This window comes from Nelumbo nucifera, chromosome 5 (assembly GCF_055504915.1).
Source record: "Nelumbo nucifera cultivar China Antique chromosome 5, China Antique-T2T, whole genome shotgun sequence".
Classification (NCBI taxonomy): Eukaryota; Viridiplantae; Streptophyta; class Magnoliopsida; order Proteales; family Nelumbonaceae; genus Nelumbo; species Nelumbo nucifera.
Genome location: NC_142653.1, coordinates 61,413,611 through 61,485,699, shown reverse-complemented (window position 1 = coordinate 61,485,699; position 72,089 = coordinate 61,413,611). Strand labels below are relative to the sequence as shown.

The 72,089-nt window shown below is 41.6% G+C and overlaps 1 protein-coding gene and 1 long non-coding RNA gene across 2 annotated transcripts; one reads left to right on the top strand and one right to left on the bottom strand.

Annotated features, from left to right (window-relative positions):
• Positions 1–10,401: 10,401 nt before the first annotated feature.
• On the top strand, positions 10,402–11,193 carry LOC104586971 (uncharacterized). Its single transcript, XM_010244384.3, has one exon. The coding sequence runs from the start codon at positions 10,558–10,560 to the stop codon at positions 10,963–10,965; it is 408 nt and encodes a 135-aa protein (XP_010242686.1). The 5' UTR covers positions 10,402–10,557; the 3' UTR covers positions 10,966–11,193.
• Positions 11,194–23,403: 12,210 nt separating this feature from the next.
• Positions 23,404–65,072, bottom strand: LOC148791673 (uncharacterized). The gene is made up of 3 exons (XR_016076700.1): positions 64,919–65,072; positions 34,839–39,389; positions 23,404–23,705 (listed from the first exon to the last, which is right to left on the bottom strand). It is a non-coding gene; the product is annotated as an uncharacterized LOC148791673 (long non-coding RNA).
• Between the last annotated feature and the right edge of the window lie 7,017 nt (positions 65,073–72,089).

Here is a 72,089-nt window from a genome sequence, read left to right as displayed (position 1 = left end):
GTCATATAGGTATTGGATCCCGCGAGCGTCATCCTCAGTGAAGTAGATCACCTCCTCCACCCGTGGGTGCTTCCGTGGGTTTTCTTCTTCATGCATGAGCTATTGGACTGATGCTTTCCCTGCTGCCGTGTTGCACCCCGCTACAATGGATCCACCGGTGATTATGTTGATCACCCCACGGATCGGCCTGTCTTCTAGTGGCGGCTGTTGAGGTGGCTGTTGGTCACAGTCATTCCGCCTGCTCGATTCTGGAGCATCACTCCGTTGGTTGGAAGGTCGATTCATCGCTTCACTATCTTCATACTTGATGAACTGCTTCAAGCAACCTCGGAGGATCAACTCCTTGATCTCATCTTTCAAGTTGTAGCAACCTTTAGTGTTGTGTCTAACATCACGGTGGAAGTGATAGTACAGGTTGGGGTTTCCGGTAGCTGGATCTCCTCTCATCCTGGGTGGCCATTTGACGTAGCCAATGTCATTGATGGCCATCAGGATTTTTCCCCACTTAGAATTTAGGGCGGTGTAGCTGAATCTCTAGATAGGAGGGGTTCTAGATCGTCGACCTGACCTAGAATCCTGAGGTGGTGACTGGCTCTTCTTCAACGACTTGCTTCATTTTGGCGACTTACTCTTTTGTCGCCGGTGCTTGCTGCTACTGCTCTCCACTTCTTCTCTCTTCCTCTTTCCGCCCTGATGTAGATCTAACTGGGACTCGAGAGCCTCCTCCGCCTTGATGAATTTATCAGCCTCATCGAGGAACTTCTCCATGGTCTTTGGAGAGTTCAACTCGAGATGCCAACGAAAATCGGCATGGCGAATTCCCTTCTGTGCCGCATTGAGCTGCACGATGCGGTCGAGGTCAAGTATCTACAATCTCTCCGAGTTGAACCTCTTGATGTATGATGAGAATAAAAATTATCATATTTTTATCCCAAAATATTCAGTCTTTTATACTTAATTAGTACTTAATTGGACTCATTATTCTTGTAATTCGATTCAGGGCATGAAAGAAGGCGTCAGGAGAAAAACAAGGCTAATTAGATGAATTTGCACAGTTTCGGCACCATTCAGTAATCTGAGCATAAATCTCACATCCGAACTCCAATTGATAAGATTCAAGATGAATTGGAAAGATAAGGGAGAACTCCATAGTTTTCATGTTTTGGGTTTTGACAGATTCGGTCTGCGTCGAGTTCAAAATCTGGCCTGAAGTCGAAGCAAATTCGTAGTAAAGCCTAATTCATAGCTGAAGCCCAATTCACATAAAAGCCTTGTAGCAGCCCAATTTATTAAAGAAGCCCAACTCAAATTCGAGAATAAAGAGTCCTATCAGATTTAAATTTCTAGAAAGATAAAAGATTGAGATTACTAGATAGGATAGGATAGGATTGGATCTAATTAGGACTTTCTATTTTTAAGAAAGAACTCCTAAGAGGAGTTGGATTCAGCCCCTCCTCCTAAAGCTATATAAAGGGGGGGAGGGGGGGTGGACTAGCTTTGGGGGCATCAAGCATTCAAACTCTCTCTCTGAAGCAATCAAGAAGACAATCACGAAAGCTTTAAGAAGGATATCAACAAGGCAAGAAGGCTTTAAGAAGGAGGTGGCGGCAAGGAAAAAACAAGATCTCAGCTTCAAAGATGACATCATGAGTTCTCTCTTATACCTTGTTTGTTTAATTTCCTTCATCATGGACTAATCTATTTATAGCTAGGGTTGTGGGAAGCCTAACCACGACAATGAATTGATTTTTATTCTGATTTATCCAAGATTGTTATTTTCATATTGTTTATGAGTTATTATGCATAATGCGATTAAGAGCTTGGCCACCTCTTAATTGATTTGGTTTATATGAATGAATCGATAGAGGAATTCACATAATCAACTGAATAATTCATAGTGTGAATTGAATGGTATATAGAGATATATATACATGATTCATCTGATGATATAAGTTTTTCATAGAACTTAATGCATTTCTATCATGAGAACTCTAGTTGAGAGATCGAAGGGTTACTTGATAGAGGTAGATTTGATATATCCTAAAAGGGAATATTAAATAATTTTGGAAAAACTTCAGCTTATGAAAATAATAAATTATCTTGGTTAATCTAATAAATTGATATCCATTGGAATGGTTAGGTTATCCTAGCGCTTTCAATTAAATCGTTGCAAGTTCAATCGTTGATTGCCTTTATTTTTATTTTTGTTCTTTCTTTTTCTATCTTCAATTTTCAATAGTTCCTATTGTTAGAATTCAGTTGTCCAAATAATTGAGGGAAGCTATAGTTCTAATACTTATTTTGTTAAATCCTCATGAGAACGATATCTTTATACCACTTGATAACTAGTGCACTTGCTAGGGTTATATAATTATAGCTATCAATGTAGCTTCTAAGGGACTCGTTCTCCCACTGAGCCACGTTTAGAAGGCTCATCGCAGACTTCGGGCAATTCTTACTAGTGACGAAGTGGGTTGTGAACAAGTCCACGAATTATGCCCAGTTCTTGATCGATCCCGGAGGTAGGTTCCTGTGCCATGATCTGGCTGTGTCTCTAAATGTTGTCAAGAAGGCCATGTAGAGGCTTGCATCGTCCACCCCGGCGAGTAGCATTAGTGACTGGAAGCTGTCAACATGATCGTTGGGGTTGAAGTTCCCATCCTATGACTCTATGGCGGGGGTGTCTTGAAGTTCTTCAGCCTTAGGATTGAGATGATTTCTGGTGCCAGGGGGAAGGCTGGCTCAACAAAATAGGAGCCGGATGTGCAACTACTGAGCTCACTTCTTCACTCCCCTTCTTTGCTGGGGCACTGCTCTTTGTCAAGGTGCGGTGTGTTCTGCAATGGCATCGCTTTTTTGTTGCTTCCTGATTAGTGTTGTTCACCTCGGTGCTCGTTGGTACCTCGACCTTAGTGTTCTCCCAATCTCAGACACTATCGCGAGGAGGGAGCTGATCTCTGTTGATGGCGGTATCATGGACGCGGGCTGGGTCTTGACTGTTATGGCGAATAGAGGGGTCCCGAACTAGGACCGTGCCTCTTACCCTGGGCTGCTGGTTGTTGATCTATTGTTCATCACGACAGTGCTTCTAGTCGTTACGCGATCGTTGTTGTTGATTGCAGTGATGGCTATGTTATGTTTGGTTTCTTTGGTCCACAACTTGTCGGGGTGGTGATGAATGCCGAACCTAGTGAAGGGTCCTGAGGTGGTGTCTGGTTGCGGGGTGGAGTTGGGACCTGAGGTGGTGTTTGGCATCCATTGTGGTTTTGATTCTGGTTCCGGTTTTGTTGGTTCTATTGGAGAGGTAGGAACTGCTGCTGGTAATACTGTTGATACTGATAATGTTGGAATTTCTAGATCTGCTACATCTGAATCTGCATTGTCTATACGCTTTGTATGAGCTCATGGAATTGCTGCGCTCCGACCCCAGGAGGAACCACAGAAGGCTCTGCGATTGGGATGGTAGTGCTCACATGAGGTAGAGGTGCGTTGACGGACTGAGTGTTGAAGGTTTCGTTATGAACTGTTGGTACCCCTGAAATGGTGAGGAGGATGGTGAACTGACCAATAGTTACTGAGGGGATCTCAGGGTTAAGTGCAGGCTGATCCTGCCCCCCGGTGACGATCATTTCAATGGTCTTTCCGGTGTTGCTAGAAGAGGCCATTAGTAAAATGTTTGCAAGGAAAGTAAAGTAACTAAAGTGAGAACTTAGCTTTTGTCTAGTGGTTCCCACAGACGACGCCAATTGATGGTGTGCGATCTAGTTGCTCCTAACTGGAGGGCAGCTCGGACCTCGGTTGCTTAGCTGGTTGGTCGAACTGCAAAGAAGGAATGCTCAAAGAACCCGGGGTGACTCACCCGACGTGGTCATTCCGATGCTTAAATTAGTATCTTAATGTGTGTGAGCTAAAAGCTTGAGAGTAAGAGAGCTACAATGCAATAAATCACACGTACCTTGGGTCACTGGGGTGGGTGCCCTTAAATATATGAGCTACCATGGGTCTCACGAAACACCTCCGAGATCCTCGGTCTGCACTATTAGGAGTCCGTTTCGCACTAGGAGGTGGATATTGTGCTAGCTGATAAGGCTTATCGTGTTCGTCCGATCCGGGCGCAATGAGGATAAAACCTACAGCTGTGCAGCCTAATCTTGAAGAGCTCGGAGACAGTTGGCTTGCTTCTAGAAGTCCGCTACATGTCACCTCGATAAGTTGGGCCATCCTGAGCTACTCGGACCTCAGTCCTGGCCGAGGTGACCTGGCCTATTGAGGTGGCAGGAAATGCTAAGTCACTATCCAGTCATCAGGTCGCATCCATGTGTCCGCTATTTAGTAGGACAGGCCAAATCACCCCTCATCACAAAGTATTTCCACTAGCTCCCCTTTTGAGCCTTCCACATTACCCTTCTTTTACCAAGCACCTCCAAGCAAGTGGATGTCAAAATTTGGGGTACCCATCCAACTGAAATAGTGAAATAGCAAAAAAAAAAAAAAAAAGGGAAGGAAGAAAATTCGGGCAAGTATCCTTTTGAAAAGGGGGGATCAATCAAGTAAACTAGGATATACCCACAAAAGCAAAGGAATTAATAAAAAATGAATCAAAAGAAGAAGAAATTAGAAAAAGAAAAGCTAAAAAAAAGAAAAGAAATTGGGGTAGTCGTGATGGTCTCACCAGCCCTTATTAGTGACATCCACTCATTGACTTCAACTTCTTCACCCATGTATACATTTCATCCTATTTCAAACAAACACACATCTTTTCATGATGACTCTCTAGAATTTACAAAAGTGTGTAAATCAAACCGATCTTGCAATAAGTTTTCACTCATTTTCATTATACAAACTCTCTTGTCTCTCTCAATCAAAATTGTTGTTGTCTTATATAAGGTTTTTTTTGAAGATTCTTCAACTTTGTTGGCTTTTATTTCTCACTCAAGGCTTTGTTGCATCGTGAAAATGAATTTGCCATTAACTCAATAGCAAACTCAATAAAATAAGTGAGAGCAAATAGCATTCTAAGATAGTGCCTTTAGATACACCTCAAAGCTTCTCTTCCAAATTTCTATAACTATTTTCCCAACAATTCTCAACTTGATGTATTTTCTATCACCAAAACACATTTAACTTTCAGCCAACATAGAATTCTCATTATTTTCATGTCAAAATCTTTTATAAGAAAGAACAAAAACAATACAACTTAGCTCAAGAATGATTCATAAGAACGGTTTTCTAATTAATCTCAAATTGAAAATGATGTCAACCAGTACTGTGTATTTATTTATTTCTGCTTGAATTGATTTGAAATTAGTCAAAGTATTTATTACTTATTTAATTTAGGGAAAATTACTTAAACCTCCTATGTATTTTCTAACAAATACTTAACACTCCCCCGGTACTTTTTGACAACTACAAAAATCCCTCTTTATGTTTCAAATAATATGCAATCTCTATTTGACCAATGAAAACACCCCCACTAAATTTGATGAATTTTCATTGGTTGTACATGCCTTAGTTTAAAGAAGTGTAGGAGATCCAAAATGATGCCCTATTGTTCACTCTTTAAATAGCCGAATTGAATATGGTATTTCTTATAATAGGGGAGATTTAAGTTTAACCCCAACTTGGACTTTGTTCTTCACTTGATGAAGTGAACAACGAAAACCACTTAAATAGTGTGAATCACCTTTTCCTAATTATTCATAATTTTAATTCCAATAAAGTTGCTCATAGACAATACAATGGAGTATTAAAAATTTTAAAGCATGAGATCAGCATCTTTTACCCCCCTAAACCGCATCCTGCCCGTGAATTTAGCATCAATTCATAGTCAGGATTCATCCCCCTATACTTTGGGACTAAAGGATTCTGAGCTGGGCTGATCAATCATTCTCCCAAAATAAATAAAAGAAGGGAAGGTTTTTCCAAAGGTCAGAGTAAAGAGAAAGTTCATGTATTTGTTAAAAAAAACATAGGGGAGATTTAAGTAATTTACCCTTGTATGGTCTACAACAAATGGAAACTAGCTGATTTGAAAACAACTTGGTTCTAAAAATAAAAACAAAAGAGCGTTGGTTATTGATGATGCGCGATCTGGTTTCTCCCTCGTGTCTTGTGACTTGGCTCGAACAAGGTTTCAGTCTAGCAGAGCCGAGCTGTACAGCCGAGCTGGTGTTTTGTGTATCCAAGCTGAAGCGCGCCATAGAGAGAGAGAAGGGTGAGAGCACTCGAGTAGGTTTTACCCAGGGAGAACACTCGAATGCTTAAGTCAGAAAGATGGTAAAGAAATCTCTTGAGAGTGTGAGAGAGCTTGAGTGTATCAGTGTGCATACCTTTTAGGGTGAATTTGGAGTATTTTTATAGCTATTTGAGGTTCAGGTGCCATCAGGCAACATCTCTGAGTCTTCTGCGGATCTGTTTCCACAGGTTGAGGCGTTTTTGAGCATCGGTTGCTAGATTCGAGTAGCGGTTATAGGTCACCTGTGGGTCTTGTGGTGTACAATTCGACGAGTTGTTCCTATGGTCGTAGTAATGGTTCTCATGAGGGCACGACACGCGGAACAGTTTAGACGAGCTTGTGTCGTCAGCGGACCGAGCTTGCCCCAGCTCGGCCGCACACCTGATGTTGGTTGCCATGTGTTGACTTGTCGAGCTATCTTGTTGACTTGGACGTTGTGTTTTTAACAACGTCCACATGTCGGTAGTTGCGCGGGTTGACCAAAATGCCCCTCATCAATTGCCCCCCATTCTCGAAACGCTGCTCAGCGGCAAAGAGAGTGGGAACTTCTGGGGCATTTTGGGTCTACTCGCTTTTCTTGGTGGTTCAGTTCGCCTTTGTTGGTGGTTTAGTTCATCACAGGCATCGCAAGTAAGGTAGTGTGAAGGACCTTCTGTAGATCTGCTCGCCTACTATCACGTAACGAGCTACTTGTTGTTCTATCCTCCGAGCTGCATTTTGTTTTTTTGGCAATATGCCTTGTCGAAGGTTAGATCTATCCAACTTGACTCTATAGTACATGAAAGATCTTTTGTAGAGTTACTCACCTAATATCACGTAGTGAGCTGCTTATCGTTCTATGAGCCAAGTTGTGTTTCGTTCTTTTGGCAATACGCCTTGTCGAAGGTTGGATCTATCCAGCTTGGCTTTGTTGTACGTGAAAGATCTTCTGTAGAGCAGCTCACCTACTATCACATAGCGGGCTGCCTGTCATTCTATTCGTCGAGTTTCATTCCTCTCTGTCAGTAGCGTTTCGTGTTTTAGGTAGTTGTAGATCAGGTCAATCCAGCTCGTCTCTACATCAGTTATATTGGTGACCTCTTCACCCCCTTTTTCTATCAAGGGGCGAGGTAGATCTTCTATGTAGACTGATCGTTTTGTTGAGTCAGTCATGCTTGCAAGTTTAGAAAGGGCATCAACCTCTGTATTTTCCAATTTTCGAATTTGTTGGAGATACCAAGAGTCAAAATTGTATATGAGTTCTCCCACCGTGGCCAAGTAGGCTGCCATGGAGGGTTCTCACGCTTCGTATTCCCCATTCACTTAATTTACTATGAGCTGTGAGTCACTGCACACTACAAGGTGTTTGGCTCCTACCTCCTTTGCTAGTGCCAAGCCAGCTAGCAATGCTTCATATTCTGCCTCATTGTTAGCAGCTCAGAATTGAAACTGGAGTGCGTACTCCATCTTTACTTCACTAGGTCCATAAAGTATTAACCCATCTCCGCTCCCCCTAGTTGGACAAGCCGTCCACATGAAATATGCAGGGCTCCTCATCCCACTCCGCTATCTCGCGAGCTGGGAGTGGTGCCACGCTGGATGAAGCTTCAGATTCTGGTTCTATCATTACAGGAGGTGGCGAGATGAAGGTGCACTCGGCAATGATGTCTGCCAAGACCTGTGCTTTTATTGCTAGTCGCGGCTTGTACCGGACGTTGTATTCACTAAGCTCTATTGCCCATATTGTTAGTCTCCCCAAGACCTCAAGTTTCTAAAGGACCTACTTCAAAGGTTGATCGGTCAAAACTATAATGGTATGGATCTAGAAATATAGTCTTAGCTTTCAGGTAGATAGCAGTAGCGCGAAGGCGAGCTTTTCTATGTCAGGGTATCTCGTTTCCGCTGTGTGTAGGACCTTGCTGACGTAGTAGACAGGTTGCTATGTCTTATCTACTTCTCTTACTAGGACCGAGCTAACCACCTTGTCACTTAAGGAGATGTATAGTTTAAGCTCGTCCTCGGTCTCAAGTTTGGATTATAGCTTAGGCGAACTAAATTCTCTTTTCAGCTCGTCAAAGGCAAGCTGTTGTACAGAGGTGGAGTGGCTTGTCATTGAGTCGAGCCCTGAGGTAGTGACTTGCTTTTTCTTTGTGGTGAGCTGTTGCGCCTCTCGAGGCGACCTGCTTCTTCTTCATGGCGAGTTGTTGCGCCTGCTCCAAGGCGACTTGCTTTTTCTTCGTGGCGAGCTATTGCGCCTGCTCCGAGGTGATCTTCTTTTTCTAGGAGATTTATTTCTCTTCTTTTTCTCACTGCTACTTGTCCCTTCCTTGATGTTCGCTTTACATCCTGACACTTCCCTAATCAGAGTGGGCTGGCTTCTTTTTTTTTTTAGCATGGTGAGTACTTCTTTCGCGCTTTTTCTTGGTCCCCGCGGATGAGCTAGCGAACTCAGTCCAGAGAGGAGCTGTAGCTCGGCTCTCCATCGGTAGTTGGTTGTTATCGAGGGTCGCGTTGTCAATGGGAGGCTGGTTGTTCATGTCGTTTTACTACTGGTTGTTCTACTGTTGTTGGTCGTTCTGCTGCTGGTTGTTCTCCCATACCCACATCTAATTGTCACAGGGGGGTTCTCAAGGTTCACCACGGATGTTCTTGCCCCCCAGTGATTGATTCTTCATTCTTGATGTTAGTGTTAGCTTTTTGTAGCGGTTTCCCACAGACGGTGCCAATTGATGATGCATGATCTGGTTGCTCCCTCGTATCTTGTGACTTGGCTTGAATAAGTTTCCAATCTGACAGAGCCGAGCTGATGTTTGTGTGTTCGAGCTGAAGCGAGCTATAGAGAGAGAGAAGGGTGAGAACGCTCGGGTAGGTTTTACCCGGGGAGAACACTTCGATGCTTAAGTCAGAAAGATGGTATAAAAATCTCTTGAGAGTGTGAGAGAGCTTGAGTGTATCAGTGTGCATACCTTTTAGGGTGGATTTGGAGTCTTTTTATGGCTATATGAGGTTCAGGTGCCATCAGGCAACATCTCTAAGTCTTTTATGGAGTTGTTTCCATAGTTTGAGGCGTACTAGAGTGTCAGTTGCTAGATTCGCACGGCAGTTACAGGTCTCCCACGAGTCTTGTGGCATACGATTCGGCGAGCTATTCCTATGGTCATGGTAAAGGTTCTCACCAGGGCACGGCACACGAAATGGTTTAGATGAGCTTGTGTCATCGGTAGGACAAACTCACCCCAGCTCGGCCACACACCCCTGATGTCGATTGCCATGTGTTGACTTGTCGAGTTGTCTTGCTGACTTGGACCGTGTATTGTCAACAACGTCCACATGTCGGTAGTTGCGTGGGGTGACCAAAATACCCCTCATCAATTATACATGTGCTTTTGGTTATTTAATACCTGCTCCATAAATTATATAATTTCTATATTACAAAATTTGATTTATCTTAAAAATTATAATTTTGACAGTTTAACCTTAGAGTAAAAACACAATTCGAGGTGTTTTCAAATTCTTTTAATGATGTGATAATTTTAAAAACAAATGAAAACAAAAATATTGTAAAACACTCCGTAGGACTCTTAATTAATAAACATTTATCTTATTTAAGTCAGCAATCAGCATTCAATGCTTAGGTTGAAAATGATCCAAGTGTTATATAAAATAGAAACATTTCTAAAGCCTAAACCCACTTGACATTGGTAGAAAACTCTTGTTCGGTTTATAGAAATAGAAAGCCTAAAAATTGTCACTGCAGTTGACAGACTCTACTAGTCCATCTTCAAATCCTCAATCTAAAGAACTCCAAAAGTCGAGCAAACCTTAGTGGTTCCTATAACACCAATCTTAACTGTTAAAAGAGTATCTATTTATACATCCCTCACAAGAACCATCAATTGGGCATCTTTCCTTCACAGCTCTGATTATCAAACCCTAGAAAACTTAACCACCTAGATCTTCTCTAAGGAGCTGTTTGACGACGGCTGATTTGAATGAACTGAATGACTTATTGCTTTGTCTATCCAGTTCTAACCTTAGCTATCATCAAGTGGGCCCTGCCCTGAAGACTACAGTTTAATAGATCCCATTAAAAGATTCCACATGAATGGTTTTCATGGTGGGTCTACAAAAGTAGATTCTATTCCGAAGGGCTACAAATGAAATCTAGGAATCAGTAAAGCTTACCGAGAAGCTAAAGTTTGATAATTCGAATATATAAATACAATAAATAACGAGAAGCAAGAGGACAGCAGCGGCAGAAGCGGCATCGGAATGAGGATTTGTCCGAGCATCCGCCCACTCCAACCCAGATCACGCCAACGCCGATCCTCACGCCCAATACCATGTTAAAGAAGATGATGGTGATGGGTTGGCTGCGAAGTCGTCGGAAACGCTTCATATTCCTTCTTCTCTGCTCCCCCTTTCTGCTTCCCCTCCTTTGCCTGGCCTTTCCGTTTCTCTGCATCGCCGAACTGTGCTTGGGTCTGTGTCGAAGAAGGGTGGACAGTGACGAGAAGGGGCGGAGCAACCGGTACGAGGACGGCGACGGGAGTGGACTACGGCGGTGCGAGGAGGGTCGGTCCGGGGACATGGTTGAGGAGGAGAGAAAGGTGCGGCTGTTGCAGAGGTACTTGGAAGACCAGCTTGGATTGGTCGGATCGGTCTACGATTGTGGCGATGATGGCTTTGGAGATGACGGAGAAGTAGATGATGATGATCTTCTCGACAACACTACCCCTCTTCTGCAATGATCGGCAGAAGCAGAGATCAATCGAGGGTTTCAATTTCTTTTGATTTTTGTTTTCAAATCTGAATTTCTCCACCACCAGCTTTTCCTTTGTGTTTTTCCTTCCGGGATTGAATTGGGATTTCTTTTTCTTTTTTTATTTGTTTTTGTTTTTTGTTTGGAATACTCAATCACAGTTTTCTGTAGAAGTTGGAAACAAGTTGAGATAATCATAGAATTCTAATTTTATTTACATTTCTTGGGTTGTGGCCTTATGAGTCGTCTGGGTGCTTTCCGTTCCGTTCCGTTCCCTTTGTCTGAACAAAGTGAAGTTCAGAAAAAATAATTCAGATGGATCAGGTTGTGAGAACCCTAGGATTGGAATATGGGTGGGGACATTATCTGTGAGAACCTAGGATTGGAACAAAGGAAACTTGCACGCTTTGTCGTGAGGAGCAAATCCAGGTTGGGTCTGGAATCTGGACAGGGGGACTGGGAGGTCTGGAAGTTTTGATTTGACTATTGGCAGGAGGACTGATTTACTCGTTAATTTCGTTAATCGTCACATTCAATTCTGCGTGGGTGCTTAGGCAACGCCACTTGTAATAGATATAGATATAGATGGCGGGCCCCAACAGAAAGTAGGTCCTAACGTGTTCGAATCTGCTCCTGACGGAGCGCTCTTCACACAGACCTCACAGCATCTCTTAGTGGCACATTGGGAACATCTAGCGGTTTGTGAGGAGCAAATCCCAATTCCATCCCAATTGAGATCAGTGTGAACACTGTCCGAGGCGCAAATCCCAAATCAGTACTTGAGATGCCACTTTATCTTAGCAAAGGCAATTTGATTTTAACATTCTTCTTGCTGCTACTATAAGACAAAATGTAAATATCTAAGGGTAAAGTAGTAAATTCTCATTATGCATAATAAGACCCCCAAAGTGGATGACAAAATGAAGGCTTTACGGCACAACAACAAAAATCGCAAATCAAGTAGAACTTAGTTGGCCTTGCAAAGATAAAACATCCTAACAAAAACTTAATTGAGTCTCGTGAGTTCAGGCCGTTATAATCTAACCTCACAAAAACTGTCTCGCGACACCATTAAATCCTACCTCATAGCAGATTACCTCATGAAGTTATGACATGAGCTGCCTCGCGAAGTTATAACAATCTCGTCTCATAAGAGTAAATTACTTTGCGAGGTGTTCAAAGTCTCGTTGCCTTTGTGAAATTTTTTCTTTTGTTCTAAGCCATTGATAACGGTTTTGTTGTTGTAGGCATGCCGGTACTTTGTTGGTCTTGGTGACAAAGTGGAAGTTCTTCATCTGCTCCTGAGGAACTCTGAAGAGAGAAGAGAGAAGCTCGAGGTGCGAGTCACCGAGGCTAAGAGCGGCCCGGAGTCCACTGCCTCGGCCATGAAGGAGGAGAAGGAGCTGAGGAAGGTCTTGGAGGAAGACCTTAAGGCAAAGAAGGTTCTCACCGTGGAGCTGAACGAGGCCTTGAAGAAGGCTGACGAGATGTTGAAGCAGTCCAAGCTGAAGCATGTTCAGCTGGACGAGGCCCTAGCAGCAGCTCGGGCCCAGGTGGTGGAGGCTGAGGAGAGGGCCAAGGACACCGTCGAGATCTAGAAGACAATGGCTGAGTACCAACATGCCCTCACCGACTATGGGGCCGACTCATACCTGGAGGGCCTTGAAGACGCCTAGCTTCAAGTGTTGAAGTTGATGCCTGACTTCCCAATGAACAAGCTAGGGGTTCCAAAGGCCAAGGATCCTCCTATTGCTGAGGTCCCTTCCATGGAGGACCCAGCTGTTGATGATGCCGAGGTTCCTGCTCCTGCCGAGAACGTTGTGTTGGCTGATCCTTATCTTCTTTTTGTGTTTTTGTTTAAGTCATTTTTTGTAAGGGGCTCAGCCTCCTCCATCCGAGGCCAGTTTTTGTAAAACTGACAGGAAATACTTAATGAAATACACTTTTGCGTAACTTATGCCTTTACTGTCTGTTTTTGTACTTGCATTTTTTTTTTTTTTTGCTTAGGGGTCAATGCCCCCTTCCAAGAGGTCACAAGTAGCAAAGAAATTATTCGAAGTGGCTTGTTACTTAGTCGTTCGCTTAGGAAACTAAGTTAAGGGAGTTCAGTCGAGGCCAAGCTATGCTGCTGAGGGGTTTAGGGCCCCTTTTCCTTAGCGAGAAGGGAAGGGAGACGAAGGCCTTAGCTCTCCTAGCGCGTTCTCCACCCCCATCACAAATTGGTTGGACGAGGCTGAACTCAACCACTGAGGTGTCGGGGCCCCTTCTCTTAATAGAAAGGGAAGGGAGGCGAAAGCCTTAACTCCTTTTAGCTTGTTCTTTATCCTTGCTGAGGATGCTAAGCCGAGGCTGCTTGATGCTACCAAGGGGTTAGGGCAAGGGGTATGGCTTAGCAGGCCTGGCTTGGTTTTCCTTAGGGATGTTTGGGGCGTGAGCCTTTGGTCATCCGAGGCTGTAGAAGCGGGCCTGGCCGAGGCCACGGTGTGCTTCTTTCTTGGTGAAGTACTTAGATTATTTTTTAGTGTGTTTGTTCGCAATAGGCCGAGGTCTTTGGTCAATGCTTAGTAGGCGTATGGTCCACAAGGAACGGTGTGCCTAGGTCGTTGTCCAATCCAAGCGTGTAACCTCGGAGGAGGTTGTATGCGTCGGCTGGTCGTGCGGCCGAGGGGTCCTGGCGGTTAGCGAAGTAAGAACTTATACACTAAAAGTTAAAGCCGAGGGGGGAGGAACTTTGCACTTTATTCACGGTTCAGCCATTAAGGAGTACATTCATTGATAATACATCAATACCTTCCTAGTTGGGGCCAAGCTTGCCCACACCAGGCTCAAGCACCATAACTTTTCTAAGGATGAGGTCTCCTTCCTTGTAATGTATTTCCTTCACTCGAGAGTTGTAATAGCGGGCTACTCTCTACTGGTAGGCCGCAACCCTGAGCTAAGCATGCTCTCAGACTCCTTCTAGCAGATCAAGGTTGTTTCTGAGCTCTTCGTCATTTTTAGCTTCATTGTACACCTCGGTTCAAAGCATCGGCTAGCCGATCTCTTCTAGATGATAGCCTCAATACCATAAGTTAGGTTGAATGGGATTTCTCCCATGGAAGTCTAAGGTGTCGCCTAGTAGGCCCATATGTTCAGTTCATCGGCCAAAAGGCCCTTGGCTTTGCCAAGCCTGGTCTTTTGTCCTTCTAGGATTGTTCTGCTGGTAACCTCAGCTAGGCCATTGGTTTGTGGATAGCCTATCGAGGTGTACTGCTGCTTGATGCCGAGGCCGGCACACCATTCTCTGAACCTTGCATCATCAAATTTCTTCCTATTGTCGGTGATCAACATGTGGGGGAGGCCAAAGCAGCAGATAATGTTTTTCCAGAAGATGTTTTGTATCATTTTGGCCGTGATGGTGGCTAAGGGATCAGCTTTGACCCACTTGGTAAAGTAATCAATGGCGACGACGAGGTACTTTCTATTTCTAGTGGCTTGAGGGAAGGGGTCGAGGAGATCCATACCCGATTTGGTGAAGGGCCATGGACTGTTGAGGGCTGAAAGGGTTGTGGCTGGCCAATGGAAGATGTTGGAGTGTCTTTGGCACCGGTTGCACTTTTGCACCAGCTCGACTATGTCCTTCTGATCCGTTGGCTAGAAATACCCTTGCCTTAGTGCTTTCTGGGTCAGGGCTCTACCTCCAATATGGCTACCACAGGTGTCTTCGTAAATCTCTTGGAACACATACTCGCCCTCTTCCTGGCGGAGGCATCGGAGGTAGGGCAAGGTGAAAGACCTTATGTACAACTTCCCTTCAAGCAAGGTGTAGTGGGCAGACTGCCGTCGGACTCGTCTGGCTTGGTTTCTGTCAATTGACAATTGCTCGATCAGCAGAAAGGCGATGGTGGGGTCAATCCAACAGGGCTCGGCTTGCACAGGGGGCAATTGGATTTCTTTAATGCTAGGGTGAGCTAACTTCTCAATGCGGACTATGCGGCCGAGGGCTATGCCTGAGGTACTTGCTAGTTTTGACAGGGCGTCGACTCTCATGTTCTAGGACCATGGGACTTGTAGCAGGGTGAAGTGTTGGAAGTGGCTGACGAGATCTTGCACCTTTGTCAAGTATTTGGCCGCGTTGTGCTCTCTGTGAAGGAAGGTAGTATCCATCATATGGATGGCCGAACCATGCTAGATGGTTGGGCGATATTTCAAAAAAAAATCTTTAACCTTCCGGGAATCGTATTCCTAGTTTTAGAAAAAACTGCATTTTTATCTTGCACTGGAACTGGACCAGATTTGAAACCAAACAAGAGGGAAAACCTGATATGGATTCCACAAATGTAGCTTCCAAGGTGGTAAGCACGAGATTTCTCTAAATTTTTCTTGCAAAAATCAGAGAGAAAGAATTGATCTTTATCAGTCTTAAAGTTGTAGTCGAACTGGGAGAAAACTGGGAGACAACAAGGTGTAGAGAGAACCAAAAACTACAAAAATATGAAGTTGTCTTGGATTGGTCAGCCCCCTCCTCTTTTATAATCTCTTATGGAGCTATCTCCTAATCTAATTAGGACATAGCTCCATACCCAGATCACCTAGATTCGCCCCAGCTTGAGCTGTCATGTGACATCTTGATTAATCAAATTAATCATGGGCTTTAGGCCCATTAGATGAGTGACTCACGACCCAAGAGTATTGTTGGCCTATTTAGGTTTAATTTGTATGGCGTGGGACCCCAACAATGACCTCACATAAGCCCACATGGGTTCAGCCCAGCCTCTGTGAAAAGGCCTGAATGAATTCACTGCCAAATGCAATGAACCCCTAAGCTCATCACTATGTGCTCAAATGGGCCCAACATTTACTATTAAATGATCCTTGAATCCAGCCATCTTATGAAGACCCAAGGATAATGGATTTAAGTAAAATATATCCCATCAGGTAATCAACCCTTAATGGTCTCATACACTTAATTTCTCAGCCCATAATGATCATACACTACCCGATAGGGAAGGACCTCTCCCCTGATTGCAAGGTGCAGTGTTACACTCTCTTCTCAGATGGATCCCGGGAATTAAAATCTTTTGCAAACACTTTTCTTAAAGCATAATATATATATATATATATATATATATACTTTGCAAAAACAAATCTCAAACACGGTTGAAATCCACTACTGGCAGTTTAGGTTTCCATCAGAGAGAGTGCAGTCCTGATCATTCACTTTGTCCAACAAAGGGGCTAATCCTATCACTATGATCACCCACTCAAGTGAATTCTCAGACTACCCCAACATACCTAGGTTATGACCCACAAAGGATCTCTTTGATTGGCATATAAAAAACAGACAGATCCGACACCCAGTGCAGTACCATAATCAAGTCTAGGGGTTATGTGTAACTTTCCAGTTTTGCCCATCAGTCTTGAAGGTCCAAGGCATAACTGGAAAATGGTCCGGGTTTAGTACTTCAATCAAACACACACTACATGTGCTTCGGGTCCAACCCTAGCAGCTGAAACAAGTTGCCCCAACTTCTTTTGGCAACACATCAGTGTCAGCCTTGGCAGGATAAACTCTCCAAGTCTATCCAACGGTTGAGAACATTATAAACTAACACGAGTCTCATAAGTGTCCAGTTTAAGGGGTAATTTCATAGAAACATACCAATGACAACATGAAAAAATAATGTACTTTTATTCATTTACAATAAATGTATTTGTACACCAATCTGATTGGAGCTAAGGGCATACACTATCTAACACTTTGGCCTCGTACTCATCGTTACTTGGTTAACTAGGAGTCACTGAAGACCTTAATGTGTTGAGAGTCGAGGTCTTTGGCGAGCTGCAATCCCGCGAGGAGGGCTTCGTACTCGACTTCATTGTTGGAGGCTAGGAAGTCGAATCTCAACACGTACTCTACTTCGATGTTGTCCGGGGTGAGGAGTATGAGGCCGGCTCCACTCCCCTTGGAATTGGAGGATTCGTCAACCAACAACTTCCAGGTAAACCGTGGTCCTTTGGTCGGCTGAGGCTTTTCCACCTCTATTGGGGCCCAGCCTTGGGCTCTACTGAAGATGCAGTCTGCTATGAAGTTAGCTAAGGCTTGTGGTTTGATCGCAGGCCTCAATTGGTACTGTAGGTCAAACTCAGACAATTCAATAGCCCATTTCTTCAATCGTCCCGAGGTCTCCGGCTTGGCGAGGACGGCCCTGAGGGGATGGTTGGTCAGGACCGTGATGGTATGCACTTGGAAATACGGTCTGGCTTTCTAGCTGAGACCACTAAGGCAAAGGCCAATTTCTCCACTTTGGGGTATCGAGTCTCTACGTCATAGAGGACCTTGCTAACATAGTAGATTGACCTCTGCACTCCATCTTCTCTTATCAATACTGAACTATTGGCCTCATCCCCGACCAAGAGGTATAGGTACAACACGTCTGAGGCAAGGTATGACTTTAGTTCTTCAAAGGCTTGCTAACATTCTTCTGCCCACTAGAAGTCTTTCAATTTCTTAATAGCCCGGAAAAAGGGTAGGTAGCGGTCGACCGACTTTGACATGAAATGACTAAGGGTAGCCACTCAGTCGTTAAGCCTTTGGGTCTCCTTGATTGACCGAGGTAGTGCCATGTCAAGTATAGCCTGGATCCTTTCTGGGTTGGCCTCTATAGCCCGCTGCGTGATGACGGAGCCTATGAACTTGCCCAAGGTGATGTCTACGGCACACTTGCTGGGGTTGAGCTTCATGTTGTACTTCCACAAGGTGTCAAAGGTCTCGGTCAAGTCCGAGGTGTGCTGGTTTGCCTTTAGGCTCTTCACAACCATGTCGTTTCTTCCCATTTGGTGCTTGAAGACATTGTTCGCCAGGTGCTGGTAGGTGGCCTCGGCGTTCCTGAGGCCAAAGGGCATGTCATTGTAATAATATCTTCCATGCTTAGTGATGAACGAGGTCTTATCCTTGTCCTCGGGGTGCATCTTGATCTAATTGTATCTGGAGAAGGCATCCATGAAGCTGAGTAGCTCATACCCTGTAGTGGCGTTGACGAGGTGGTCTATCCTCGACAAAGGAAAACTGTCTTTGGGGAAAGCTCGATCGAGGTCTGTGAAGTCAATACAAATTCGCCAATTCCCATTAGCTTTCTTTACCATAACCACATTGGATAACCAGTTAGGGTAATGTACCTCTCAGATGAAGCCGATGTCGAGTAGCTTGTCAACTTCCTCTTCTATGGATTTCCATCATTCCGGTGCAAAGTTCATCTTCTTCTACTAAACTGACCTAGAGCTTGGGTCCATGCTCAGCCTATGAGTAATGACCGAAGGGTTGATTCCGGGCATGTCAGCGGCAGACCAAGCAAAGACATCGACATTAGCTTTGAGAAAACTTACCAGCTCAGAAAGGCTCCTTGGAGGAAGGTTGAACCCGATGCGCACTGTTTTCTCGGGTTCGACCTCGTCTAGGGGTACCAAGATGAGGTCCTTGGCTGGTTGGCCTTAGCTCGTTGTTTCCTCCCAGAGGTCAAAGCGCTCTAATGGTAGTTCTTCCTTATTCTGGCCCTTCAGTATTGCCACATAGCATTGGCGGGCAGTTTGTTGATCCCTCCGGACAAATCCGACACCGTGTTCGATGGAGAACTTGAGGGCGAGGTGGTAGGAGGAAATGACTGCCTTGAGTGCGTGGAGGGTCGACCGCCCAATGATAGCATTGTAGGGGGAACTAATCTTCACGACTAGGAACACATTCATCCTCATCACCTACCGAGGTTCGGTCCCTACTATAACTAGTAGGGTGATTCTTCCCTCCGGTCTTACAACATTCCTAGAGAAGTCGACGAGTGGCACATTGGCGGGCTGGAGGTGCTCGAGCACCAACTTCATCTTCTCGAAGGCGTCGTAGAAGAGGATGTTAGCTGAGGAGCCGCTATCAACCAATATCCTCTTCACCATGAAATTTGCGATGACGACTGACACCACTAAAGCGTCGTTATGGGGAACTGGAATCCCCTTCAAGTCCTCGTTCGTAAAGGTGAGGTCTTAACTTCGCTTCAGCTTCTTGGGAGCCAACCCCTAGATGTTCAGCTGCCTGGCATAGGCCTTTCGGGTTGAGACCGATGAGCCACTTAAGGTGGTGCCCCTGATGATGACGTCGATGATGCCTGCTAACTACTACTACTAATGCTACTGGAGGACAAGGCGCCAGCCTTGCCGCTCATGTATTGCTTCAGATGACCACAACGGACAAGGGACTCAATCTCGTTCTTCAGCTCATAGCAGTCCTCGGTGTCATGGTTGGTGCTGTAGTGGTACTTGCAATACTTCTTCGAATTACCCCTCTTGGGGTTCCTCTTCATCTTCTTGGGCCACTTTACATACTCCTCCTTCCCAGACGGAGGGTTCTAGTTCACTGAGGCGTCAGATCAGCTCTCTTAACCTGGCGGAGTGCATCTTTGATGGCACCGAGTTGTGCCTACAGGTCGATGAACTTCTGGTCGATGGGGGCCTGGGCCTCATCTTGGTTCTCTCGAACGCAGAATAGGTCGGCCTTGTTCCACGAGTGCTCTGATGCGAGTATATTTCTATTCCTTCTGACTTGTATATCATTCAAGAGGTCTCAGAGGTCCGAGACATGAGAGGGAGAGGCGTGGCATCGGCCCTCGGCCCTTGAAGGAGGGTTGGGCTGTACTGGCATGTGGGCCACGAGCGGCATGGCACACACAGTCGTGTCGTGCCGTGCCAGTCCGTAGACTACGAAACCCTAGCCCAGCATGGCATGAACCATCGTGTCGGGCCTGGCACAGCTTGTGGGCTGTCGTGCCGTGCTGGGCCAGGCCGGTCCAAATTTGTGTCGGGCCGTGCTGGGCTACGGGTGGCATGGCCCGATTTACACCTCTAGATTTGCGATGGGCTTCAAAGTTACTACAGAACCGTAACAAGCATAGGATCACAACAGACCAAGAATAAATGTTAGAAGCACGTGTGTCTCTAATTTATGCATGTGACGGGATGTTCCATGGGCCTAATGAAGATGCGCCAGCTAAATAATGACGTTATTCATGCCACGTCGGTTAAATGGGTCATGAAAGGAAGTAGCACACGCAGATTATGAGAATCCTCGGACGAAAGGAAAGTTCATCCCGGAGATATCTCGTAAGACACATAGTGGAACCCTAGCAGTGTTCCCTAACAACTGACAGCGAATCCAATAGTCCCTTTCCTAGTGAGAACCAAATGCTTTTAACTCCTTCCTTGTAGGAGCTCGGGATCCCTCCTTATAAATAGGGGTCCATCTCATAACGAGGGGATCATCTTATTATTCACATTTGCTCTAGCCTTTTAGCATACCTTCTGCATCCGGTCTTCCTTTATCCTTCAAGGAGACCCCGTACTTAGCCTCACCACCTCACTTACACAATCCGTTCACATGTGATGTCACGTGACTTATATAATTTTTTTAATTCCAAAACTACCCTTTATGGTCAATTTTACCCTTCATTGTTCTTTATATTTTCAAAATAAACCCAATGGCAGTTCCTCTTTTTTTATCTCCCATACCTCTCCTCACTATAACAAAATCTTTGGTTGTTTGAGAGTTGACAGAATGCAAGAAATGGTTTCCCTATAACAAACATGAGGCAAGGTAAGAGGTTTGTTTTGTATATACTGAAATGTTTGTTTCATATAGACTGAAATGGGATGGTGATGGCCATGTCCATCACAAAGGGCTGATCATTTGAGCTTTTTTGATAGATGAAAGACAAAAGGATTTGAAGTCTCACATATTTTCCAAGAAACCCATCTGCTGTGATGAGAATAAAATCTATCATATTTTTATCCCCAAAATTTCAGTCTTTTATACTGAATTAGTACTTATTTGGACTCATATTTCTTGTAATTCGGTTCGGGGCATTAAAGAATGCATCAGGAGAAAAGCAAGACAAATCGGATGATTTTTCACAGTTTCGGCACCGTTCAGTAATCTGGGCCTAACTCTCGTATCCAAGATCCGATTGGGTTGATTCAAGACTCACTGGAAAGATAAGAGAGAAAGCTACAAGTTTCATGTTTTGGGCTTTCACAGATTCGGCATGCATCGAAATAAAATCTGGGCCCGAAGTCGGAGAAAATTCGCAAGAAGGCCCAATTCGCAGCTGAAGCCCAACTGGCAGAAAAGCCTTGCAGCAGCCCAATTCACAGAGGAAGCCTAATACGAATGCAAGAACAAGAAACTGAGAAGAGTCCTACCAGATTTAAATTTGTGATGTAATCCTAGAAAAATAAAGAGATTGAGTTCACTAGATAAAGAGATAAGAGTAGGATTAAACTAGAACTTTTTATTTTTGAAAGATAAACTCCAAGGAGTAGGAAACAGCCCCTCCTCCTAAAGCTATATAAAGGAGGGGCGAACTAGCTTTAGGGGTCAATCAATATTGGATTTAATCAATTACTGAAGTCCTTCTGAAGTGAATCAAGAAAATCATCAAGAAACTTCAAGAAGGAGATCAACAAATCAAGAAAGCTTCAAGAATGAGGTGGCGGCAAGAAGAAGAGGAGATCTCAGCACCATGGGCAAATTCATGAGTTCTTTCTTTCCTCTTGTTTGCTTTATTTCCTTTATCATGAACTGATTTGTTTTTAGCTTGGGCTGTGGAAAGCCTAACCATGATAATGAATATATTTTTATCATTATGATTTATCTAAGATTGTGATTTCCATATAGTCTATGAATTATTTGCTTAATGTGATTAGGAGTGGCCATCTCTTAATTGATTCGGTTTATATGAATGAATCGGGAGAGGAATTTATATATTCGACCACATAATTCATGGTGTGAATTGAATGGTATATAGGGATATATACACATGATTCATCTGAATATATGAGTTTTTCTTGCACTTAATGCATTCCTATTATTGAGAACTCTAGTCGAGGGATCGAGGGGTTACTTGATAGAAATAGGGTTAATATATCTTGCGAAAGAATATTAAATAAAATTGGGAAAAACTTCAGCTTATGAGAATGACAAATGGTCTTGGTTAATCACATCCATTAATATTCATTAGAATGGTTAGGTGGACCAATAGTCCTAGCGATTTCACTCATTGCATATTCGGTTATTGATTGCCCTTGCTATTATTTTATTTTTCTAGTTTTTATTTTCAGTAGTTCTTACTCTTAAATCTGAAATTCGATTGTCTAAATAATTAGGGAAGGCTATAGTTCTAATACTTATTTTGTTAAATCCCCGTGGGAACGATATTTTTATACTACTTGATAACTAGTGCACTTGCTAGGGTTATATTTATAGTTATCAAGTTTTTGGCGTCGTTGCCGGGGATCACAAAGGGCTGATCATTTGAGCTTTTTTGATAGATGAAAGACAAAAGGATTTGAAGTCTCACATATTTTCCAAGAAACCCATCTGCTGCATTCCGAGTTTGAGCATTCTGTATTTTTGTGGGGGAATAAACCACATTGGTCAAACTTATAAGCAAAGAACAAGAACAGAATCTACATGCAATTATTATTTCTTCTACCTCTATATCCAATTAGAACTTAGTAGAAATTATGGTGGTTAACAGAGTTTTGGTTGGCATATATGAATGCAATATGTTGAATATAATGACAACTATTTATGCTGAAAGATATTGAATATGATATAATTTCCAAAGGAAAAAGACTAGAAAAGCTTGGGATCAAAATGTTATGCATAAAATTAGAAATTACGAAATTCTATTGGTGAGTCATTGTATGGAATTCTGAAGTTGTTAATAAGCCCGAAAGAGCAAAATCTTCTCATGTTGAAATGTTCCAAGACATTTACATTCAATGTAATGTAAAAGAAGGTGTATTTGGGGCAATGATGAAGATAAATTTAGTTAATTAGGTTTTATAGCAATGCAACTTGATTCTTCATAATTGTCCAAGAACAAAAGTGATGCTAAAGGAGATATATAATCAGTAATCAGAGGCTTGAAGTCAATAAAACCGCTATAACTTAGAGACCGGGATAGATGATAATTTTCAAATCTCCTAACTAAAGACCAATGGGGTGAGCTCTTCTTAATTCTGTTGCCAATAACAATCTCTCTCTCTCTTATGGAGTTTTATGAATTTCTACTTTACCATAAAGTAGTACATGTGAAATGCAAGAGAGGAAGATGTTGTGATGTGAGGCAAAAAAGACGATCATCTGTGTGGCCACCACTGGACATACCAAGTGCACTTCTTAATGGTTCTTGATTTTTTTTACTAGTTGAGTTTTATTTTGAAAATTTGAGATATATTGGAGGGCAAATTTGACGTTTCACTTTTTTTCATTAATATTTAACAGTAATGTCCATTGTTAGAAAACTTAAGGGTATCTTAAGTAATTTTTTAAATAGTATGGTAATTTTTTGTCCATTTACTAAACCATAGGGGTACTTTAAGTATTTAACCCATAAACTTACTCAAAAGTAATCAATCGCTTTATTCACAAATTTGCAAATTCACAAATCTCGTCATAACAAAACTTCACACTTCACTTTGATAGAATTCAAAGATGTCTTTGCTTGGTCTTATAATGAAATGCCTGGACTAGACCTTGCCTAGTCAGCTACACCCTACACATAGACCCCATAAAAGCCAGTTAAATAGTCATCAAGAGTTTCCAATCCCAATTTAGAGATTAAAGTCAAAGAGGATGTGGAGAAACTCCTTAGAATGGGATTCATTAAACCATAGCTTACCCGAAGGGGCCTGCAAATGTGGTACCTATAAAGAAAAAGAATGGGCAGCTCAGGTTAGTACAAAAATAAACCATCGAAATACTATAAGGAAAATCATGATGAAACTATTAAGTGACAAATACTTCATTGCACACAGGTGTTGTGTAGATTCAAAGACCTCAACAAAGCCTATCTCAAGCATGAGTTCCCACTGCCAAACATGAAAACCCTAATAAACTCCATAGCATGACATGAATTCTTCTCCTTCCAAGATGCTTACATGAACTATAACCAAATCCAGATGCATCCAGATGATGTACCACATACAACCTTCAGAACACTATTGAGCAACTTTTATTATAGAGTGATGTCATTCGGTCTGAAGAACGTAGGGAAACCAATTAAAGAGTAATGAATTGCATTTTCCACAACATGATACACAAATAAATAGACTGTTATATGGATAATGTTGTAGTTAAAGCCACAAAGAGAGAGGACTACATAAAAGTCTTAAGATAAGTGTTCAAAAGAAGCAGAGAACACAGCCTACTCATGAACCCAATTAAATGCGCATTTAGAGTCAAATCAAGGAAATTCTTGGGATACAAGGTAGACGCCAAAGGAATTCACCCAAATGAATCAAAAGTCAAAGTAGTCCTAGAAATGCTTAGCCTAAAAAATGAAAAGCAGTTAAAAGCTTTTCTAGGAAAAGTGTCATACTTAAGAGCATTCTTCCTAAGCCTCGCCATAGTAGTAACCCCATTGCTTAAGTTGACAAAGAAAAACACCCCTTTCAAATGGGAAACTATGCAGGAGAATGCCTTCAACAAAATCAAAAGGGCTCTAGCCAAGGAGACATGGTTGTCAAGGAACTAGTCTTCTTATCCTACAAAACATTAATCCAAAAACTATGCCAAGTCATCATCAATGTTATATTTAACTACTTGTACAAAGCCAAAAATAAGTTTGTAGACTCAAGTGGAAGGCATATCAAGTGGAAGGCATACCGAGGGTGTATCAAACAACACACCATAAAATTAAAGGCTGGAGTGATTCGAACCTAAGGCACCAGCACCAAATAATTAAATGCGTCATTAACCATTAATCCAACATTCATTTAATGTTAATAACCAATTCAAATAAACAACATATGTTATATTCAACCACCCCAACTATAAATTAAAAAGAATAATATATAAAATTAATACTTTATAAACTAATAGAACAAATAATCTATCAAATCCACATTTATATCAAAAAATGATTTTTAATCTCAAGAAATTTATACAAATAAAAATATTAATAATAAAATAATTATTTTAGTACTTAAAATTTATAAATTTGCACATGATATGTATCTTAAAAATTCTATAAATTATTAATTAATATTTTAATTTATATAAAATAAGAATATATTTATTATTTACAAAAATAAAATATTATTGACAAATTATTTAAGAACATAATATAAGTTGAATCTATCAAATCCACTAATCTACATTTATATCAAAAAGTTGATACTTTGACGAAATAAAAAATTAATAATGGAATAATTATTTTAGTAATTAAAAATTATGAATTTATACATGATATTTATCTTTGAAGTTTTAATAGATTTGATATATTTTAAGATTATATATTTTTATAAATTATTAATTGATATTTTAATTTACATTTTATAGTAACATATTTATTGCTTACAAAAATAAAAAAAAATATTATTTACCAAACATTTGAGAATTAAATTTTTAGTCAACCTTTTTGTTAAGGTTAAAAATTAGAAAAAAAAAGATAAATATAAAATATTTGATATAATAATTAAAATATAATAGTTGCATATGTATTTTTGCCTTGGACTTTAATAGAAAATAAAATAATAATGGTTGTGTATGTATTAATTTGTAAAAGTCTATATAATATATGTCTTGGACTCTTGATTAATGTATTATCAATAAAGTTGTATGATATCTATGCATATTACTATAATGATTGTAATGTATTTCTCTATATATACCATTAAAATTACAGTTCTAATGTATTTATACGCTATTTGTGGTTATTTTGACATGAAATTTAATGGTATTAATATACTTATGGAATTTGTATGCATTTTCCTAGCATATCCAATCATTTTCATATTATTTTCGTCTATATCCATGTGTTTCCAAAGCATATTTGTATCCATATCCATATCTAAGTTGTTTGATATGATACTCAATATACCATTACTTTAATCCTTGGGTACAACAACAATTGCGGAGGGATATAGAGAAGCATAAGTAATAGAGAAGCTAAAAAGAGCCTAAAAATTCTATAGAGAAAGGAAAACTATTGTAAAAGTTCCAACTAGTTAGCAAGGTCCTCTATTACAAGATGCTAGTAAAGGTATGAGATATCCATCATATGGATGGCCGAACCCTGTAGGTAGGTTGGGCGAAATTTCAAAAATTTCCCTCTCTCCCATGTGGGAATCACATTCCCTATTTTAGAAAACTGCATTTTTAAGGATCAATCTTGAACCTAAACCAAACCAGATCTGAAACCAGAAGGTAGGAGAGGGATATACCTAATACGGAGTACCAATAACTCCCAACGAATGTGTTCACGCCCAAAGATATTACCAAAGATTGCTCCCACTGAAGATGACACAGCGTAGGGTGGAGCAGATATCAGTAGGATGGCTCTTCAACCAGAACTTGATTCTTCACCAAGAATCTGATGGAGGGTGAGTGAGCACCACTTCATATCACCTTTTCTGCCAAAAGGTGATATCAAGAACCCTTCTTGATCGCTCCTACAGGTGGAGATTGAATTGGCAATGGCAACAATAGCATAAGAAGGCAAGAGTAGAAGATGGCGTCAGTCTAATTGTATGCGGTCTTCTCTCTTGAATCAGTAAGACTGGAGGATGAACTGGGGTTCGCCCTTCTCCTCTATTTATAGCCTTAAAGAGAGCTTCTCCTAATCCCATTAGGAGTTTTCTAATCCAAATCTTGTATTTGAATCTGAACTCTCTTTAAGAGATAAGGATAATCCCTTATCTTATCTGCAGATAAAGATCAACCCTCCTAATCTAATTATGAGTTTCTAGATCTAAATCTCTATTTGGATCTGGACTCTCTGAGTGGATAGGGACAATCCCTTATCCTATCAGCTGATCTAAATTCCTGAACCGCCCCTCTTTAATTAATCTAATTAAGTCAGTTCGAATTGGGCTTTAGGCCCATTAAGTCCATGTGCTCACTTATCCTCCAAACTGCTACCCAATTGGATATCCTTGTATGGCGTGTGACCCAAACATTGATCTACACATCAGCTACATGGGTTCAGCCCAACCTCTATTACAAGGCCTGGTTGAATTCATTGTATGAGATAGTGAACCCCTGAGTCTATCACCATGGGCTCTTAATGGGCCCAACATTTACACTAAATGGTCTGTGGGTCAAGCCACCTTATAAAAAGCCAAGGATTGTGGACAGATGCAAGATTAGCCCATCAGGTATTACCCTCAATGGTCTTACACTTAACCTCTCAGCCCATAATGATCAAACACTGCCCGACAAGAGAGGACATCTCCCTCGGCTGCAAGGTACAATGTTGCACTCTCTACTCACATGGATCCCGGGAATTAAAACCTTTTGCAAACATTTTGAAACCATAATATATATGTATATCTCTATATAAATATATTTTGCAAAACAAATTTCAATGGTTGAAATCGGTTGCCGACAACTTTGGTTTCCATCAGAGAGACTGCATCCCCGATCATTCACTTTGTCCGACAAAGGGGTTGATCCTGTCACTATGATCACCCACTTAGATGAATTCTCGGACTGCCCCAACATACCCAGGTTTTGACTCCCTCTAAGGATCTCACTGATTGGCATATCAAAGACAGTCCAATCTGACACCTAGTGCAGTATCATAATCGAGTCTAGGGGTCAGGTGTAACATTCTAGTTTTTCCCATCTATCTCCAAGGTCCAGGGCAATATTGGAATTCTGGTCTGGTTCAGGGTTTCAAGAAAACCCACACTGCATGTACCTCATGCCTCACCCTGGAAGCTGAGACAAGCCACCCCAACCAACTTGACGGCACATCAGTGTCAGCCTTGCCAGGATAAATCTCCCCAAATCTATCCAACAGCTATGAAGATTCTAAACTAACACGAATCTCATATGTGTCCAGTTTAAGGGTATTACACAGAAACACACCATAATAACATGAATCAAATATATACTTTATTCATTTACATTAAATGTCATAATGTACATCATTCTGATTGGAGCTAAGGGCATACATTGTCTAACAGCTCCCACTTGCACTTAGGTCCAATCTGGTATAAGCCGGAGTCCCAGACTTTCCACGTGTTTCTCAAACACTTTCTGTGTCAGTGGCTTAGTCAATGGGTTTGCCACATTTTCCGCTGAATCTACCTTTTAACATCAATCTCCCGTAGATCCAGTGTTGTCACACAACAGGGGAATGGGTGATGTGCTGAATTCAAAATTCCAGAATGAACACCTTCATTCATAAGGCAGCCTCACTTACGGCAATGTATTCGGCTTCGGTTGTGGAATCCGCCGTGTACCCCTGTTTGCTGCTTTTCCAGCAAATAACACATGATCCTATCGTGAAAACATAACCAGATGTAGACTTTCTATCATCTGGATCTAACTGGAAGTCGGCATCAGTATACCCCTGGATCTGTAGTGAACTACCATCGAATAACAAACAAAACTCTTTTGTCCTTCAAAAGTATTTTAGTATGTTTTTCACAGCAGTCCAATGCTACTGCCCTGGGTTTGACTGGAATCTGCTTACCACACTCACTGCCTGAGTGATGTTAGGACGAGTGCACAGCATGGAATACATGATGCACCCTACGGCTGAGGCATAGGGAGCGTCCTTCATGCTCTCAATCTCTTCGGGAGTCTTGGGAGACATTCCCTTGGAGAGAGTGACTCCATGCCTAAAAGGAACATTTCCTTTCTTAGAGTTCTCCATGCTATATCTCTTGACTATCTTGTCAATGTAAGCAGATTAGGATAATCCTATTATCCTCTTCGATCTATTTCTATAGAGCCGAATACCCAATATGTAGGAGGCTTTTCCAAGATCTTTCATGGAGAATTGCTGTGAAAGTCATACTTTCACCATAGTCAACATTCCTACATCATTCCCAATGAGTAGAATGTCATCTATATACAGAACCAGGAACGTAACCTTATCCCCACTGGATTTCCTGTAAATACAGGGCTCATCCGAATTTTGCTCAAAGTCAAACTTTTTGACAGTAGAGTCAAACCGAATTTTCCAACTCCAAGAAGCTTGCTTAAGTCCATATATGGATCAGTTTAATTTACATACCATGTGTTCCTGACCTACAGCTATAAAACCTTGCGGTTGTTGCATATAGATATCTTCACTAAGAACTCCATTCAAGAACGCGATTTTGACATCCATTTGCCAAATCTCGTAATCATGGTATGCTGCTACAGCTAGCATAATCCTAATGGATTTAAGCATGGCCACCGACGAAAAGGTTTCCTCATAATCGATTCCCTCTTTCTGAGTGTACCCTTTCACCACAAGACGAGCCTTGTAGGTCTCAACCTTACCATCGCGGCCCTTCTTCCTCTTGTAGATTCATTTGCAACCAATTGCTTTTATCCCAGGGGGCGAATCTACTAGAGTCCAGACTCCATTGATTTTCATTGAGTCCATCTCAATTAGATTTATTTTTGTTTCAAATCTGTCCAACATAGCTTCCGTATAAGTTACGGGATCCTCCTCACTTGTCGTGGCTTCCACCAAGTAACTATCCTGGTCATAGCCGAAACGAACTGGAGGCTTGGAAACCCGGGTAGATCTTCTAGGTTGGTCATTACCTGGAGCTTGAGGGACATCTCCCACTACCCCTGAGCTCTCCTCATCAAGAACAAATTATTGACGATGATTGTTCAGGATGTAATCATCCTCCAAGAAATAGGCATTTTGACTACAGAACACCTTCTGTTTTCCTGGGTCATAGAATAGGTAACCCACAGAGCCTTTGGGGTAGCCTACGAATTGGCAACGATTGGTTTTGGATTCCAATTTGTCTGCACTCATTCTTTTAACATATGCCGGACAACCCCAAATCTTCAAGTGTCTTACACTTGGTTTCTTACGGTCCAAAGCTCATAGGGAGTCTTTGGAACTGATTTGGTTGGAACATGGTTCAACACGTATATCGCAGTCTCTAATGCGTAACCGCAAAAGGATGTGGGTAACTCTGAGTGTACGAGATGTGATCGGGCCATATCCAATAAAGTTTGGTTCCTCCTCTCTGACACACCGTTTAGCTGTGGTGTAGTAGGAGGAGCTAACTGTGATACTATCCCATTGACCTTCAAGTAGTCTCTGAATTCGTTAGAGAGATACTCGCCTCCTCGATCCGATCGAAGGGTCTTAATTTCTCTCCCTAACTGTTTTTCAACCTCTTGTCTGAACTCTTTGAACTTTTCAAAGGATTCAAACTTGTGCCTATACATCTTTCAGGCTTATCGTTAAATGGTCGTTTTGTCATCTTACCCTGAAGGCAAGGTTCACAGGTTGGAAGATCTTCTACAGTTAGAAAATACAAAGAACCATCATTTACCAACCTTGTGATACAATCTATGTTGATGTGGCCAAGTCGGTAATGCCACAGGCACGTGGGATTAACTGTATCATGGGTTCTTTTCTTGGGGATATCATCCGGCGTAGTTTCGGTTATGTTAGTTTCCAGAGAATGATGGAGAACATAGAGATCATTCTCAAGTTCTCCGTATGCGAGGAATTTTTTATTTCTTTTAATAGTAATCCTATTACTAAAGAAAACAGAATATCCATCCACACACAGTTTTGAAACAAAAATTAGATTTATTCTCAAATTCTATACATAAAGACAATCTTTTAGTACAATAATTCCTTCTCTGAAAATTAACTCTACAGTTCCTATAGTTGTAGCTGCAACACTTGCAGAAGTCCCCAAGTAAAGAGTCACTTCTCTGTCACTCAGTCTTCTGCTTATCCTGAACCCCTGCAATGAGTTACATGCATGAGTCGAAGCCCCGGAGTCAATACACCAAGAAGCAGAAGTTACCAACAAATTGGCTTCTATGACACAGGATTCGAAATTACCTTGTCTCTTGGATTCCAGGTACTGAGGACAGTTCCTCTTCCAGTGGTCGACCTGCTTGCAGAAGTGACGAGCATCTGATGTTTTGTCTTTCCTCTGCCTCTTGGACTTAGTAGTTTTCTTTTGAGGCTTTTTCTTAGCCTTCCTCTTCTTCTTGCCCGATTTGCTGGCTTCAACAAGCATGGCAATGGGTCCATCCTTCTTAATCAGTTCTCCGGCCCTCTACAATATATTGTTGAGTTCCTAGATGCTAACATTTAGCTTGTTCATGTTATAGTTCATGATGAACTGATTAAAGAAATGAGGCAAAGAATTTAAGATGACGTCCACTTTCGTGACATGGTCAAGCCCAAATCCAAGAGTTTCAAGTTCATTGATATAACATATCATCTTAAGACAATGGTCATGAACCTGTTGGTTCTTGGACATCTTCGCGGTCATGACTACTTCAAGACCTTCTGCCGAGTAGAACAATTATGTTCTTCATACATCGTTCTTAGATTGTCCAGGATATCCTTGGACAATTCGATTTGATCGAACTATCGCTGTATCGGATTGTCTAAGGATGCTATGATGTAGCAGCAGGCTAGGGAATTTTTCTCTTCCCATTCTTGGTAGTCCCTCCTACAGGCCTCAAAAGCCCTATCACCCAGATGTTTCGGGGCAGGATGTTTAGCTACTTTGTCCAGTTTTTCTGATGTCAGGACTAGTACAAGATTAGGGTACCAGTCAACATAGTTAGGGCCCTTAAGTTTGTTGTCATCCAACAATTTTGCAAATTGTCCATTTGCCATTTCTGATAAAAAGCAAATATTAATCCACAACCTTATTTGATTCATGTTATCTACATAGATGTGGATTTTAATTTATGTTTAATTCCTATTTGTTATCTCTAAGATTTCCCTCCTATCTCAGTGATAGAGACTACGAATTGTGTCTCTGTAAATGTGAAAAATCACATAGGGTGCATGGACCCAACTGTTTTAGCTGCATAATCCCACCACCTTTCTGTGAATGATCATATCCACTCATCTTATGAGTTTTCCCTTTGGCCTTTGTCAGACAAGGTTCATTGCCATTTTAGGTTAAACCTTTCTGTCCAGTGAGTATTTACCCATCATATTTGTGAATGCCAAGGTACCATAAGAGAGCCTTACATTGACTACCTCACAGATGAACACAACGACACAAAAGTAATTTAAAAACTTAAACGGAAGGCGAGAAGACTCATGATGATCAAAGGGTTACTATTTATAGGAAGTCGTTCAATGGAAAACCCCTAATATGCCTTGCATGTAATGGAATTCAAGCCTCACTCCAAATGACACATGAAAAAGAGCCTACAACCCACTAAGGAAGATATAAACTCTAACAACACCTCTTACACCTAGGATTCTACTGGCCAACAATGCTCAAGGATATAGTTGAGCATGTAACAAACTGCCACAAATTCCTAATCTATGCACCGCCCATCCATTAACCTGCCTAACCACTAACAACACCTTTGCCTTCTAATACTTGGAAAACATATCCAATAGAAAAAATAAGACCACCCTCCAGAGGATATTGTTGGATTCAAGTGGCCGTAGACTACTTCACCAAATGGGCAAAGGCAATACCACTCAAAAAGGTTAAAAGTGTAGCCGATTTCATAAGGTAGAACATCATACACAAGTTTGGATTGCCAATGGGAATATTAGCAGATAATGCACCGTCTTTTAACAACTCAAAACCCCTAGGGTAAGATAGAGAAAGGCTAGGCAACTCAATAGTGTACTAGGGAAATATACAAGTAGAGGCAAAAACAAAACACTGCTCAAAATGCTAAAAATGGCGGTGAATGAAAACCAAACCAATTGGACTAACATACTCTTTGAAACTCTATTGACTTGCAGGATAAGAAAAGGAAAACAATAGCCACCATCACTTACAATCTCATCTATGGACAAGGACAAGACGTAGTACTACCCGCAGAAATACATTTGTCGTCAACAAGGGTAGCAAGATGGATTGGCAAAGAACGTGGCAGACACGAGTTATACAAGAAACTAGATACTCTAGATGAAAAAAGGGAGACAAGTCTATTACATCAATTACAATACAAACGAAGACTCACAACTCAGTACATAAGGGGGACATAGTGCTAAAAGTAGCAGCCCATGTGACACAAGGAAAACCTATAAAGAAATTCACACACGGTTAGAAAGGCCCATTCATTATACTCAAAGAAAACCCAAGAGATGCAAATTTGTATTTGCACTCCTTCCAAACTGAGAGAAGCAACGGGATGAAACATTGAATGCCAAATGGTTAAAATTGTATCATCGTTAAACTTCTTATTCATCCTCTATTGCCTTACAAGAATGAATCAACCTCTTTTTACATACTGATATCAACAATGGCTGTATCATAATGTGTACTACATGCAAAAGCATCAATGAAATAAATATTTTGTATGATTTTTTTTTTTTTTTTTGTATTTCATCTACTTAATTCCCACCCCCAAAAGCCCTGACATCACACAAAAGTTGGGCATTGCACAAAAGTCCCAAAAGGCCCAACAAGAAAGGCTCCAATGCCAAAATCCAATAACTCCAAGGGGGCTCTGGCTCAATGGTAAATCTTGAAAAAACTAATAACTCTAGGGGACTCTGGCAAAATGGTAATTCCAAAAGAGATTCATTCCCCAAAATGACAATAAAAAACAGAAATTCTTCGGTGGAACCAGGATTTCCGAGCATCCTTTCGACCCTCTTCAGGATTTCCGAGCATGTTGATCAGGACAACAATAACGATGACGATGCAGGAGAGCTGAGTTATATGAGAGGTAGCAATTGTTGGGGGCTGATGTGGTTGAGGCTCAGGTGTCTAAGATTCTTTCCGATCCATACCTCTTTCCGTGCGAAATCTTAACCGAAGCATTCTTCAAGCTTCAACGACTACTGATGACAGTGAAAGCGTCCTGGTCATCCTTCAAAGCCTCCTGCTTGGCCTGCTCGGCAGCTTGAGCAGCAATTATGCTATCTAGGTCATTACGTAAGGTTTGGAATAGGATCAAAAGCCTCTGTTTTCCACCACATCTGGATCTCTACTTTCACCCTCCAAACCTGGGCCTCCCTGTTCGATCTTCTTCCACCTGCTACTACTACTACTCCTTCCCAATCCAATGGGCTACTTTCTTCACTAGAGCTGCCCACTCCTCTTGCTGGCGCGGATAAACGCATTATTGTCTACTTCACAAGTCTCTGCATTGTCCAGAAGACCTTCGAGGACTGCCGAGTGTGAGATCCATATTGAGAGGCTTTCGTGTTTCCATTGATGAGAGATCTGTCCATGGATGCCGGCTTCTTGAAGGAGTTGCAGAGGATCCTGGGTCGCAAGAAGCCACCAACTTTGCCTAGGGTTTTCGTCGACGGTAGATACATTGGTGGGACTGACGAGGTGAGACAACTTCACGAGATGGGTGAATTGAAGAAATACATCAAAAGGTTTCCCGGAGGCTGAGCCCGGAGTTTGAGAAGAATGTGGAAGATATCAATTTATTCTCTGCGAACATTGTAATGGGAGCCACAAATGCTACACAGAGAAGGGAGGATTCAGGTCTTGCTTGGATTGCAACGAGAATGGCCTGATCAAGTGCCCAACTCGTTCTACTGTAGTCCTTTGATCCATCGGATCAGGGGGTTGGGACTTGGGAAATGGGGAAACAAGCAAACAAACGAGAGAGAGAGAGAGAGAGATTAAACAACAGATTTCTAGGCTTTGTAATATGGAAGTTGCTAACCTCTTCTGTTTTCTTCTTAAAACGGTTAAATCTTTTTTTTTAATTTATTGTTTTTAATATCAAAAAGAAACAGGAGAGAATGAAGGAGTCGTTATGTATCCTATTTTCTTTCTCTGATTAAAATTCTAAAAATTAAAACGTTGATCAGCATATCGACAAACATGTATCAAATAGGTTGTTTTCTCCCCAAAAAAAAGCCCCGGAAAACCGGACTCAAATAACGATCTCACCTGAAGAAGAGCTGCAACAAGTATCTCGTGAAGAGTTGCTGAGTTACAACCTGAGTTGCAGAGATGCAGACAGGTCGCCATTTGAGTCGTGTGCTTGTGCCATTTCCTCAGCTTCCTCAAAATTTTCATCGGATGGGTTTTATTTTGAAAATTTGAGGAATAGTAGTGTAAATTTGACATTTCGTTGATTTCCATTCAGTGCTTAACGACAATATCAATTGTCAAAAACAGTACGGGTACTTTAAGAATTAAGACTGTAAACAGTAAGGATAGAGTTTGTCAATTAGCTAACCAGTAGGAATAGTTTAAGAAATTTGCCCTTAATTTCACATATCAGCATCCACTTAAATTGGGGAAAAAACATAAGCATTGCTCTCTACTTATAACATTAATTTTCCCTTCCAAATAAAGCAAAACGTTGTACCTAAAAAGACTTGGTTAACTTTGGTTAACTTTTGGGGAAGTTAGAATTTGGCATTCGTGGAAGTTAGAAACCATAAACCCAATGAAGTTTCTCTTAGTTAATCTCTAAAATGTTTAGCTTTGGTTAACTTTTGGGGATATCTATGAGACTTGGAAGAAGGAACATATGTTTATAACAAATATAAATCTGATTGTAATTGATGTGAAAATTCAGATAGAAGTAGAAGAATAGAAGAAAGGAAGATGAGAAAAGGAACTGAGATGAAAGATGAAGGCTTCTCACCGGTGACAAGATGGAGGAACTGAGAGTGGAAGCCAAGTCTTCTGCAGTCAAGGTAACCATAATGTAAACAATACATAGCAGAAAGGAAAAAAGAAAGGTAAAAGATGCTTCATCGAGCACTACAGGGAAGGAAAGAAGAACATGGTTTGCTTTCCAGATTGAAAAACAGCAACAATCCTTCAGGAGACGGGTCAAGATGAAGGGGGAGGAAAAGGATGGATAAGTTGTATGGCTGAAAGCAATAATAACTTGGATAAAAGCTTGAGTATCGACAGTGTGGAGGCCGTCGAAAAGCAAGACCTGAACACACAGGAATCTACAATACAGAGCTTCTGATTAAGAAAGAACAGGAAAGCAACAATAAAATTAGGAACATAACAGAGGTAAATTGACACCCCTATCCTCAAATTATAAGTTTTGTGAGATAGCAGAAAATCAAAACCTGCCCTAAAAAGGCATAACCACACTTAAATCTTGGACGAATTCAGGGTGTATGAACTCTAGTATGTGGGTCTAATCTAAGTGATGTGGTGAGGCTCCAAAGAAGGGTGAACAACAAAACTTCTCATTAACCAAAATATTAATTCTCTCACGGACTTAACAACACAAAATATCAGTAGACTTGATTGCTGTGATCCTTCTCTGGAATAGGTAAGAGCTATAGACCCTAAGATATTGGAAGCCCCCCTTTGCCAAATTGAGGTAACCTTATCAGTTCAGTTTTGGTTACTAGTGTTTCTTCTATGCCTGTTGCAAATATTCCAGCATCCCATAATTGGCTGGTAGAACCCATAGTACTTACCAACTTGCAGGAAGGGTCATCAGCAGGTAGGGATTTGCAAATAGGGAAGGAAAAATGAAGGGGAAAGACTTTGGCAGTTTATATCTCTGATGTTTGATGAGCTAAAGGAAAGGGAAGTAGAAGCGAGAAGGAATTTTAGAGAGGAAGAACAGGATCACATACAGAGTTACAACATTAACATTGGAGGAAAAGTTTATTGGAGTTTAATCGCAAAAAAGCTATGACTGGAGAGTGGATAGATAGATAGTGACTATTCTCTCCAAAGTATATGTAACTTTGTACATTTGTTGTGTTATAATTAATAAAAGGAACTATTATTCATTAAAAAAAAAGAATAAATGATCACATTGCAAGGGAACAAAAAAAAAGCAAAAATAAAATACTATGGGCTGGTTGTTGCAGAGACTCGGGATCAAATCCTGCCGACTGCTGTTACCAAGGTTGGGGGTTTATGGGTTTGGGGGACAAGCTAACCCCATGAAGCAAAAAGAAATTTAATATATATTTATATATATATATATATATATAATGGATTTACCTGGACTGACCTCATTGGAGTGCACAAGTAAAGGAATAGAGAATATAAGTTATCACTAAAATAAAGAAAAATAAAAGGAATCTTTAAACCCAATATCCTAGAAGGAAACTTGGAAGCAGTAATGTATCCAGGCCCTTCTGGATTAGGGATGCTTTTAGAGACAACGAAGGAAATGTAATCGCTTTGTTCTCAGGACTAGGAGTGGGGGATTCAGTTAGGGCCAAACTCCTTGCATTAATTCAAGGGGTGCAGATGCCTAAGAACTTGAATGTGAAAAAGTTGTTTGTGGAGGAGACTCTGTGGTGGAGTGGCTGAGGAATCCGGAGACCATCATCTGGGAGTTTAAGGATGAGATTAAAAAAACTAGTGGTTAATGCACAGTATGACCTTGAAGATTCAATGGGTGAGAAGACTGACTAATGGGATAGCTGATATATTAGAAAAACAAGGGGTTAATAGGGAACATTTATGTTGGGCTCAGTTTTGATCTGTTTTTTTTTTTTTTTTTTTTTTTCCTGTTGTGAGAGTTAATCTCTCATCTTTTCTTGGGATCTTTTGTACTGTTGTATATATTGGTTTAGTCTAATAAATATTAAAGTTACATAAGAAAAAAGATTACTAAACATAATATTACAAGAAAACTCCAAGATGTGATGGTTCTAGCACTTTGCTACCACATATATCTATAGAGTGTAGACACAAGAACTCTAATGAGTAATCAATAAGGTCATAAATAAAGCCTGGTTGGGGAAGTGGCAATAAAGGTACAGCCTGGAAAGGAAATTTTGTGAAGGAAGCTAATCAAAACTAGGTATTGTGGAATTGAGTTGGACTGGTTTTCTCTCCCTCCTCATCATGCTTATGGTCCTAGCATTTAGAAGGGGGTTGTGAAAATGCATAAGAAGTATTCTAAGTTTATTATATTAAAACCCAGTAAAGGGGACAAAGTGCTATTATAAAAGGACAGATGATGTGGTGCAAGACCTTTAAGGCAGTTCGACCCTTTATTTTCACTTTGGCAGAGCAGGAAGATACTCTAGTTCATACTTCATAGTTGTCAAGGTGTTACCTAGGCAACTAGGTGCCCTTGGCTGGGAACCTCACCCAAATGCCTTGACTTATAGAAACTATGGAGCTGAGTATTAAGCTATCTAAATCTGAAGGTCCATTACTGATGAGAAACATGTTGATACACCTATAGAGCTGAGTATTAAGCTATCTAAATATGAAGGTCCATTGCTTCCTTATGCTACCTTGTATCGCCAGCTTGTGGGTCTCTATTTATCTCACTATGACTCGGCCTAATATTTCTCATGCTGTTCAGATTGTTAGTCAATTTGCTTTTACTCCTCATCAACCTCATATGATTGTTCATCGCATCATTCAGTATGTTAGAGGCACAACTTCTCAGGGACTATTCTTCTCCTCCTCCCCTATTCAATGCTGATGCAAATTGGGTTGGTTGTCCTGACACGCGTAGATCCACTTCTAGGTGGTGTGTCTTCATGGGTTCATTCATTTCTTGGAAGTGCAAAAAACAACAGACAGTCTCCAAGTCTTCCACTAAAGCAAAGTATAGGGCAATGTCTTCTGTTTGCAGTAAGATTGTTTCATTATAGTCTCTCTTTATGGATCTTGGTATTCAGCTTCCTACTCCTATTCCTCTCTATGCAAATAATACAAGTGTTATCAAGATTGCATCTAACCTTGTCTTCCATGAGAGAACTAAGCATATCAAGGTGGACTGCCATTTTATCAAAGATCTTTTCACTGTTGGGTCTATATCACTTCCTCATGTAGCCTTGGACATGCAGATTGCCGATATCTTCACCAGGACTATGACTAGATTTCGGCATCTCTTTCTTATAAGCAAACAAATGCTTATGTCTATGCATCAATTTAAGGGGGAGTGCAGATTGCCGATATCTTCACCAAGACTATGACTAGAATTCAGCATCTCTTTCTTATAAGCAAACAAATGCTTATGTCTATGCATCAATTTAAGGGGGAGTGTGGAGATTCTATGACTTGATGTATTTTATTAGCATAGTCCCTGTTGTAAATTATATTACTTGTTTTCTTTATTCTCTTTCAACCTTATATGGGCATTCATGTAATTGTACATATCTTTTAAGATATAAGAGACTCTTTGAGGTAGGGATCGACTATTCTGGACACCTCTAAGAATATTCTTGTTCTCTTCTCTATTCGGCCAAGAGTGTTGATAGTCGCTCCCTCCAGAGACCTCAAAAATCACCAAAAATTGAACCACCCCTTCAGAAAACATAAAAGGAACCTAATAAAACCCGAGTGCCTCTCCCTAGGTCAAAAATAAATAATCCTACTACAATCAAGACTTCCTCCTCCAGTTCTTCCTGATTTTGATGATCAACCCAAGATCTAACAGAAAGGGTTCCAAATCCACCAAAAAATCCAAGAAGTGCGCCCTTTTTAAGTCTTTGGTCAGCACTGCAACTTACTATGCAATCGTCGTCTGATCTAGAGCTGCATGGTGGAAAACCCAAAAATATCTTAGAAAGTGCTATGATACAAAGTAGGAAATTCAGAACAGTATCTGGTTTGATAACAGCAATAAAATAAATAAAGAAAAGAGATTCTTGCAGAGAAGATAAGAGAAGAAAGAGAAGAATGGGAGAAGCCAAACAATTAATCTGGTCGCCCCATTCAATAACTTATACACTTATCAAATAAAAAAGAGTACAATGTCTAATATGCCCTTACTAGGGCGGCTGCTACTAATAATATAAAAACAAACATAAACTGTCGGGCCTTGGGCCCAATAACACTAATTAAAAAGAAATAAAAAACTGCTAAACCTCAACAGGTTTCAAGGAGTTTTAGAAAGAGCCAAGAATATGGAACCAAGAAGTAAAAGATCTACCATGTTGAAGAAGCCAGAAAGTACTTTGCAGAAAGAAGACAAAACAAAAAGGGAAGATTTTGGAGTCTTGTGAATATTACGAAGGTTTGAAACAATTTACCTGCTTCCCTAAAGGAAGGACCTTGGGTTGGAATACATTTCTCCAAGCTATTTAGGAGTTCTCTTGGACAACTATCAACAAGAAGCAGTACACAAAGGGAACACAAAATGAAAAACAAGTGAATAAGACAGGAAAAAGAAATAAAGAACTCAGGGTTGAAAGTTGCACTAATTGCGAATGATTTACAGTTAGCTGCAAACCTGGGTAAGATCAATGTTTAGGTGAATACTCCCAAAGAAGAGTGGGGAAAGAGACTAAGACCATGTTTGTCATCGATTCTAAAAAACTCTCGTCCTCAGAATCATCCAGAAAAGAATGGATTCTGGATTTTTCTGTTTCTGAGAAACTATGCAAGTGTTTGGCATAGAACCCTGATTCCCATTTCTCAGAATTAGAATGACATTTGGCAATTTGTTCAGTCTATTTCATTTATCTACCAAAAAAGTTAATAGTTCATTAAAAGAAGAATTAATCTTAATCATACAAGTATTTAACATGTTAATTTAAATATAGGATTAATAATTACAAAAAATTTATTAATTTGTGTTAAATATAAATAATAGTAATCACTGTTAAATATAGTTAACAGTAATTTTTTATTTGTGTTAATTTATTTTGTTATTTTGTAATTGTAATTATAAATTATTTTAACAGTAATTAACTATAATTCCTGTTAATTTTGTTAATTACAATTAATAATTACAGTAAATTCTGTTAAATATAATTAACAGTAAACTGAATTAAACAACTGCGTCTCTCTTAATAATTTGTTATTCCTGTTAACACTAACAATAAGCAATAGTCTATGATTGGCCTCAATCAAACTATGAAAGGTTTGAACCTTTTACTTAAGATGAATGTTGAAATAGTTTTTTTATTATTATTATTTTTTTATCAGCAACAGAAATTTTATTAAATTAGAGAAAAGTTACAGATTTTAGGTAGCCTCAGCTACCCCTTACAAACTTAAGACAAACATTCAACAACAGAAGCTTTGAGTTAAATTACAGTATAGCCCAAAAACAATGCTCTTTGTAAACCCCTTGCTTAGCTAATTGATCTGCCAGGCAGTTGGCTGATCTTGGAATCCATTGAAATACCAGTTGCATCTCCCTTGACAGTCTCCTAAGCATTTTAAGTTCATTCCTGAAGCACCAAGGAATCTTCTCATTTCTTTCCAGCCAGAAGATAATAACCTGAGAGTCCCCTTCAACTATCAGTTTTCTTATCCCAATCTCCATAGCTTTTGAACCCCAAAAACCACTGCCTTCATCTTGGCTGTTGTTGTATCCCCTACCCTGAGTAGTCCTGAGAATAGGCCCACAATAACTCCTTTCCCATCCCTTATCACTCCCCCAATTCCAGAATGACCTGGGTTGCCTATGCTGCTCCCATCAAAATTCAATTTGAGGAAGCCATTTACAGGTGGGTCCCAATCTCTTTGAATCTTCTTTCTTGAGGATGATGAAGCTGCAATTGTGCCCCACGACCTGATTATGTCATCATGATTAAAATCCAAAAATAACTTCGCTGTTTTTACCCAATGTGCCACCTTTCATAATGCCTTCTCTCAGAGTTTCTTAAATTCTTTTTTCCTCAAGTAGGCGATCAAGACTACACTCAGCCTTAAATCCTAATAGATTTCAGATTAGGAAAGGTAGAAGAAAGGTAAGAGAAAGGAAGAAAAGAGAGGAGAAGAATTGGAGAACACAAAGGTTTGAAAGAAGAGACAGATTCTAATTAATCTGCCGCCACCACTCTCTTAGTATTTATAGGTTATGTTCAGTACATAGGGGAAAAAGGACAGATCTGCCCTTAGTACTTACATGACAAATAAAGCAAATAAAAAACTGAAATAACAAACTGACCACCAACTGACACTAACATGACTGAAACAAAAAATTACACATACTGTCCTATGAACACAGTGGGGACTACAGCTGTGGGGCCCACATCAGTGTTCTCTACACTCCCCTCAAATTGGGAATAGATATTTATCATTCCCAACTTGGATAGGTCTTCCTCTAACTTCTTCTTTGGTACAGCCTTGGTGAGGATATCTGCGAGTTGCATGTTGGATGTGATATACGGGAGACACTTCTTGTGATGAGACCCTCTCTCGCACAAAATGTCGATCAACTTCAATATGCTTAGTTCCGTCATGCTGCAACGGATTGTGGGCTATATTAATAGCCGCCTGATTATCACAATACAGCATCAAGGGCTTCTCATAATCAATACCCAACTCTTCAAGTAGTGATCTCAGCCATAGGATTTCAGCCACTCCGTTAGCCATTGACTTGTATTCAGCTTCAGCACTAGAGCGGGAAACAACACTCTGCTTCTTACTCCTCCAAGAGACAAGGTTACCTCCCACAATGGCACAATATCTAGAGGTAGACCTCCTATCATCAGCACTCCCAGCCCAATCAGCATCTATCCACCTTCATGTGATTATTGTTCTTGAATAGTGTACCTCTACCCGGGCATCTCTTCGAATATGCTAATATTCTCTCTGCCGCAAGGAGATGAGTAGTTCTAGGGGAATGCATGTACTGGCTGACAACACTAACTACATAACTGATATCTAGCCAAGTGAGGCAGAGATATAGGAGCTTTCCAACCAACCGTTGGAACATAACTTTGTCTTCAAGAGGCTCCCCGCCCTCTACACTAATCTTGTGATTATGTTCAATGGGTGTATCAGCAGACTTAACACCTAACCTTCTAGTTTCTGCCAACAGATCTAAAACATATTTTCTCTGAGATAAAGATCCCTTGTTTAGATCTAGCAACCTCAATACCCAAAAAGTATCGTAGTGTACCAAGATCTTTCACCTCAAACTCTTGATGAAGGAGCTGTTTGAGGGACTCCATCTCATTACTATTATTTCCTGTCACTACAATATCATCCACATATACAACAAGAAGTGTCAGAGAGGAGTCCATCCTTTTAATGAGCAGTGTATGATCTGACTGGGCCTGTACATAACCGAATCTTCCAAGGGCTAGACTGAATCTATCAAACAAGGCTTTAGGTGACTACTTCAAACCATACAATGCCTTATTTAGTCGGCAAAACTTCTTACCTGTCTCTGTATCATAGAATCCAGGAGGCAACTGTATGTAGACCTCTTCCTGTAAGTCTCCATTCAGAAAAGCATTTTTAACATCCATCTAGAACAAGGGCCAAGAATGACTTGCTGCAAGGGATAACAAAACTCGGATGGTGGTCATCTTGGCTACTGGGCAAAGGTCTCCAAGTAGTCTATACCATAAGTCTAGGTGAACCCCTTTGCAACCAGTTGGGCTTTGTACCTTTCAATGGAGCCATCAGTATTATGCTTCACAGTAAATACCCATCTACATCCAATTGGTTCCTTTCCTTTGGGTAGGTCAACTAGCGCCCAAGTATTATTTTTCAACAAGGCATCCATTTCAACTTGCATTGCATCTTTCCACTCTGGAACTGATAAGGCTTCTTGCACTGTTCTTGGAATAGGGACAATGGCAATGGAAGTGAGATAGGACCGGTAAGAGGGAGATAGGCGATCATAGGATAAAAACTAGGAAATGCAATGAGCTGTAGATGTGGTGCAATGCTATTTCCCTTTACGGATGGCAATAGGGAGGTCAAGGTCATCCGCAGGAGGGGAAGTGGTAGTAGTGGAAGGTGTCTCAGTGGGCCCTAGGACTGTAATACCTGGATCTGGAGCCGCAGAAGGAACTGGAACTGGCCTGGACTGCCGATGACTGGGATCAACCTGCCTGCATCGCCTGTGATAGACTCTCAACTCTTGATCCCTCTGACCACCCTCACCATTATAGCCTTCATCACCCAATGGAATAGGTAAAGGAATAACCCCACTCTCACTGCACTCCCCCTGAGGAAAGAGACCCAAATCCCCACTCTCACTGCTCTCCCCCTGAAGAGAAACCCTAGGATAATAGGGTGTCTCCTCAAAGAATGTGACATCCATGGAGACAAACTTCTTCCCTGAAACTGGATCATAGCAGCAATAACCCTTTTGAGTTTGTGCATAACCGAGGAAAATGCATTTGGAAGCCTTAGGTTCAAACTTGGAATGATGGGGCCCGAGAAGCTGAACGAAACAGGTACAACCAAAGGTTTTAAGGGGAACGGTAAAACTCCTCGTATGGGTATAGAAGGGAAAAAGGGGTTTTCATATCAAGAACCCGGGAAGGAACCCGATTAATGAGATATACTGCCGTGAGGATAGCATCACCCCAGAAGCGAATAGGTACGTTGGAGGTAAACATAATGCTTCTAGCCACCTCCAAGATGTGCCTATTCTTCCTTTCGGCAACCCCATTCTGCTGTGGTGTATGAGGGCAAGTGCTCTGGTGAATAACTCCATGATTAAGGAGGTAAGAGGTCAATGGCTTAGCAAAGTATTCCTTTGCATTATCAAATCTAAGAACTTTGATTTTGGCCCCAAACTGGGTCATCTGATGAAAGTTTTGGGTCAGAGCGGGAACCTCATCTCGAGAACACATAAGATAGACTCAAGAAAAACGAGTTTGGTCATCAACAAACAACAAAAAATATTTGTACCCACCCATAGAAGGGATGTGATATGACCCCCAAACATCAGTATGCATCAAAAGAATTATTACTCCTTTTATTACTCAGAATAAGATGTTCTACAATGTTTGGCAAACTCACAACTCTCACATCTCAACTTTGACAACTCAACAAACTCAAATAAAGCAGAAAACGGACTCTTCAATGACCGAAAAGATAAATGACCTAATCGATTATGCCAAAGCATAACCGGATTCACAAACTGAGAAACAAATGACTTCTTATCCACTGGCTCTTCCCAACGAGAACTCCCTCCGAGCAGATAGATCCCATTCGTCTCACGGCCAGTCCCAATCACCTTCCTCGTCTCCAAGTCCTGAAAAACACATCGGTCATGGAAAAAGGTTACTGAACAGTTCATATGTTTGGTAATACTACTGACTGAAAGCAAGTTAGTATCAAGCTTAGGAACATGCAAGACAGAAGATAAAGAAATAGTATCCGATAACTTGATGTCACCCTTGCCAGAAATGGGAACAAGAGAGCCATCAGCAATGGATACTCTATCTCTACCGGAGGACAAGTGATAAGTAGTGAACAATGATGGCAAGCTAGTCATATGGTCGGATGCACCTGAATCTATTACCCAACAATGTTCAGTATTACCTGGAGCTAAAGCATGGTAGGTTGAGGCTCGAGTACCTGAATGTGCAAATGCAGATGTGGCAGGGGCTGATGGTGACTGAGATGGCTGAGCTGAACTCCCAACTTCCTTTTCCAACTGTATTAGGGCAGCCCGAACCGCGGATAAGGTCTCTAGGGGTGTGCCTTTTGTGCTTGACGAGGATGCTAAATCAGTATTCACAGCCACATGAGCATTACCCTTCTTATTTCTTAGTTTTGCTAGGACCAAATGAGGATGCAGCTTCCAACAAGTATCTTTTGTGTGCTTGGGTTTCTTGCAATGTTCACATACCAGGTCCCGTTTATCTTCCTTTCTCCTGTCCCTTTCTGGATCACTCCCTGACTTAGGTTTAACAGATGCTAGGGCTGGGGAAGGGGGCTGAGGTTGCATCATGACTTTCCTCCTGGTCTCTTCACTATGCACTAGGGAGTATGCTTGAAAGAGGGTCACACTATCTCTGGTTAGTATTTGGTGCCTCACAATGTCATAATTTGAATTCAGGCCAGATAGAAATTCAAATACCCTATTTGTTTCGACTTGCTTTCTGTGAGTCTGTGCATCTTTGGGACTCTCCCACTCAAGAGTCTCTAGATGATCAATCTCATGCCACAGGGATTTCAAGGTAGATAAGCAGATAGAAACTGGTTTATCTCCTTGTTTAAGACTATTCACTTCACACTTCAGTTCATAGGCTCTAGCAACATTAAGGGGTTGGGAATAGGTTTCTTTCATAACATCCCATATCCCCTTGGTTGCCTTTGCCCACAAGTAATTTCGGCTGATATGTAGTTGCATAGAATTACACAGCCATGCCATAACCAAGTAGTTCTCTTGAACCCACTTGGTATACATTGGGCCCTCCTTGGAAGGTTCTTTCACATCTCCCAAGAGGTAGCCTAGTTTTCCCCTTCCCCCAATAACCATCATGGCTGATTGGGCCCATTCCAAGTAGTTTGACCCATCAAATCTCACAGTTGTAATCTGAAACTGGGTTTCAGATATACTACCATAATTATTGTTCCCAAAACTACCTTCTCCCTGATTTTTAAACTCCATCTTTGGTCAAGAATCAGAAGTTACGAACTATTAGGGTTACTACAATAGAAAACAGCACTTGGACAGTCGATCACAATCAGAAATCAGTATGGAATCAATGCAGGTCTGATCTGAAACCAATTTGTAATCACGGTATATGCATGAAACTAGTGCAGGTCTGATCTGAAACCAATCGGCAATCACAGTATCAAGCAGTCCGTACAATTTTTCCACCCCCTAAAAGAGCTCGAAACCAAAAAATAGGTCTGAAACCAACTTAGATAGCAATCTGAGATGCTAGAACAGAATTAGGGTTTTAATCGTAGGTCTGAAATAAGTGCTCAGCCACACTTTCCAAGCAGTCTGTACAGTTAGGTCTTGTCGTAGGGTCAATGTGAAACCCTAAAACTGATCACCCCTGAGAGAAAACCCTAAAACAAGCACTTTCCAAGAAGATAAAAGAGTTCGGCCCAACAGTCAAGTTTGTCGCAGGGTTAATGTCAAACCCTAGAATAGAGAAAAAACCCTAAAACAGTTTGGCCGCTCCTAGATAGGTCCAACCTATCTTGACTGATAGCAATCTCTAGAAAATAAATAAGACTGTTGTTCGCTACCTTCCAAGGTTGCCTGAACCCTAGCCTTCTCTGATTCTTCCTGATTACCAACACTCTACAGGCTGTGGCAAGTCTTCAACAGCTGCTAAACTCTTCTGGTAACCTCCAAGAATCAGCCAACGAACACTTCTTCATAAACTTCCAGCCCTAGATAGTTCTCATGTGGTCGGCTGGACTAGACTCACATGAGAAACCCTAGATAGGCTCTAATACCAAGTAGGCGATCAAGACTACACAAAGGTTTGAAAGAATGGACAGATTCTAATTAATCTGCCACCACCACTCTCTTAGTATTTATAGGTTATGTTCAGTACATAGGGGAAAAAGGACAGATCTGCCCTTAGTACTTACATGACAAATAAAGCAAATAAAAAACTGAAATAACAAACTGACCACCAACTGACACTAACATGACTGAAACAAATAATTACACATACTATCCTACGAACACAGTGGGGACCACAGCTGTGGGGCCCACACCAGTGTTCTCTACACCTCAAAAATTCTTAAGTTTCTTTCCTCCCACACTGTCCAAATCACTGCAGCCCTTGTACATTTCCACAGCATTCTACCTCTCCATTTTGGCCACCTGAAAGAAGTAGACTGAAACAGCCTGTCCAAACTAGTTGGGGTGTTCCACCTGCACCCAAAAAGAGAAAAAAGCAATCTCAAATGCAGCAAAGGGTCAGGAAATTAGAATATGATACCCAGTTTCGCCATTAGCTTCACACAAAACACACCAGTTTGGGGAAAGACAGCAGAAAGCCCCCACTTTTGGAGGGATAGGGTGACTCCAAACCTCTTTAACTCGAAAAGGCAAGGGGGAGGGGGCTGTAGACGACAAAGAACTGAAGAAAGAAGCCCAACTGAAGATTCCTGAGGGATAGCAAGACCAAATGCGGCTATCCACCTTACTGACATCAAAGAAAACCTCCTCCAGAATTTGTAGGAGATCAGAAACAGAACCCAATTCTGTGTCTTACATTCCTATGGAAACCCAGGTTCCACCTAAAACCAGAACCAGAAAGAGAGGGAGTTACAATATCAGAGATAGGTTGTCTTTTGAGAGATGAAAGAGCAAACAACCAGGGAAAACACTCCTTTAAAAGAGCCTCACCCACCCAAAGATCTTCCCAAAATTTGATTTTATTACCCAAATTGAGGTCGTACCTGACGTGGTGAAGGAAAAGCAGTAGAACCTTATGAATAGCTTTCCAAGGGGACGCGCTAGACACCCTGTTGGATACTCCAGCATCCCAACCATTATCAGAGAACCCATGAATGCTAACCTCCACCTTATGCCATAATCTCTGCTTCACACAGGAATCTCCACAACCACTTCCCCAAAAGAACCATATTCTTTTCTTTCAGTCTGCCTAAACCTAATCCACCACATTCCTTCCTCCAACACACCACTTCCCACCTAATTAGGTGATCTTTCTTCTCCTCCCCTAGTTCCCAAAGAAAATCCCTCATAATTTTCTCTATTCTCTTTGCAATTGCTTGAGGCATGCTAAACACTGAAAGGTAGTAAACCGGAAGGTTCACTAAGGTGAACTTGATGAGTCTGATCCTATCCCCTAGAGAGATATAATTCCTCTTCCAAACTGCCCATTTCTTTTCAAACCATTCCACCATTGGGTTCCAGAAAGCTAGTGATCTAGGGTTTGCACCAAGAGGAAGTCCTAAGTATTTCAGTGGCCAATCAGTTGTCACACACCCTAGCTCTTCTGCCCACAAATCTAATTCTCCTTGCTCCAAATTAATCCCCACAACCACACTCTTGGAAGAAGAGATTATGCTTTCAAATGGAAGAATAAGCAGCACTCTTAGTAACAGAGTTTTTCTCAAAGTAATAGTAGGCAATCAACCTGCAAAGAAAGATTGAGAGAACTGGCTATGAAACAGAATAAAAAAGAAAATAATATCATTTCTATACTGAGAAAATAAGATTATATACTTTGAAGGAATTTCTTATTTGAATTAACTACTTATTGCTCTCGCTTTCAAAAAAGCTTCTCTGAAGTCTGAACTCAGCACTCAGCGGCAAGAGCTGGTACGTGGCTTCCCTTTCCTTCTTTTTGGTCTCACAGCTTCCTCCCTGTTCTTTGGTCAGAACAGACCACACTATCCAATTGTCCCAACCATTTGTTATTTTACTATCTCCCCATTCTTCTTCCATCCTTACTCTACCATCTGTTGGTTGCAGCATAGTTGTCAAGGTGTCGCCTAGGCGACTAGGCGCCCTTGGCTGGGCCCCTCGCCCAAACGCCTTGACTTTTAGCGATTAGGCACCCGCCTAGGCAACTAAGTGCCTGCCTAGGCAACAAAAATGACAAGGCAGGCGCCTTTTATAATATCATTTATATTGATGTACCTTATTAATGATTTAACGTACGTGTTAATACATTTTATTAAATGCTATATATATAGATATAGATATATATCAATTATATTTTTTTAATGTTTTACTATTGAAATTTAAAAGATCAAAGGGTTTTGAGGAGAGAAAAAGAAAGAAAGAAAGAAAGAAAAGAAAGAGGAAAGAAAGAATAAAATAATAAAGTTCTTTTTTTCTATTCTCTCTCTCTAATTAAATAAAACAAAAAATCCATCCTTGTTTTTTTTTCTATTTTACCCTTTATCTTGAATATTTATCATATAAGGTTAATAACCTTCTTTAGCTGCTAATTAATATGAATTTTCTCTATTAAATACTTATTATAGTAGTATTATTTTCGAAAATAATGAAATTAATATATGTAAAGGATTTTTATCTTTTAGATGTAATGATTTGCCACATTTTTAGAGGAAATTTAATGTTCTTAATAAAGAGAATTGCTATTTTTTCAATTAACATACATGCTGAATGGTATATAAAACTAGGAAACTAGCCAAAAGTCAGTTTTTTAAATTATAAAATTTTTACCACCAAGGCGACTAGGCACCCCAGTGTCACCCAGAATCGCCTAGGCGCATTGAAAACTATGGGTTGCAGTGCAGTCGCACCAATCTCACTCTCTACACTCTAAAGAGATACAATGATCCCCTGTTTCTCTATCGTATACATCTCTCTTTGATAGAGTTGGTGACCAACAAGAACTTCCTTTCCCAGATTACAGCGACAGTTCTCTTTCAATGCCAACGATGGCAACAACTAAACTAGAGTTGATGAGTCCAAATCGCCACAGCAATGGAGAAGGTAGATGAGAGTTTCCGAGCTTTCTTTATTCTTATGTTTTTTCATGAAAGGACCATATTGACCCTCCTTTCACATGTACGAACAAGCACACATATACGAAATTTTAAGGTCTGTCGTCGGGCACACTTTTCTTGGAAATGGATTCTTTTTTGAAGTGAAAATTTTTCACTTCTCAGAATCGGGACATTGGCTCACATTTTCCATTCTGGATTGAATAGATACTAGACAAAAACCGATGTCAAACGCTTTCTTATTCTTTGAAACGTGAGAATCAAAAGAATCACTCTGGAGGAGTGATGCCAAACAGGGCCTAATACTTTATGCAAAGGAAGTGGTTAGGGACTATTAGCTTAGTAGAAGAGGTGAAACAGGTACCGAAGATTTCAAGTGACTTGGAGATAACCCCTTTTGATGCAAGGCATTGTTAACTTTCCCCCTAGTGTGCATAAGTTTGTGCCTATGTCTCGGTTATAACAAAACAAGGTTTGGTAGTAGTGGAGAGATGGTCTCCTTATAACAATGAAAAAAATGGTTGATCCAATGATGAGAACTGAACTATTTATCAAAAAAAAATGATGAGAACTGAACTGAAAATCCTGGGCTTGCCATTTCATCCATGGACAGAGGCGGTGTTCACAAGAATCGCAAAATTATGTGGAGAGACAATGTCTTTTAATGCCTCCAAATTGAGAGCAGTTATTATTTTGACAGGAGACAAACTTGAACCGATTCCATGGTTGTTAGAAGCGTACACAGATGGGGTGGAGTACAAAGCTTGGATTGTGACCTCCATTGAAGCACAGTGGTGGAAGGGAAGGATCCATGGAGGGGAAAATGATGATGTGGCAGAGGAAAACAAGTTTCGTAAATAATGAAACTCCAGAGATTGGGAAAAGAAAAGTTGCAGCTCATGATCATTATATTAAGAGCAAATTGGGGCCCCAGATTCAATTTACAGTTCAAATCCTTTGCCCAGGTGATTGCTTTTGATCCTGGGCAAAGAAAGTTTGCTTCAGAGTATCAACTTTTGAGAGGCAGGGAGGCAGATGGCAGTCAATAGGTGCCAGAGAGAGAAATTACAATTAATCAAGATGGAAATCAGACTGTTTGGCCTAATCCGAGAGGAGCGAATGCAGTCACATGGAGCTTTAAATGAGCATGTGAATTCAAGTAAAGGAGAAAGAACTGGTGGGCTGATTATGAACCCTTCAATAGGGCCTGACCCAGTCGAAATAAAGAAGTAGGCTGGAGTCATGTGACCACTTTAGTGGCCATGTGACTAGGGGCTTTAATTGAGCATTGGTAGATAATTCCAACACTTTATCATCATTCCAAAGGAAAGTCTCATTGTCAAAGACAGAGTACAGCGGCAGTGGAAGATGTGTGTGTGCTTGGAAACCATGGCTATTTTATTACTCCATAACCCAGAGATGGCTAATCCGAGCCATCCGAGATATGATTGTGGAAAGGAAAAGGATGAAGACTTCGATTCAGACTATGTCAGCCTGGGAGAGGAGAATATGGGCAATGAAGCTTCTTCTTTCAAGGAATCCAGCATAGGAAGTGTGGAGAGTAAACGCAAAGCTAATGTTGTGGTTGAAAATGAAGCCAGTCTAACTTGATTGAAGATGAAAGTAGTGAGACACAAAAAGAGACTTCGGCCAAGTCAAATCAGGACTTGGGAAAAGGGAATGCTCTCTCAGGTGAGGATAAGCCTGGAATGGAAGGGAGGGGAGAACCAATTGTAGACAAGCATCTTTTACAAGGTTTTAATGCCAAATGTAATCTCAACTCACAGTTGCATGGCAAGAATACATGTCCCCTTCCCCTCGCTAAAAGTCCAGGAGTTTATTCTAAGGATTTAACCCCCAACAATAGCCCTTGTCTTGGCAACCAGGATCAACATCTTCTACTTGTTTGTTCTCTTCCCTCCCAAGGTAAATCGTGTTGTACAGTTTTTGTTGTTACAAATGATTTTTCTAGTCCATGTGCTGCTTTGTCCAAAGGTGAGGCCAGCCCTCCTCAAAAATCTGCCAATGCTAGTGAATTGTCTAAAGAAACAGTGGTGATTGGTTATGTAGAAGAAAAGGAGGATGATAAGGACGAAGGGGGAAGAATATGGGAGATTATAATGGACATTTTTAGGATCCTAGTAAAGGAGGAATTGGGGGTAGAGCGGCTTGAGGATGAGGAGGGTGATATTCCAAATCCTAGGCTAGCAGAGGAATTAAAGGAGATTGGGGGAAGGGCAGGAATCAGAATAGGTTTAAGGAAGAGTAAAAAGAAGGGGAGGAGTAAAACGGGATGAACCAGGACAAACCATATGAACCAAGTACAATGACAATAGGGTCAAACAAGAAAAGAAAAAAGAAAGAAATTGAGTGAGGTGGAGAGGCTTAGGTCTGAAGTGGACTACAACAAAGGGAATGTGGGAAGAAAGGAAATAAAGAAGGAAAGAACAAACTTGCAAAGGGTCAACTCTAAGTCGTTCTACATGAAGATAATAAGGTGGAACACGAGGGGTTTGGGAATTCAAGAAAAAGGAGAAACATCATAGACTTATTGAGAATAGAGAAGCCAGACATGGTGATGATTAAAGAATCTAAATTGTCTGAAGTGGATAGAAGATGGGCAAGGAGTATCTGGGCTTCCAGAGGAATACGCAAGGCTTTTTCACAATCTTGGGCTCTTCAGGAGGAATTATCATGTTTTGGAGAAATGAGGACACGGAATGCCTGGAGGAAATGATTGGACAATTCACAGTTTCAGTCAAATTAAAGAGAAAAGAAGATGGTTTAGGTTGGGTTTTGACCAATGTGTATGGATCCAATTCTTATAGGGAGAGGGAGGGCATGGAGGAATTAGTAACAATTAGAGGCCTTTGGGAGGGTCCGTGGTGTTTAGGAGATCACTTTAATGTGATCAAGATCATACATGAAACAAACAACCCTAGCCATAGAATTACCTCCAGTATGAGAAAATTCAATCAATTTGTGGATTCTAATGAACTAAGGGAACTGCCTTTGTTACAAGCTAATTTAACATGGTCAAACTTTCAAGAGGCACTCATTTGTTGCAAACTGGATAACTTACTTTTCTCTTCAGATTGGGAGGAAGGTTGGAGGGGGTTGGTAGCTGGAGCCTTACCAAGAACTACTTCGGATCACTATCCAATTAGGTTGTCTCAAGAAAGAGTGGGAGGAGGCCCTTGTCCTTTTAGATTCAAAAATATATGGCTATTTCACCTCAAATTCAATGTAAAATTAAAAGAATGGGTGGAAGGAAGATCAAGTGGAGTTCAGGTGAAAAGGGTATAGATTTTATAAGAAACATAAAAGGCTGAAAGTTAGGATTAAGGAGTAGAACAAAGAGGTCTTTGGGAGAGGAAAGAAAGGATTGAATTGCGCATAGGATAAGGGTTTTAGATGGGTTTGAAGGGGAAAGAGGACTACGAGTGGAAGAAAGAGAAGAGAGATAGAGGCTAAAACAAGAATTAGAAGAGATCTTGAGGAAGAGGAGATTAGTTGGACAGAAATTCAAGTGCAAGTGGTTAAGGGAAGGTGATGGTAATACAAGTTTCTTCCACTTCATAGCAAATGGTAGAAAAAGAAGAAATATTATCTCCCATAGAATGGAATGGACAAGTCTTAACCAGGGAAAGGATATAGCACAAGCTTTTGTGGACCATTTCAAAGGCATCTTTGTTAGCCTAGGTAGGGTAAGAGAAAGGTTAGAAAATTTTGAGTGGAAAAGAGGTCCTAGGGTGTTGATGGAGGAGTTGGAGAAATACTTTTAAGTCCAACAGGTGAAAGAAGCAATTTTTTCTATGGAGAGATCTAAAGCTCTAGGTCCAGATGGCTTCATGATGGCTTTTTATCAAGATTGTTGGGAGATTATTCGTGATGATCTTAGAGGTTTTTTGCTGAATTCTTTGAAAGGAGAAAATTTAACTTGGGTGCAAATGCAACTTTTATCACTTTGATCCCCAAAGAAGGCGAATGCAAACCAACCAAAGGACTTCAGACCAAAAGCCTAGTGGGAAGCTTGTATAAAATAATCTCTAAGATGTAGGCTGAGAGGATCAAAAGAGTTCTTCCTCCCTTGATTTCTCCAAATCAAGGTGCTTTTGTTTTTGGGAGACAAATAATTGATCAAATCCTTTTTTCCAATGAATGTATGGACTACAAGAAGAGAAGAAAAGAAAAAGCATTGGTTTGTAAATTGGACTTAGAGAAAGCTTATGACATGGTGGACTAGGGCTTCTTACTAGACATGTTGAAATCTAGGGGTTTTGGAGACAGATGGTGCAAGTGGGTTAAAGGTTGTATTTCCTCCTATCACGACTCCATTCTAGTTAATGGAGTAGCTAGGGATATTTTTTCCGGCTAAAAGGGGTCTTCATCAGAGAGATCCTCTGACCCCTTTTCTATTCACTTTAGTAGTGGATATTCTAAGTGAGTTGATTTTAAGGGTTGACTATAAAACTCTAACTAGAGGTCGGAGAGTTGGGAGAAATGAAGTGATGGTGACACATTAACAACTTGTGGATGACCTTGTTTTTTATGAAGGGGAGAGAGAGGAATTAATTAATTTGACTTTTTAAGAGGATCGTAACTCGCTTTGAAAGGGTCCCTAATCTCAAGGTAAATTGGGGCAAGAGTTGTGTAGCTAGAATAAATAAAGAGGAGGTAGAGATGGAAAACCTTGCTAGCTTGTTGGGTTGAGAGGTAAAAATTGGACATTACAGTATTTGGGATTACCGTTGGGAGGAACCCAAACTCTAAAAACTTTTGCTACCCGGCATAGTTTTCAAGGCGCCAAGGCTAGGCTAGGCAACTGGGGGGCACCTAGGCATCGCCTAGGTGATGGATTTTTTATGTTAAAAACATAGATAGATCCTAGGGTAGTTCTCTAGGTACCATAACCATATTTCTTTAGTAATTATTCATGATTTTCATATGAAAAGTATAAATTTCATATTTAAGTATAGAAAATCAACATATTCATGAGAAGAAAAGGAAGAAGGAAAATAAAATTCAAAAATTATAGGGGCTGAACCCTTATTTTTGTTAAAAGAAAAGAAGAAAATAAAAAGTATTGGTAGTAGTAGTAGTAGAAGAAGAATATATGGAAGGGGAAAATGTGCTGATTAGATAAAATTTTTAGTTCTTCCTTACTTATTGGTTTAGGTTTTTAAGTCTTTGAGGGTTCAATGCAGCATTTAGCAATGTTTGTGTTGATTAAACCCTAATAAATAAGAAAATAATAAAAAGGAATTAGTATATAAACACACAAAATGATTATTTAATTTTAATGTCTATTTTATAATTATAATATCAAAAAAGAATGAACAAAAAAGTTTTTTTATGGTAGGAAGTAGAAAACTGTTAGGCGATTAGGCGAGGCGAGCCTCAAAGGTCACCTTGTCGCCTAGGCGTCGCCTTCACAACTATGCTACCCAGTTCTAGAAAGATTCTCAAAAAGGCTTGTAGGGTGGAAGAGAAAATTCATTTCTTTAGGGGGAAGAATAACCTTAATAGTCAACCATGACTAACCTACCAGTTTACTTCTTATCTACTGCAAAATCCTTGTAAAAGTAATAAATCAACTGAAGAAATTAATGAGGGATTTCCTGTGGGAACCAAGGAACGCAAAGAAGGATCACTTGGTAAAATGGGAGGTGGTGTCTAGAAGTAGGGATAGTGGAGGCCTAGGTATAGGGAATCTCAAACTTAGAAACCTAGTGTTGTTGGGAAATGGTTGTGGAGATTGCCTTTGGAACAAGACAAACTGTGGCATAAAGTAATTGTGAGTATTCACAGCATGGTAGATAATGGGTGGGATGTTGGTCTTATTCCTAGGGCATCGCAGTCCTCTCCTTTGAAAGCAATCTATGGTATCTTGCCTTCCATAAATAAGGTATAATACTTGTGTAGATAATAAAGTGCTCTTTTGGGAAGACACTTGGCTTGGGGATACCTCCCTTAAAGATAGATTTCCAACTCTTTATTCCCTCTTCTAAAATAAAGGAAGAGTAATATCCTCTATCTATAGGAATGATAATTCTTGAGACTTGGATTTGAGAAGAAAATTGGGTCTGAAATGGGGATGGTGGATGATCTTACATCTCTTCTCAGTTCTGTGTTTCTAGATCACTCTTGTTTGCACAACAGGATTTGGTCAGTGCCCCCTTTGGTTTCCTTGTTCCTCCTTTTTCACTGCTCTTCTTCAGTCTTCTAATTTGGAAAATCCTTTTCCAACGAAGGAAGTCTAGTGTAACCTTGTATCCCCAAAAATAAGGGCTTTTTGTTGGGAGGCAATGCTCCAGAAAATCAACACTTTGGACAAGCTTCAAAAAAGAAGGCCAAATTGCTTCATGTCACCTCATGTTTGTAGCTTTATGCATGGGCTGTGGTGAGACAACAAGACACCTATTATTATCTTATTATTTTGCTTCTTTTGTTTGGAATTGGTTCTCGGCTCTCTTTGGTTGTAGGTGGACTCCTCCCCCAGATGTGGCAAGCTTTTTTGGGAAGAAAGAAGTAATAGAATTTTCCAAGAGATTGAAGGATCTAAGGAGCAAGTAGTTGATTGCATAACTATCAAGGTCGTAGTCGCACATTGGTTGAAATCAACAGAGCTTTTTTTTTCTTTTTGATCAATAATCAACAGAGCTATTCAAAGACTACTCAGTTGTAGACATCTCTAGAGGATGGTCTGTAGTGCCAAATTCTACAAGTACAAAGAATGTGATCTGGGAACAACGGATTCTTTCAATACAACAAAGGGTGAAGTTTAACTTTGATGGAAGCACCTTAGTTAACCGAAGTCCCTCTGAAGTTAGGGGAGTGTTAAAAGATGAGGGTAGATTGATTGCACTATATCTAGGACCAATAGGCCTGAGTGATTCACTAAGAGATGAGATCTTGGCTCTACTTCAAGGCTTGAGACTAGCTAACCAATGGGGACTTCACAATCTTGAGGTTGAAGGAAACTCTAAACTACAAATAGGCTGGCTGCAAACAAACAATTTGGGTATTTGCATATATAGGCAGCAAATGAGGGAAATTTCTTGCCTAGCTAGGGAAGCTTGGGCAACTTTCAAATGGACAAAGAAGTCTGCTAATGAGCTGACACCTTGGCAAAGCAGGGAACCCTTAGGAACACAACTTATTTTGGGCTTTGGTGTAACCCTTGAGAAAAAATGGATCAGATAGGAAAACACAAGCACCAGATAAACTAAAACTGAATTTTGATGAGTGTTCTTTTGATAAGCCGAGGAGAGTGTTCAGAAATCATCAAGGAGTAGTAGCGGCACTATCAGGACCAATCAGCTTTGGGAACTTAATTCAGGCTGACGCATTGGCTCTCCTACAAGGTTTGAAACTGGCTGAGCAGATTGGAGTAACAAAACTGGAAATTGAAGGAGATTCACTCCTGGTCATATCTTGGGCTAAGAAAATCAGTTCAGCACCTTGGAAGCTCAGATTTGTCTTTAGGGATTGACCTACTTGCAAAGAGGTTTAATTCAGGTTTCAGATGGGTAAAAAGGGAAAGCAAATGGATTGGCAGATGTTCTAGCAGCACAAGGAGAAGACAGATTTACTTCATTCTGGACAAAACTGTACTGTCTTGTAACCTGGGTCACTACAATGCTGAAATTTTAAACTCTTGTACTTTAATCACTAATTAATGAATTAATAAATGTTTTATTTGCTGATCAAAAAAAAACATAATCCCCAAGAAGAATTCAAAGAAGAAACAAGAACTGTATACAAGGACCAAAAGAACCAATGGTGGGAAAAAACAAGAGAATTGTGAACTGGTACCTCAATAAACTCTAGATCTTCTCCAAACCAAAATCAAACCTCCAGATTTATCCATTCTAGTCCAAACTCCAAAGATGCCAAAGTACAAATACTAAAAGTCCTCCAAACCTCTAAGGAAAATCTCTCTGGTTATCTTTGGATTATTAGCAATCCTTCAAGAACTCCTATTGATTGACAGCTAACCTTCAATACCTCTTTTAGAACCAAATGATTGATGTTGCAATGATCAGTTTATTCAATACTCCATGCAGCTTGCTAACCCTTAAGCCTATATGAGTTTCTCCTAGGAAATAGGGAAATCTACCAATATCAATTGCTTTGATACCAACTTGTTTAATAAGCAAATATAAAACTTCTTTTAATTGATGCGAAAATTGAGATAAATAGCAGTAGAAGGGAAGAAGGAAGGAAGAAGATGAAAAGAGGAAGTGGAGAACCACTCCAAATCATGGGTGTTTCAGTGCATCCCATATCATTTATGCTAAGTTACTAACTAATACAGAAGCATGGGAAGATTACATTCATACCCATGCCATGATTAGTGGCAGCAACAAAGAATTAAAAATAGATCATAGGCTAGGAGTGATCAAGGGCCAGGTCAGGCTTAGCACCTGTTTTAAGGGCTATAGCCTGGGCACTGGTTCTGAGTCTACGACCTTTATTTATAAATAAATATATACAACATTTTATATTATATGTTATACAATATATGTATAAAATTTATTTTATACATTATATAATATAAAATATTATATATAATATGCAAGGATTAAAATATTGATACGATACGGCCCATATTGGGCATATTGTATCAGTGTCTGTGTATCCAAATACACTTGGATACACCGATACACAAATATTTTGAAAACTTTAAAAGGTCTCAAACCTCTTATGAGACCCTCTCATTAGTCATACTATAAAATAAAGAAAACACAAAAAATAAAAAAAGAATATTGTCAGTATCAATATGCACTGATACCCAAACATGAGCACCGTATCAGTGTGTATCAATATTTTAATCCTTGATAATATGTACAACAGATGTCAAATTATAATATTTAGGATCATTTACTAGATACCCCCTTATAGTTTCGTGTATTTACTAATACCTACTTTAGTTTGCGTATTACTAAGACACGCCCTCTACGTTGCAACTGCTTTACTTGATCCCCCTACTGTCAACAGCCATTTGTATCTATCTGTCTTGGTATGGCTTTTATTCCAAAATACCCCTAGCAAAAGCCATGGCTCCAGCATCTGTTCTAATGGGTCTCTTTTCTTTCCAATGGCAACATGTCAAAAGTCTAATGGGTCCCTATTACTTATTACTGGTTTTCTGTCATGTCAAATCCACATGGCCACTGAAAGAATAGGGGACCCATTACAATCGATGCTAGACCCATGGCTCTTGTTATGGGTATTTTCAGAATTAAAAAAAAAAAGCATGCTCAAAACGGATATACAAACAGTTTGTAGTGGTAGGTGGATTAAGTAAAATGGTTGCCAGGTAGAAGGGGGTGTCTTAGTAATATGCAAACTAAAGGGTAGGTCTTACCGTCTTAGTGGATACGCAAAACTATAAGGTGTCTTAGCAAATAACCCTAGGGGTTTCAGCTCACAGTCAAAACCAAGCTTCAAGCCATGCTTGAGCCCAATATATAGGCTCATTTGCTAATCGAGCCAACGCAGATCATGAAGTCCACGAGACTAATCAAGCTTATATTATATGTAATTTTTTATTTTTTATATATGTATAATTTTTAATGTTTTACATGTATAATAAGAAATTATTTTTATACGTATAGTTTATACATGTATAATAAGAAATGATTTTTATAAATATAACATATATAAAAATATATAAATATGTGTGGGCCAGGCCTAAAATATTGGGCCTAGGCCGAGCCAGGATTAACACAAAACCGAAAGCCAAAGCCCAGAAATTTCCATGTTGGGCTGAAAATGATCACCCCTACCATAAGCTCAATAGAGAGATATAAAATCAACTAATGAGCAGCCAGCAAGCTTGTGGAGGAGGGTGATCTTGGCTAAATTTGGATAAGGGAACATGGATTGGGACCTAGGTGAAGTGGATTCCTCTTATGGATATCCGGTGTGAAAGGGTGTGGAGAAATCATACCAACAGTTCAGCAGGGGCATAAAATATGAGGTTGGAAATGACCAAAAGGTTAAGTTCTGGAATAACAAATAGTGTGATGCCATGCCTCTCATGGAGTCTTTACCTTTACTCTTTGAGATAGCTCAAAACAAGAAAGCAAAGGTGGCGGAAAATTTTATGGTTCATAATACTAAAGTCGTGTGGAATCCTCAATTCCATAGAAGCTCAAATGATTGGGAGGTGACTGAGACTCCTTTGTTGGACTTCCAAGGTCAAGAAAAACTGGGATAGAGAGGACAGAAGGTCATCCACTCCCTCCCTTGCTTCTCTTTCTCTTTCTAATGAATTTCATCTTTCAAAAAGAAAGCACCAAGAAACTACTTCAAAAGTCCCATGCCCATGAACAGCCTAAAACAAAAGATTACAAGACAAAATTATCATTCTAAGCAATGATTGAACTTGAAAATAAGAATGGACTGCTGAGATGCCCAGTTTACTATCATCCTTCCAACTTTCCCACAGATCTTCTCAATGTGCATGGATTTGCCTTCTCAGAAAAACCCTTTTACAATAAACTAACAAGAGCTAAAGAAACAAATTTTCCAAAGTTGTAGAATTTGGTGGGTCTTTTTCATGTGGATTACTGTGTTGGCAGAAATCTGAGAAAGGGCAACCTACTAAAGAGGGGAACAGAACATGCAATGACAAGATATGAAGTAGAAAGAAACCAGCTATTTTGGGGAAGTTTAAACCTAGGGGGGGAGAATCACATCCGTATATCTGATTTTAAAGGATAAAGGAACAGTGCTGAATTGATTAGGGGTGCTTGGTACAAATCGTTCTACATAAAAATTTTTTACCTGATGAATAAATAAAAAAACAAGAGTAGAACTACAAATCACATGCTGTGTGCTTTGTCTTAGGAGCGTGGAATCAGTAAATCGTCTGCTGCCACACTGATTTTTCTTGTTTTTTTATCAATAGACTGATTTTTCTTATTAGATTTGGATGAAAGTGTTAAACCCTTTTGCAGTAAATGGTGAAGGATTTTCTGGTTGCTGATACCTAGATGGTTTGAGAAAAGAGGACAGAGTGAAACACAAGTGGTCTCTGTGGCTGTTTTTTGGGCAATCAGGGGTGAAAGAAATGCTAGAGTGTTTGAAAGCAAGGCAAGCTCATAGGAGGAGATACTGAAAACGATAGTGGGAATTCTTTTTTTCATTTGATAATAAAAGAATTTTTTTATTAAAAGAAAAAAAAAAAGAGAGAGAATAGAAAGGAAGGTGACCAGCAGCCACCCAAGAGAAGAAACAAACTTCACCTCCAGAACCAGCCCCAACCCCGAAACAACCAAACAACAAATACCAACAATAACAACCAATTCCCACTAAAATTGAACAAAGAGACACAGAACACCTGTTATGGGCCCGGGAATAGGATCTCGTCACGGGTCGGTCCACGGGGAAAAGCTCCTGTTTTCCCTTGTTCCTCCCCTTCCTAGCTGAACCTATCTTGGCGTCGTAGAGAGTGATTTGACCAAGAAATCACCGAACTCTCCTTTTACTCTCTTTCTTGATTGGAAAGTTGATATCCTCATTCAATAATGGGGTCTCCTTAAATAGGAGATTATAAGAGTCCTAATCAAAGGGAGTCTCCTTGCTGAATAGGGAGACTTCCATTTCTATCTTGCTAAGGATAAGATAAGCTAATCCTAATCTGATAAGCTACTAACAAGATAAGCTAATCCTAATCTGATAAGCTACTAACAAGATAAGATAAGAGCAATAGAATAAGATAAGAACAAGCAAGATGATCTAATCTAATCTAGATAAGGTTGTTGTTGCCGAACTGGGTAGGATGAGAATCATTGAATCACTGTTGCTGCTGGCGGTGGGTCAGGTGCCTGTTGCTGCCGGTGGCGACGGTACGTCTTCCCGAGGAATGCATCCATAACATTACTCCCCTCCAGGACTATGAACTTGTCCTCAAGCTCGAACTCTGGATATGTGGCGTGGAACTCTGCCAATGGGAGCCATGTGGCTTCGGCCGATGGTAAATTACACCATTCTACCAAGACTTCAACAGCAACACCAACAAAGAGCTTAGCTGACTGATGGGGAAGCTCAGTACCAGTATCATCAGGAAACAAGTTGCATAAGATGTTGTTCTGAGGTCCTTCTTGAGAGCCATCAATCCCAACACATACAACATTCAACTTCAATAAGTATTCAAACCTCAGAGTAACCAGTTTTGCAAGCTTTGGATTTGAAACCTCATCATCATGTATATGAAGGATGATTTTAAGAGGATGAGATCGATAGATTCCTGATTGGTCAAGGTTTTCTTTTCCAGTAACCTTCTTTGGCCGCTTTCTCCTTCTTTGGCCCTCCTAGCGCCAGCAATTGTGAGTAAATCACATAGAGTGGAGGTGGCAGTAATTCTGCTAAATTATGCTGCTTTAATTTCTTTGTATGCAGAACCCCTAGTTGGTGTTGGACAGGCAAGGATGCTTTCTTCAGAGATTTCGAGAGACTTGAAAGGAACTTCTTTCGATGTGCAATGGTCTCCATAAGGCTTTTCTTGTGTTGCTCCAGTTTCTCATGAAGTTTGCAGAGTTCTTTTCATCGGAAAAGCTCAAAATTAAGCCCCCTTAGCATCAGGTCATGTGCACTGTCTTTTGATAGTACAGATCCTTTAATATCTTGAGGGGCTGAATTGAAAAACTCTTCCTCAGGCACAAGTTCAATATCCGGATACTTTGACTTGAAATCTTTGCGCACCTTTATGGCTTTCACAAAATGAATTTTCTCATACATCAATTGTGGAGCTGCAATGTAGTGAAATCTACTGGTGCCTTAGCACGTTCTGTTTCTGCTTTAACACAATCCTCTTCTAGCAATATAGAACGATTTACCTTATCCCGGTCATCTGTCCGTTGATTCCAAAAAAATTGCTCATAGCGATACAGCCAGCATAAGGGGTCTCCGTTGCCGTTGTACGACGGGGATTCCAGCCTGCTGTACTTGGGGATGACTGCGGCTACCGGGGCGACGACCTGCTATTCGCCGGACGACTCCGTCAAGTCTGGTCGGCGGCTGTTTGTGGTTACAGCCCCTTCTGGATTCCTCTCCTTGTTAGAGAAATACGATTCCAACAAGCGCCGCAGCTCCCGGACATCGTCTTTGACCTCACGAACCTCCACGCTGGTTTCCACGAGCCTATGCTCCAGTTCGTGGACCCTGGATGATAGCTGCTCCAGATCTCCCATGACGGGAGGCTCTGATACCAAGTTGTTATGGGCCCAGGAATAGGATCTCGTCACGGGTCGGTCCACGGGGAAAAGCTCCTGTTTTCCCTTGTTCCTCCCCTTCCTAGCTGAACCTATCTTGGCGTCCTAGAGGGTGATTTGTCCAAGAGATCACCGAACTCTCCTTTTACTCTCTTTCTTGACTGAAAATTTGATATCCTCATTCAATAATGGGGTCTCCTTAAATAGGAGATTACAAGAGTCCTAATCAAAGGGAGTCTCCTTGCTGAATAGGGAGACTTCGAGTTCTATCTTGCTAAGGATAAGATAAGCTAATCCTAATCTAATAAGCTACTAACAAGATAAGCTAATCCTAATCTGATAAGCTACTAACAAGATAAGATAAGAGCAATAGAATAAGACAAGAACAATAAGATAAGAACAAGCAAGATGATCTAATCTAATCTAGATAAGGCTACTGTTGCCGAACTGGGTAGGATGAGAATCATTGAATCACTGCTGCTGCTGGCGGTGGGTCAGGTGCCTATTGCTGCTGGCGGTGGGTCAGGTGCCTATTGCTGCCGGTGGCGACGATACGCCTTCCCGAGGAATGCGTCCATAACAACACCCTACAATGAAAAAATAAATAAATAAATGAGCAAACTCTTTGGCAACTTAAATAGGGATCTCTTTACTTCTCCTGCAGGTTTCCTTCCACTTCTTACAGTGTTAGTCTTTTTCTTCAGATCCCTCCAAGCCCTTTAATCTTCATTGATTCTTTCTAATTACAATACCACATTTCTCTCAAAGAACTGATCTGGTTCCAACTCTACCTCTCCTCTATGACCAATCCCATCTCTTTCAAATAAACTAAGCATTTTAATATCAAAGTCCGACTTTGAGTTGAAACCAAACTCTTTGAAATCCAAATTAGAGTTTCCATTATCTTCCAAAAGCATTGGAAATCTTTCATCTAAATTTTTAACATTTTCCTAGCAACTCAAGGTTTCAATCAATCAATTCAATGGTCAAAATAGAAAAACAAAGATAATGAAGATAAATTTTATTTTTTTATTAATATTTAGTAAAAGTAAGTCAACCATGGTCAAATTCCATCCTGATTGACATCCCCATCTAAAGTTGGAAAATATTCGCATACCTCCATACAAATAAACAAAAAATTGAAAATCAGCATTGAGACATTACAAAGCAATTCCATTTGTTATGTTACCAACAGCTAATTCATCTTTCTTGAAAATAGCTTAACGTTTAAACTCATAAATATTTGGACTCCCCATCTTATAACAAATCATAATATTCAGGATTAATTTTTTTCAAGATGATTTTCAACTAATGAACAAAGGTTGTTTCCTTTAAATCGCATATCATATTTCATACTAAAGACTCTTGCATTGATAAATAATAGAAGGAATCCCCTCAGTAGAATCAAGTACATAATTGTAAAATTCATGTTTAGAGATGAATTTCAGTGTCTCAAAAAATTCTTTGAGTAAAGGGAGAAAAAATAAAACAGGTGTTTCCCACAAATCACATGTCATATTTCAAACTAAAAGCCTCTTGTATGCATAAACAATAGCAGGAATTCTCTGAGCCGAATCAAGTACATGTACATACTTGCAAAATTCATGTTTATATATGAATAGAGTGTAACAAAATTCTTTATCCATTTATTCCCCAAAGACAACATTAAGGAACGTGATTGAACAATCAAAAAGCTCGCGATCTCTTAGTTACCTCAAGGATCCGACAATTTCCATAATTTAATCTCTGTCAAGTCCCTTCACTCGTGCCGCTCATGCCCATGAATCAAGGGTTGAAATAAAATAAATAAAAAAATAGGTGTCCTGCTTGTCCTTAATAAAAAAAAAAAAAATTGAAAAGCTCCTAGCTTCCCTGCTTATCCTGTGGTGCAGTCTCTTTTTTCGATTCCTCAGAATCAGCTTTTCGCTCGAATTCCCTCGAAGAAGCTTCGCGCTCCAATTCTTTCGTTGCCTCTTCTTCTGCCGCCTTCTCTGCCCGAAGTATCGGCTCATAATAATCGGAGTGTGCCTCCATGCACTTCTTCAACAACCCCGTCACCTCGAAACACTTCTCGACGATATCTTCTTTGTTCTTCTCTGCATCTTCAATGCACTTCTCCCAAGCAATGAATGCGTCCTTACATCCACCTCCCTTCATAAATAAGCAGAAACCACACTCCCCCTCTTCCTCATCTCCATCTCCTCCCCCTTCATCGACCTCTTCACTTCTTGACACGTCTCGCTGCTCTGAAACCTCGGGATTTTCATACCCATCGTTTTTCCTCTCCATTGAAGGGGTTGAGGTTTCCATTTGTGTTTGTGATTCTAGGGCGTTGGTTTCAGGAGGTGAGGAAGGGTTTGAAGTTGCAGGTGTAGAAATTTCTACGGTTTCAATTGAAGAAGAAGAAGACATTGAAGAAGAAGAGGTGGGGTTTTCAGGAATTTTAGGGTTTGTCGTTGGGGTTGTTGCAGTCGAATTTGACGATGTTAAGAAAAGGCCCCCGTGTCCGACGTTTTCTTTCCTAAAACCCTTGGAGGGTTTATACCTTCGAAGAATACGCGACTCGAGAGGGCTGTTCGTTTCCTTTTAACTCTTTATCACTTAAAACGAATCTTTTAACTTATGAATAGAAATCGTTATTCGTTTTCTCTTACTTCTTATTTCTTATAGTCTCTTTGGTTTGTGGGACGGGGATGAGAAAATAGGAATGTTCGCTTAAGATTCCTATTTTCTCACGTTTGTTTTGTGCGAAAGAGTGAGATGCGAGGAAAATCTCTTCTCAAAATTTGGGATGTGGGGTCTCACCGAATAGGTGCGACCCCAGTGAGAAACGAAACCGTTGCGATGAGAGTGAGAAAGAAACATCAATAGCATGAGAATTGGTCTCCCAATCGAGCACCACACCCCTACAATGGTTAGAACTTCTCTGGCGAAGTCTTCTTCTTCATCGACGGCAAGGTGTCGCCACGTTCACTGAGATCGCACTTCCACTCTCTGCACTCGCTTACCGTTGTTCTTCCAACTGTTTCCAAGAGCCTAAGAACTCGTTTGCCAGTTTCATCCCCACCACCACTTCGGACTCCTTCGATCCGCTTGTCGATTTTGTACTTATAGTCTCGTTCTCCCTCTACGCCGACAGCTTGGCCGGCATGGTCACCTCCCTTTGGAATTCCTTAGGTCCGCAATACTCATCGTTCTCCCTCTTGCTACTATCGTCTATACCGTCGTGAACTCTTTTTCCCGTGTCATTCATTCTCTCTCTCTCCAGTCGAGCTTCAGATCTCCAAATGGCAAGTGATGGAGGATGATTTGGCCCGACCTCGTAGCCCGGGTACACGTGGGCGTGACCTTGCTCAAACGATGACTCAGCGTGACAACACAGCAGGCATAGCCTCAACTCGGAGGGAGGGTCCCACCGAGTTGAGCCCGACAACTCGGCAAGATAGACTACTCACCGGGAGCCGCCTGGCCTGCACCTCTTCCCTGGGGCTAAAGCACCCCGAGCTGCCCCCGAGCTCGAGGTCCCTTAACCTTTTCTAATACCCGAGCTCCTCCCAGTGGACCTCGGGCCACTCCTAGACAGGAATACACCGATTCGCCTATAAATACCTCGAGGCGAAGACACCTCGGGTCAGACAACTCGGTTTAGCTTGCCACGGGCAGGTTGCCACTTACGAGATAGCCCGACATAGGGTAACTCACGGAAGGGGAGTTCGGCATACCACAAGAAGACCTCCTGCCCGACCACCGTATCCGACAAATCTGGGGACAGCAGCCATATCTCTCGTCAGACAGCATTGTGCCTACCACTTTAGAGGGTGCCTTACACCTGACAGGTACGTACCTTGCAATGACGGCCCCGCACGTGTCACCTCAGCCCTGCCTGCAACGGCTGCGGCAGGCTGACAGTGGCAGTTATACCTGCCCTGTCAAAGGCCAGTGGGCCTGATGCAACGGAATTCTGTTTTAAGGAGCCTATTCTCAAAGAACGAGGTATGATCTATATTCGCTTTATATGCACTCTTAGCCTTCGTCTTCTCCTTGCTTCTCCTACAAAGTACTAACTTAAGCATCGAAGTGTTCCCGCTGGGTAACCCCCCCAGGGATTCTTCTTCTTCCACATCTCAGGTATCTTCCAGGAGCCACGTGAGTGCCGGCTAGGAGTGACCGGATTGCGACTCATCAATTGGCGCCGTCTGTGGGAAACGCTCCGAAAAGCCTTTCTCTAAACCTTCACAGCTCTTTCTTCCCTGGACAACTCGAGGGAACAACCTCAGTTTCCTACTGTCTGCATCAGACAGTTCACCATCCCCCTCTCAGCAGACAGGATTCCTAGTTTGAACTCTTACAGGGGCACCTGTCGTTGCTCCACTCCCTACCACAGTCGGAGCAACCTTCACCGAACCCTTAGTTGTGCCCCCAGCGGCAAACCCGAACCAACTAGAGGACTTGGTGCAGTGCATGCGGGCCATGCAGGCTCAAATGCAATAGTTTCAACAGTTCTAGATCTATCAACAGCAGGTGCTGCACCAGGTCTCCCAGTACCGGTATCAGCAGCAATTCCCTCAGCTGCCCCAACCTCAGCTTCAGCAACCGCAGCTCCCTCCTCGGCACCCAGCCTCGTAGCGAGCCAAGTCTCGCCGTCAGGAGGAACACCTTTCTCGCCAAGGAGAGGCCCCCCAGAACCCTCCTGGGAGCTAGGCCTCCTCCCGCAGCAGATAAGGAAGACCAGCCACTCCGGTCTCACCGCGGGCAATCAGGTCGGGAGGACCCCAGCTCGCCAAGTCCACGTCTCCTCAGCCCTCGAAGCCCGATACCCCATTCCTAGAGAACCGGTTCGGGATCCTGGCCGCAGGCTCCAAGCAGGATCCCTCTGTCCGCAGCCATCACCAGCGGCCTGAGCTACTTCCTGAACACACCATTCCTGACAGCACAGAGGTGAGCAACACCAACGCCGAGCCCGCCAAGAAGCAGAGACGCCACCGCCGAGCTCGCCAATCTACCACCCATGATCTGCCCGAGCTCGGAGGCAAAGAAGAGGTAAGCTCGGGCGAAGCCAAGGCTCCCCTCCTTTCAGTTCAGTCTCCCCTATCTCCTGACCTCCTGGTTGTCCCAATGCCTAAAGACTTCAAACTCCCCCCTCTTGACAAGTACGACGGGTCATTCGACCCAAATGATCACGTGGACGCTTTTCAGTCGTAGATGCACCTAGCGAGAGCCAGTGAGTCATGCATGTGCGTGGCCTTCTCCACCACTTTTTAGAGGAGCAGCCCGTACATGGTACCGGAACTTGGCACCTGGATCGATAAGAACTTCGGCGTAGTTCGCGCAAGCCTTCACGTCCCACTTCGTCACCAGCAAACGGTGCCCGTGAACTGAAGAAAGTCTCCTCAGCATAGTGCAGAGAGAGGGAGAGTCCATCCGAAGCTATATCAAGCGGTTCAACGATGCGTGCATGCAGATACCGCGCCTGGACCCCGCCGTGCGCCTCGCAGCAGCCAAGAAAGGCGTGACGCATAAAGAGTTCAAATGGCACATGGTCGTCAACCAACCGGCGACCATAACTGAATTTCTTAAGCTCGCAGACAGGTTTATAGCCACGGAGGAAGAGATCAACCAAAAGGGCGAGGGCGCACCCGAGAAGAGGAAAAGGGAAGGAGAACCTCCCAGCCAAGGGGACAACTAAAAGAAAAAAGCTGCAGCTCGGGGAGCAAAGCCGGGTCAGTCGTTCCGAGCTTTAGTAGCGGACCGAACTGACTACACCCCACTGAACGCGAAGCGGGCCGAAATCTTGATGGCAATCAAAGACGCCCGTATGTGAAGTGGCCACCCCGTTTAAGGGGGAATCCCAATGAAAGAAATAAGAATTTGTACTGCAGTTTTCACAGAGATCACGGTCATAGTACCGAAAATTGTAAAAACCTCCGCGACGAGATTGAGGAGCTCATCTGTCGTGGATTTTTAAGGAATTTTGTACATAATAATAATAATAGTAAAACAGGTCGGCAAGGGGAGCACGGTAAGGATGCTCCCGAGTCCAGCAGCAGGCCGGCCGAACCGTCACAGTGGCAACCTCCGGAAGAGAGGCCGGTTCGGGGCACAATCCACGTGATAGTGGGAGGTTCGATCGTCGCAGGTTGTACTTCAGCAACAACTCGGACATCAGTTCATGAGGCCGCCCGGGAAGAACAGAATCTTCCAAAGCGGTCGAGGACAGAAGAGCCAATTTTCTTCACGGAAGATGATGCGCGAGGGGTCCACTACCCCCACGATGACGCACTTGTGATAAAGCTGAGGATCAATGACTTCGAGGTCAAGCGCGTACTCGTTGACTCGGGTAGCTCGACAGATATCCTCTTCAAAGCCGTGTTCGACCAGCTTCAGTTGCAGAAAAGTGACCTGAAGCCCGCGGACACTCCTTTGGTGGGCTTCAGCGGAGAAGAAGTCCGGCCCCTTGGGAAAATAACAGTACCTGTGGAAGTCAGCACATGGCCCTGCGTAGTTAGATTCAACCACAACTTTCTGGTGGTCGCGACCCCCTCCCCATACAATGCCATAATAGGTCGGCAGATCACCCATGTCCTACGGGCGGTGGTCTCCATCTATCATTTGGCTATGAAGTTCCCTACAGACTTCGGTGTGGGGGTAGCGCAGGGCGACCAGCTCGAGTCCCGCAAGTGCTATGTCGCCGCCCTGAAGGGAAAGACCAAGGTGGCCGACAACCTCAAACTGGAGCGGCCTACAGAACAAAGCGAAGAACGAGCTGCACCCACGGAAGAAACAGTCGTAGTCCCGACCTCAGCAACAGACCCAACTTGGATGCTTCAGATCGGTGCTTCCGTCCAGGAACCTCTACGATCCGGACTGGTAAGTTTCTTACTTCAAAATTAGGATATTTTTGCATGGTCCGCGACAGAGATGCCCGATATAGACCCTGACCTTATAACTCACAAGCTGAATACTGATCCTGTAGTTAGGCCCGTTAGATAGAAGAAATGCAACCTAGCTCCAGAGCGGTGGAAAGCGGTCGACGAGGAGGTCGAGAAGCTCCTCGCAGCTGACTTCATAAGAGAAGTCCATTACCCGAACTGGGTAGCCAACCCCATCCTGGTAAAGAAGGCCAATGGCAAGTGGCGCATGTGCGTCGACTACACCGACTTAAACCGTGCTTGCCCAAAATACTACTTCCCGCTCCACAGAATTGACCGCTTGGTAGATGCGACCTCAGGGCACGAGTTGCTAAGTTTCTTGGACGCCTATTCGGGCTATAACCAAATCAAGATGGACCCGGCGGATGAAGACAAGACTGCCTTTATCACGGAGTTCGGTCTATATTGTTACAAGGTTATAACCTTCGGGTTGAAAAACGCAGGGACAACCTTTCAAAGGCTTGTAAATAAGTTGTTTGCGCCGTTAATTAGCAGAAAAGTATAATGCTATGTATATGACATGGTCGTCAAAACCCAATTTTCACATGAATTAATACAAGACTTGCATTTTGTTTTTGAAATTTTGCGTAAGTTTAATATGAGATTGAACCCAAACAAGTGTGTATTCGGTGTGACCTCGAGTAAGTTCCTAGGATACATCATTAACTGGCACGGCATTAAGGCCAATCCGGATAAGATTAAGGCCATCTTAGATATGAGACCACCCCGAAAGTTGATGGAGGTTCAGAGGTTGAATGGCCGCATAGCCGCCTTGAGACGCTTCATGTCCAAATCGGCGGACCGTTGTCTGTCGTTCTTTAAGGCAATCAAGAGCAAAGGGTTCGAATCGACCCAAGACTATCAGCTCGCGTTTGACGAGCTCAAGAAATACCTCGCTAGTGTGCCGACCTTAACCCGGCCCGAAGAGGGTGATGTTTTAGAACTGTACCTCTCGGAAAGCGACGAAGTGGTCAATTCAGTACTAATAAAGAAAGTAGATCGGGTTCAACGACCCATCTATTATGTTAGTAAAGTATTGCAGGGAGCAGAGACGAGATATCCAGAGATAGAAAAGCTAGCATACACACTGGTAATTGCAGCTCAGAAGCTCCGCCCATACTTCCAGGCTCATACTATTATTGTCCTCACCGACAAACCTCTAAGGCAAGTCTTACTTAAGCCCGAGGACTCTGGTCGGTTGACGAAGTGGGCCGTTGAGCTCAGCGAGTACGACCTCCAATACAAGTCGTGAACTGCAATTAAGGCCCAAGCCTTAGCAGATTTCATCGCCGAGTGCACATTCAGCTCCGAAGTTCCCAGGCCGGTTGAGCATGAGACTCCTAGCTCGGGTGAGGCTGAAGCTCCTAGGCCGGTCGAGTCCGAGCCCCATGAGGTAGCAGCTAGTGTGGCATCTCTCCTAGTTCGGCCAAGCGCGAGCTGGGATGAGAAGCACAGATGCTTCACGTAGATGGCTCCTCGAACCAACAGGGCAGCGGAGCCGGAATAGTTCTGCATGGCCCAAGTGGCACGAAACTGGAGTACGCGCTACGCTTTGAGTTTGCGGCATCTAACAATGAAGCGGAGTACGAAGTGTTGATAGCTAGACTAGCTCTAGCCAGGGAAGTAAAAGCCAAGCACGTCGTTATCTGCAGCGACTCCCAACTCGTGGTCAACCAGGTCACTGGCGAGTACGAAACTCGCGAGCCAACCATGGTCGCCTACTTGGCCAAAGTCAGAGAAGCCCTGCTCAACTTGCAGTCACACTTTATCAGGCAAATCCCTAGGTCAGAGAACGCTGAGGCCGACGCCCTATCCGGGTTAGCCAGCACCGGCGACATCACCATGAGAACCGTGTACATAGAGGACCTGTCTCGGCCTAGCATTCTCGGGGGGGTAGAGGAGGTCGCTCCCGTCGTTCAAGCAGAGCCGAGCTGGATTGACCCGTTCGCGAGCTT

Coding starts and splice junctions, on each gene's coding strand:
- LOC104586971 (XM_010244384.3), top strand. CDS start 10,558: ATGTTAAAGAAGATGATGGTGATGGGTTGGCTGCGAAGTCGTCGGAAA.